Source organism: Corapipo altera, unplaced genomic scaffold, assembly GCF_003945725.1.
Source record: "Corapipo altera isolate COAL_440 unplaced genomic scaffold, ASM394572v1 107b, whole genome shotgun sequence".
In the NCBI taxonomy this organism is placed as follows: domain Eukaryota; kingdom Metazoa; phylum Chordata; class Aves; order Passeriformes; family Pipridae; genus Corapipo; species Corapipo altera.
In genome coordinates this window covers 2,627,215-2,696,878 of record NW_020884951.1, presented here as the reverse complement: position 1 = coordinate 2,696,878, position 69,664 = coordinate 2,627,215, and the positions used below count along the sequence as shown (strand labels likewise).

General features: G+C 47.7%; 4 protein-coding genes and 1 long non-coding RNA gene across 9 annotated transcripts in view; 1 reads left to right on the top strand and 4 right to left on the bottom strand.

Annotated features, from left to right (window-relative positions):
• LOC113956519 (rho GTPase-activating protein 20-like) overlaps positions 1–3,208 on the bottom strand; it is a 32,465-nt gene extending 29,257 nt beyond the window's left edge. Inside the window, exon 1 of the mRNA XM_027663199.1 lies at positions 3,129–3,208. The gene's annotated coding sequence lies outside the window, so the exon portion shown is untranslated. The remainder of the gene's footprint in view (positions 1–3,128) is intronic.
• Positions 3,209–34,373: 31,165 nt separating this feature from the next.
• LOC113956534 lies at positions 34,374–38,661 on the top strand. Its single transcript, XR_003530871.1, has 3 exons — positions 34,374–34,487; positions 36,564–36,628; positions 37,637–38,661. It is a non-coding gene; the product is annotated as an uncharacterized LOC113956534 (long non-coding RNA).
• A 1,073-nt stretch (positions 38,662–39,734) lies between these two features.
• On the bottom strand, positions 39,735–47,977 carry LOC113956568 (V-set and immunoglobulin domain-containing protein 4-like). Of its 4 annotated transcripts, none has more exons than XM_027663291.1 (7): positions 47,713–47,977; positions 46,029–46,385; positions 45,104–45,385; positions 43,765–43,833; positions 43,088–43,201; positions 42,741–42,762; positions 39,735–39,921 (listed from the first exon to the last, which is right to left on the bottom strand). In XM_027663291.1, the coding sequence occupies exons 1-7, from the start codon at positions 47,765–47,767 to the stop codon at positions 39,867–39,869; spliced, it is 954 nt and encodes a 317-aa protein (XP_027519092.1). In that variant the 5' UTR covers positions 47,768–47,977; the 3' UTR covers positions 39,735–39,866. The 4 variants fall into 4 exon arrangements, with proteins under 4 accessions (XP_027519092.1, XP_027519088.1, XP_027519091.1 ...); XM_027663287.1 differs by lacking the exon at positions 39,735–39,921 and adding an exon at positions 41,269–41,929; XM_027663290.1 differs by lacking the exon at positions 39,735–39,921 and adding an exon at positions 41,269–41,923.
• A 4,031-nt stretch (positions 47,978–52,008) lies between these two features.
• On the bottom strand, positions 52,009–61,694 carry LOC113956517 (V-set and immunoglobulin domain-containing protein 4-like). 2 transcript variants are annotated; one of them, XM_027663198.1, is made up of 9 exons: positions 61,535–61,694; positions 60,227–60,583; positions 59,338–59,619; positions 58,403–58,471; positions 57,664–57,741; positions 57,283–57,357; positions 56,442–56,555; positions 55,227–55,248; positions 52,009–54,092 (listed from the first exon to the last, which is right to left on the bottom strand). In XM_027663198.1, exons 1-9 carry the CDS (start codon positions 61,587–61,589, stop codon positions 53,903–53,905), a joined length of 1,242 nt encoding a protein of 413 aa, XP_027518999.1. In that variant the 5' UTR covers positions 61,590–61,694; the 3' UTR covers positions 52,009–53,902. The 2 variants fall into 2 exon arrangements, with proteins under 2 accessions (XP_027518999.1, XP_027518998.1); XM_027663197.1 differs by lacking the exons at positions 57,664–57,741; positions 58,403–58,471.
• Positions 61,695–64,799: 3,105 nt separating this feature from the next.
• LOC113956487 (heat shock factor protein 3-like) overlaps positions 64,800–69,664 on the bottom strand; it is a gene marked incomplete at its 5' end in the record, with an annotated part of 15,480 nt that continues 10,615 nt past the window's right edge. The window contains 4 exons of the mRNA XM_027663137.1: positions 64,800–67,247; positions 67,904–67,970; positions 68,782–68,847; positions 69,381–69,486. Coding sequence (XP_027518938.1) covers positions 66,916–67,247; positions 67,904–67,970; positions 68,782–68,847; positions 69,381–69,486 — 571 coding nt within the window. The remainder of the gene's footprint in view (positions 67,248–67,903; positions 67,971–68,781; positions 68,848–69,380; positions 69,487–69,664) is intronic.

Genomic DNA, 69,664 nt, shown 5'->3' with positions numbered 1-69,664 from the left:
TCCTGCCATTTGCTCTGAGGGAACATGAGGAGGGCAGCACTGGGCAGACAAGCAAAGAGGGGCTGATCCCCGGTGCATGGGCACTGAGCACCCATCCCTGTGCCAGGCCTTCTTCCCACAGCTCTAAGATCTCTCGAGAGGAAACGCGGAGAAGTGGAAGATGAGAAGTGGGTTTTACTGCTTTATAGTTTCGTTTTAAACTGCAGTAACTGCCATGCTCCCAGCCTCTGGCTGAAATGGAGAAAATGCTGTTAAGCAGACTTGCTGTTTGCTCTATGAGGTGTCAATAATCATATTGCTGCCACAGACCGGAGACAGAACACCTTGAAGGGGTGCCAGTCCCTCACGAGCAGCACACTGAGAGGTGGGGAGCTGGCAAGGCAGATTTCCTGTCTTAGGGAAGATAGAAAATCCATGTAGATGAGGTGTGTACCACACTTTAGTACCACCCTTGGGTGACCTCTGCATGCAGCTCCCAGCCAGACCCCTGGGCTGTCCCCTGAGCAGTGCTGCCAAATGGGTGACATGCTGCCAGTGCTCTGGAGGCTGCTGGGGGTGTTCATGTGAGACAGATGCAGCGTGACATCGGTGTGACCACACATGGGTGACACAGGACACAGGTAAGCAACAGCCCAAGTGGCCAAGTGCTACTGTGAGTGTTCTCAGAGATGCATGTATTCAGATCTGCTGGAAGCTCTTGCTGTGACAGTGTCACTGGCAAGGGTGGAGGAGTGAGCAGTATGTGGATGAAGGTGAATAGAATAAAGGAGTCTGTTGGTGTTTGTGAGGGTGCTGGTCTGACAGAGGGGTGGTGAACCTGTGGCAGGCAGAAAGATGGAGGATGGTGTGCTGATGTAATGCTGTCCACGAGGGACTGGGAAAGAAACCACAAGAAGCATCTCTGCATTGGAGCTGCAAATCAGAATCTTATGTATTACAAGCAGGAGAGGATCTGAGATCCCCCATGGTCGATCATGAAGAAAAAGTATCCACTACATCTTCCAGCTAATTAAGAGAAACCATATCCATAGTACATTTCTCATCATCTCCCACACCTATGAAGTAAAAACCAGTCTGACTACACAGATGATCGAGCCACATCCCTTGGTTACAACCTAAAAGAGTTCCAGCCCCTGAAGCTAGCTCCTCTGCAAGACAAAACCACTTCCCAATTCTGAGGCCAGCCCAGCTGAATTATAATGAACAAAGGTGGAGCACCAAGAAGCATAAATAAACCCTTCTGCGAATGCCAAGCTCGCCTAGACCAGAGCCACGTCAAGCAACCCACACATAGGTTCAGCCAAAACCCCAAGTGCAGCAGCACTTAAAGACAGGTCAAAAGAAAGGAACTGCGTCCAGTGCTGTTGATACAAATACCTTCGCTGAGCACCCAGCTCAGGGGAGGCAGAGACTATCATTATGTCTCCATGGTCAGAGATGCCTATCCAAAATTAGGCTGTGCACCCATCCAAAGTGTGGTATTGTGTTTGAGAGGGATTCCCTGAAGCAGCTGACTCTCAGAAAATTAAAATTTTTTTTAACCGATAAAATCTAATATTTATTTTCCTCGTGAAAAAAATCTATGTTAATTTTTAAAACCTCACTAGAGGGCGTTAAATAAATGGGCTGCAACTGAGCTTCTGCCTGTGCAGGCAGCGAGATCTTGGAGAAAACTGCTTAGCTGCAGGCTTGGGGGACACGTTTAAAAGGTCTGTGCATACCAAAAAGACCTCCTGACCAGTTTCTGGCTGGCTCACAGACTAAATACTTTAATTCTCTTTAGCTGTGCACTGGAAAGCACCACTGCAGGGGCTCAGGAAATGTACCCAGGAACTTCCCTGCAGCTGGGCATGAGCAGTGCCAGGTCTCAGTGAGGCACTGGCAGCTGTGCTGTGACCAGGAACACTGCCATTTATACATAACCCAAGTACCAGTGGCTTAATTAGCTTAAGGTCATGCTGGACAATCTGATGACCAAGTCCTCAAAGACATCACTGGAAGGATGAGGTGCAGTGCCTGGTCATGCTTTGTGCATCCTGGGAAATACAATCCATTTAGAGCTCCATGTTTCCGCAGAAGCAGGTGTCCATGGCCCTACTGCTCTGGCTGTGCAAGCAAGCGACTGGCTGTGATGCTGAGACAAAGAACATACTGTAAAAGATCCTCATTTTCCATCTCTGCAGGTAATGTGGAGTTGGCACATCACCGTGACACTCTGTCTGGGTACAAAGGCATCGGCAGGCAAGGGTCTGCCGAGGAAAAAGAACATTAAGGAATGTTCTAAATATAGAAGAAGATGAGAAGGTAAAGGGAAAACCAGCCACCTCTGTCTTAGGTAGGGCCCACAGGTAAAAACTGCAAGTGGCTCTAAAGAAGTGTCAGCAAAAGCTGGAATGAACAATCACTGGATTTTTTTAACAGAACTGGCTATTTATTCCAGTGGAAAATCCCTGCAAAGAAAATTGTTCCACTCAGCTACTGTTTGTATTGGATGATTCATTTGAGAATTTCAGACTGGCATTTTGGATAAAGTTTACAGTTTTCCCTCTTATTTTCCATTATTTCAGGCTAACCCTGTGCTAATACGACATTCTGATGTTTGTTCGGTTGAGTACAGAACCGCAGCTGCAGTTCCGTGCAGCCCCGGCAACCCTGCCCGGCCTCAGCCGGTGCCGCGAACCGCGCTCAGAGGCGGCTGCTGGCGGAGAGGCAACGGGACGAGGCAGCGCTGGATCCCGCGCTCGTCCTCCCGTCCCGACACGAGGGCGCGGTAACGCACCCCTGACCGGTCCCTCCTGGATCAACGGCGTGATGCAGCAGCGACTCTGCCAACACTCCTCACGCTCCGGCGCTCGCGGAGCTCCCGGTGACTCCCGTCCCGACCCCGCGGGCACACCGGACCCCGCCCGCCCGAGGGAACCGGGCTCCTCCGCCCGCCCGAGGGAACCGGGCTCCTCCGCCGCCTCCCGCCCGTCCGCTGTCCCCCGATCCGCCTCCGCGAACCTTCCCGCGCCCCCGGCGCCAACAGCTGAGCGGCTCCGCCACTGACCCTCAGCGCAGCCACTCCAGGGGAGCGGCAAACCCTCCGCCGACCCCGGCTCGGCCCCGGCAGGACGGACAGTACTTGCCTGGCTCCGCGCGGAGCCCGCGGCACAGCTCCGGGCGCGGCCGCGCTCTCATGCCCGCGGCCAGGGCGCGGCGCAGCCCATGGCCAGTGCCCGGTGCCCGGTGCCCGGTGCCCGGTGCCGGCAGCAGCAGCGCCCGCACTCGGTCCCGGCGCGGCGGCAGCGAGTGGGCGCGGGGCGGGGCGGGGCCGGGCGGGGCCGCGGTGCCACCGCCCCGAGCGCGGCCTCGGCGGTCGGAACGGCTGAGACCCCGGAGGGACCCCTTTCAGACACCGGGGGGGGGCTCTGGGGCCTCCCGGGAGCCTCTTCAGCTCGAGGCTGAACGGCCCCAGCTCACGATGCCAAAGAGCAAAACCCAGAGCGAGTACGGGGAGAGAGCCACCCCGAAAGTGGCGCTACAAGATCGATTTTCTGGGCAAATGCGGTGGGAGAGGCTGGAACTGGCGGGACTCGGGACAGCCGGGCCCGCGTGTTCTGGGAAGCCCCTGTTCCTGCACACCAGGGCACCTGAGCGCTCAGGTTTCGTGCTCCAAGACTTTGAAGGCTCCTGTCATGGGAATTTTTGCCATCCCAGACAAAGTAGAGTGGTGTATAACTGCCCTCAAAGACTGGCCCGAGCTCCTGCTGTCCACATTACTGATGCTGCCTAAAATGGGGTCTACCCAGAGGGCTGCCTGGGGGGCCAAGGTTTCTGGGCCCAGTTATCATGGAAAAGGCAGGAAAAGCAATAGTGGCCCAAGTGCATCCCCTCCCTGCTCCCCTTCATTTGCGGGTTTTAGTTGTTGTATAGGAAGTTTCCTTTAAAAAGTATTGAGTCTGCATGGCAGGGAAATTTTGTGTCTGTGGGGAAGTCTGTTTGTGTTGAAGAAGAAGCCTCTTGAGAGACGGTTCCAAGGTAAACACATACCAGAGACAGACACTTTCATAGTTCTGTCACTTTGGGAAATATCTGTGCTATAAAATCCTCTCTGGAGATGTGCTGAAATGAATATATTACATGAGATGTGCTGAAATGAATATATTACATGAGAAAAATGTACTCTAATTCATGCTAAGATGTTTTGATCTCTTTCACGTTATAGGTTCAGTCCTGCAAACAAGTACTTAAAGTGTTAAATAAATGGAAACATTTTAAAAACGAAAGTGTACCACATCTCAGTCACACAGACTGTCTTGGAAGGTTAAAAGATTTTTAAAAACTATAAAGTAATATGACATGCTATATTTGCCACCTAGTACTGTGGTCTGATCTTTGCTATCTCCCTGGATACAAGATTTGACAAGTTGTGATATTTCAGGAATGACATCTCCTCTGTCTCTAAACAACCCTTACAAATGCTTTTGAATATAAGATACATAAGAGGTAGTTTCAGAAAATGAAAGAGCAGCCCCCCCTCCCCATGTATGTGGTTTGTCTTTAAAAAGACAAAGCAGTCAGTCTCCCTCTACTCCCCAGACAGATTCATGGAGTATTAAAAACTATGCAGTCCCTCCCCATCAGCTCTCATTCTCCTAGCACATACCTCAGGGGGCATTTCCTGTAAGCAGAAAGGTACCAAAGGGACAGACAAATTTAAGACTGCAGACAAGACTAGTGCTTATTAGTGCTTTTCACCCATATTTTTCCATGTCTAGTGTCCACAATCTGCTCACTGTTGTAGCAACAATACAATAATTAAAATGGCACAGCCTTTACTAAAGGAACTCCCCAAACAAAATTTCTTGGTCTTTTATCTCTAAAGTACCTCTTTCCTAATCTATGAGCAAAAAGTATTTCCTCTGCAGTTGCAAGTTCCTCTGAATTCTGATTTAACAACACTCATTATACTAAATAAAAGTTCTCAAAAGCCTTTGAGCTTATTACACACCCACTCGTAGCTTGGTGGAGTTCAGCCATTTTCCTTTATCTCCACTGCATGGTCAAGGGGTTTTAGGATATTTGTGTGTTATAGATCAGCAAAATGTGTTAGTAACAAAGAGAACATTTCTCCTAAATTTTTGAGCAAACTTAGGCAGAGAATCCTCTTCCCTCCCCTTTGCCTCCTGCCCAAGAAATATCCGTGAATGATCAGTTTCTGAAGAACAGTGAATTTTCATAAGAAAAGAATCATAAATAGCCTGCTGTGTTCTGAAACTAGTTTGTTTTATGGTACCACAGTAGCCATGTAGGGGATCAGATATGGGAAAAGGAAATAGTTGTATTGAGCTGGGGTACAAATGCTCAGGCACTCTTTTGAAGGAGCAGAATTAGTGATCTCTGCTTGTGTTGGCTTTGCTTGCGACTTCATTGCTCCACTCCATCATCTGCTATCTTTCTGAATCACTCTGCAATGTTGGTTTTTCTTTTCCTTTTAGAAATGTGAATACACATCAAGCATGTTGTAAAGCTACAACTGCTCCAAACCAGCCAAATTGGCTGCAAGCCTGGATATTATAGGGAGGAATTCAGTCTTGGAAATGTGACAGCATCAATGGTCTTTAGGTCCCTGCTGTCTGTCAAAGGGGCGTTGAATGTCAGTGCTCCCCTGAAACAGCCTTTTCTAGCAGGGAAGCCCATTTCTAAGCAGATCGAAACCAGCTTGTTCCAACCGTAGCCCTTAAAGAGTCTTTAAGAAAAAGAATCCAGTACCCCCCTTAAAAAGAAAACCTTAACAGTTTGGAATTTGTTTTCAAAAGAGTATTCAAGATAAATTCCTTTACAACTGTTATTCCAAATCACTGTTCTTTGGAGAAATGCAAACTGTGCATTATCCCATGGGAGGCATCACAGAGGGACTCGATTCCACACCTCTGGCTCCGTCTACATTAGAAGACAAAGAATAGGCCAAGGAATTCCACTCCAGTGCAGTTGTTTCCTTTGCTGGTTATGGATTTGTTTCAGAACACAGTGCAGTCCTCATCCTCCTGTGCAAGTAGGGAAGGGCTTGGAATACTCCTCTTATTTATGGAATAGGGCTGGAAACTTTGCTGCTGTCAGATCTCCATGACACTGTTGCATGAGCAGCAGTAATGAGGGCTCTATTTGACAAAGACACTCAAACAGAAAGACCAGGGCTGAACAGATGGAAGTTTCTCAACAGATAGGAACATCTTGTTTTATCTTTTGGAGTTACTATTTGATAGTGCAGCAAAACTATTTGAAAGAGTCTACCAACACATAGGATCAACAGATACTTTCACTGTGCCCCTGGGTTTGTTTTCCATACTACAGAACTGCAGAACACAGCATGACTCAGGGCTTACCATGCTGCTGACACTGCTACCTAAGCTTAAAATACTCTGATGTACAGCAGCACCAATTAAACATTTGCTGAACAAATGTAGGGATCAGTTAAGACACTTCACCAAGTCTGGCGATGTACTGTCAGTGAGCTGAAGCCAGGGAGGATTTTCCTTCCTTTCAAGCATTAAGTCATAGGCCGTGTTTGAGAGCAGGAAATTGGGTTAGCCAGGGCATTGATCAGATCTGTAAAAAAAAAATCTGTGTTCCTGTGCTGTGAATTTGGATGATAACCTTTGATGTGTGAAGGCTAGCCCATCACATCCTCCCTACAAAATCTCATTTAACATGGTTGCCCAGGCTGAATCTTGTTCTCAACCCAAAGGTTGAACTGGCCCCTGCTATAGAAGGAATACATCCTATAGTCATTGTGTCCTCCTCTCCCTGATTTCCATGGTGTTTCCTTTAGCAAGGTTCACTAACACTGTGTTCGCCTGGTTCCTTTGACTGCTGTAGCTTCGTTCTGGGCTGAAAATACCATAAGGCTTTCTACACAATGATTCAGCATGTCTGAAGAGTATGAAGGCTACTAAAAGGAATATGTTTCTAAATGATAGATATTCCTTTTTCTTTCCTCCCTCAGGGCAAAAAAGTCAGTTTTATAACAGCATTTCTTGCCACAGTCCTCTGAACCACCAGGTCAGGTATGCATTCCCCACACTGTTGCCAGTCACTGCCCTTTCTTACCCTCAGCTTGAGGAGCTTCACCTCTCATGGCTAACTTGCTTCTTTGTGAAAGGGTTTTTTTCCCAATTAGAAACAAGTTCCTTCACTGCTTGCCTAGTATTCATTAGAGTCAGCTGGCACATAGGTTTGCTGTTAGGTCAGGAGAAAAATATGTTTACAACACAATGTTCTCCCACAGGTACACTTCCTCACCCTCCCACCCTCTTCCTAGTGTGGACACAAGCAGACAACATAAAGATCTTTTAAAGCCACCTCTAGGTTGGGGTTGTGCTCCTATTTACAGTACAAACACGCAGCATGTCTTGCTATGCTGTTCATCAAGCAAGCAGGATTGCAAGAACACCTCACATCCTATTTGCCCAAGGTGTTGCTGCTTTTGGAATCTCATCTTTTGCATTTCCACACACACTAGACTAGGCAGTTCCAGTGGTGTCAAACCTTCATATAGTTGTAAGAGTAGCTGTAAATACCCACGCAAAAATCCACAACCCGCTGAAATTGGTGGGGTAGCTGAAATTGGTGGTGCATTCTGCTCTCATGCACTGGGTCTCGTTAAGGCAGCCGAAAGGCAGGAGTTCTCTGGATGCTGGGAGACCTATGACTTCCTTTTTTTCCTGAATAAAGGCCAGGTCTTTTGAGGATTCTGCTTTGTGAAGCTGACATTGAATTCTTCTTCTTGCAAACTACCCCAGCAGAAACACTGAAGCAGCAATGACTCGTCCCATACGGTGGAGGAGAGTAAGCCCTGATAAGTTCCATTACAAAACAGAGGCTCCAAAGCACACACAGGGGAAACTTTCAAGCACAATTTCCCTCAGGTTCCACCCTCCTCCTGTCTCACTGCAATGTAATATCATAACAGCCAGAGATTTAGTGGCCTTGGATTAGGTCCTGGTTCCAGACCTGGTCCTGAGCTCTGCCTTTCAACTCTCCTTGATGGAGGCCTATTGAAAAAAGTACAGCCTTGATATTTGTACAGAGGGGAAGATTGGACACTGGGAGCTCAAATTTGTTTCTTTTCACTTTCTTTGAACTTGAAAATACTTACTGAGATTCTATTCCCAGTTTTGAAAAAAACCAACCTCTTCTAAGAGAGACCAAGCATGGGAAATTTGAGGTCAAACACTCAATGGAAGCAAATTCAGGATGACAGCGGATGTTGCTGTGCGACCTGACCTTGGTGGTGTCTGGTATTTGCTGTAACAGTAAACTGAAACAGGATCATTTCGAGAGAAAATACTCTGAATATTGGCAGCCTCAGGGAGCCTTTTCAACAGGTACTATGTGCCAGAGGTTTTGAAAAATAGTTTAAACAGGTGATTAAAACTGTGCATTTTCTAAAATAGTTTAGCAAGGAGTTGCTGTTGTTATTAGAGTAGGCTGGTACATTCTATCTCCTCACAGGTGGTTTGTTTAGCTCAGGGGATCCCATCAGACGCTGGCAGTACCCAAGAGAGGCTGGAGTCAGAGGTGTGCACTACTCAATCTGGACATTCAGGAGCTGGTGAAAACCTATATGTGCTAAAAATGGTCTTTTGTTTCTCTGTGTCCTTCGAGGGCTGGGAGGCAGGTGGAAGTCCCAAGGCCGGCATGCTGGCTGTGGGCCCGAAGCACTGTCAGTGTGCATTGCAGTGGCTGGGAAGTCACCCACAATTTTATTCTGCAATCCAAGCATGTCACAGAGCTGCTCCCTCATCATTAATGAACATTAGAGCTCCTCCCTATGCCTGTATCAGCTCGTGATTGCTGGTTCTTAGTGACTGGCCATTTATGGGAAAATATGTGCTTTTGAGAGTGTGAGTTTTTGCCATGGCAGCACTCTGCCTACGCAGACAGGGCTGTTCTCATCAGCTTCCAGCCTTGATCCTGAGTCCATGGTTTAGCCTTTGGAAAAGCAGGTGATCAGTGCATCCCGTGTATGTTTGGAGAGGAAGGCACAGCAGCTTGTGAAAATGATTCAGTGCATGTGTTGAGCACCAAGAATGTTGGGCAGGCAGAGCACTGAGGGCTTCTTGTGGGAGCAGCCTGTGTGCTCCTGGCAGTCATTGCTGGGAGCAGTTCTGAGCAACAACCATTGAACAGCCATGGCTGCACAGTGTTCATCCTGGAAAACTGGACCCCCATGAGCACCTTCCTTCCCATTTTAAGTGGATTAATTATGAGAAGGACAGCAAAGTTCAGATGGCTTACCCAAAACTGATTTTAACTTGAAATAAGAGAAATAAAAACTTGGAATAGTCCCTCTTCTGGAATCCAGGACCTCCACAGGAGACAGCTGTATTGCACTGCACAGGTTACAACTGATGGGCTTGTCTACACTGAGTTCACTCACCTGTGGGTTGGGGCACCTGAGCTGTGTGATAAATAGTAACAACAGGTTGACCGTGGCTGCAGACCCCATATTTCCCACGAGGAGCATATATGAATTGATGTGAGACACAGAATGTGTATTTGTGACTGTATGACTGCAGCATGTGTTTTTGGATGGGTGTGTTTACAGATGTTTTTGGCCAGCTTAAAATATCTTTGGCAAGAGGCAGTTCTGTGGATTTCAACCAAGCCAAACACACCTCTGAGGTCATTACTGCCATGAGATCACCGCCTAGGCACAGTGCTCAGGACCTTTGAAGGCTTGTTTTGTCTTTTTTTACCATTTTGCCTCCTATTTGAAGATGATCCAGGGCAATTACAATCCACCAAAGGAACAAACTGAAATCCTTTGCAAACCGGAGTCATATGGAGAGTAGTCATACCCTGCTCTCCATAACCAGAGTAGGGTATGGAGATCACATGCAGGGGCTAAAGCAAAGTACGTGTTGCTGTGGTCTGATTTTTCAGAAGGACTCCAAACTCATGAAGCCAGTCTACATTTCAGATTGCTATGATCCTCTGGAATTTTGAGTACAGCTTCACACTAGGTCTCTATTTCTATGTTATCACTTTCTGAAGGATATTTATGAACAAGCTTGATTTTTTTCTCTGTTTTGTCTTCAAATGGGTTAATTTTATTTATCAGTCTCTTTGACCTATGCCAACTGCTTTTCAGGAAGCTGACTTGGAGTGAGATCCAAGCTCAAATGTCAGGGTATTGCAGGTCAGCTGGATCTTGGTCTAAGCTTTTTTTTTTTTTTAATCAGAAGAAAAAAAGCCTTGAACTGCAAAGTGTCAAACTTGTAGGGTGGAGTATGGTTGGAAGACTGCTGCAATGAAGGAGGAAGCTTTTGTTTTCCCTGTGTGTATTTCCCTGTTTTCACTGATGTGTGTGAATACATTTGGTAAGAAGAAGATGGCTCATTGATTTAAAAATCAGGAGAAACATTTCTGAAGATGTTATTCTCTAATGACCCTCAAGCCCAGTGCTACAGCAGCTCTGAAGCCTCTCTGTGTGCCCAAGGGAGCTTTGAAAAGATGCAATGTTTATTTGCTTGAAGGGATGGACAGCTCTTGCTGAACCTTGGCATCCTATCTAGACTCTAATACCACAAATTTTCTGCTTCAGAAAAGGACATTGGATATAAAGTGTTAACAGTGTAAAATAAGGGCGTAGCCAATGGGGTTGGAAGGGTGGTTGGAGCATCTGGAATGGGGTGTTCTGTTTGACAGCACAGGGCGGGCACTGCATCCTTCTCCGTGCCACCCACAGGCACTGTGCCTCACATCTCTTTGCAATCCTCTCCCACATGGCCATACACAGCCTCTTTCGTTCCATTCCCACTCCTTTGACAGCATCCAACCACCCACCCTCTCTCAAATACTTTCTTCTGCTCTGGTTTTCATGCAGATGCCTGCCCTCCAGACCTTGTCTCGCACAACATCCCCTCCCCGGCACACAGACACCCTCCCTCTGCAGAGCATATGCAGAGCAGAGGCATTTCCTTTTATTGTCCAGGCAGCCCCTGCAGCCCCACCCAGCTCCCGTCTATTCCCTGCAATAACACATTTGGAGTGGAAGTAGTCCTGCTGGGAGCAGGCACACAGACAAGGCGGGAGAGCCAAGTCTTCACCCAAAACTGCTCCTACTAGTAAACTGCTGCTTCCTGCCTGTGATCCCAGAGGAAGAGACACACTCAGGCTTGGAAGATGTGGTAGCAAGATGCCCTTTGCTGCTCAGGGGCTGTGAAAATGTTTGCAAAGCCCCTCTCTGCTTTGCTCTGCTCTGCTAGAACAAACCTAGCACAGCAGGTTCGACAAGGAGTATTCCAACACATGCTTTCCTGTGACATCTATCTTGTCTGCAAAAATGTGTGAGCATGATGGGGATCAGAGTGACATGGGAATGTCTTCAAGAGTGGTAATGCTCTTGATCTCCTTGTTGAGGGTGATGGCAAAAGGGCTGGAGAGGACCAGTGGTGACCATCTGAGACCGCCAACTTGTGTTTGGTCACAAGCAGAACAGCTCCAGAGCAATAAGAGAAATAACACCAGCTTGTGCAAGTCAAGGAACTGATCCCCAAAAAGTAAACATTAGGAGAGGTATATGACAAAAGAAAACCCACTAGAAATAAGAACATAAGCAGGCCCATATAATCCATTTCTTCCTTAGAAAAGCAAATTTGGAGACACAGAGCATTTCTGTATTGTGATAGGCTGCACCCTACAGGACCACATTGGACTAGAGGAGATTTCCAGCAGTTTCTCAGCTCTTTCCTCAGTTCTTCCCCATGAGGAGCTCCTGTGCCAGTCATAAGCTGAGAAGACTTTGGCTCTCCACCACTGTCCACTCATAAGAAGCCAAACACAAATTGGGGTCCACTATTTAAAACAGATCTCTTCAGCCCTCTTGCAGCAAATTTGCATTTTCCCTTACTCCTCCTCATCCCCAGCAACCCCAGACCTTGCCACTGCACAGCCAGCTCCATACAGAGCCCACGGGAATCTATTACAAGGCACTTGAGACCTAGTGTTCCCTTCTTTACCTTTAATGTTGCTATATTTTGTTAGCAAGGTGCACTTGGCCCTGAAGGATTGGTGATGCTGCACAAGGTCAAAGGACCCACTGAAAATCAGTGCTGCAGAATGTCACAGGCTTTTAGTGAAACATAAACTTGATCCCAAAGTGGTCAGACTTTGAGATGGATGGAAAGGACAAGTGATGCCCTGGTAGTCACTGGGAGATGGCTTACACAGCCACTTGCATGTCTGGTCCTGGGATAAAATATATGTGCTGTTTAGCTGCGATGAAGCTGGGATAAAAACACTCACTGGGAGCATCAGGGCTGGAGGTGGAGGTGGAGGATGCAAATCCTGTGTCAGCACTGCTGCTGCTGGTGAAATCAGCTTATGTCTGTTTAAAGAGACTCTGAAAATAAAATATGGGCAAAGGAAGCACGGAAGTCAACCCCCTCTTCTGGTCAGTGCCAGGGCTGGAAGTGTAACAGCCCCTGCTGCTGACTCCTCAGTCAGGGCAGCAGTCACTCACTCAAGCTTGCTGTAGTCATGCAGAAGAAAAATAAATGCAGCAGGGAAGCCCCAGAATCTTAAGACTCCACGTGTCTGTATATCCAGCTTCATCCCCTCCTCATTTGGCTGGATACATTTGTCAAGGGATATTGTTACAGCCCTTCCTGAACTGGGGGACAGCAGCGCCCAAGCAAACAGCACAGAACGACACCAGCGCCAACTCTTGATTCACTGTGGCTGCCCAAGAGTGATGAAGTCCAGGGGCATGTAGGAAACCTGACTGCTGCTTGGAGATGGATTTAATAGAGAAACCTTGTGTTGGGATCACTTCTGGGACATTAAAATCTCTGTGAGCTGCCTACAGCAACGACAGATGAAAGAGGCTGGTGGTGATGGGGAGGGCAGAGGAGCAGGAGGAGGGGTCGTGGGCTTTGAGAGGGGCTCAATGCTGGTTTCTGGAAATGTCTGACAAGCCCAGTCTAGTTAGGACTGCTGACTCTCTTTGCCAGGGATGTCATTGCCAGAACTTCATTCAAAGTTTGACTAATTAGGGTCATAATTACTTCTGGGTTATATGTTGAAAGAAACCCTATAACCAAGGGCTTTTACCACACAGACAGATGAGAGGCCAACATTTTTAAAGCCAAAACTAACGAACCTGATGAAAATTTGATGGAATTCTTCAAGTTCTCAGATGTAAAACCTTCTAGTGCCTAGACCTTATTTCAGCTCATGGTTTTCCAGACGGTTCACAATACTTCCCTTCCACTCTCTTATTTGTGGTGTTAATAAATGTGGCCCTGAGCAAGGAAAGTGTTAAGAAAAGTTGCTCTTGCAGCATTTCCAGCCATGGGAACAGCAGGAAAACTTGAAGAATCCTCAGCAGAACTTTTGACTCTCAAGCTTTTTTGGCCTGTTCTTCACACTTGATCTTTGTGAAGGTCTGGAGTTGGCTGTGGAGTAGTTCCAACTTCACATAGGAGTCTGTCTGACCCTGGGACTCAAGTCTCTTCTGAAGCCCTCTTAGGCCTATTGGTTTGTCCCTTGTCTTTGCTGAGCACTGTTCCACTTGGAATAAGTAATGGAATGCTTATTAAAGCAGGGACTTTTGTGTCCATTGTTTTATATCATCTTTACTATTAAAAATGTAACTACAAAAGGTCATAAGAAAACTATTTTTCAGTATGAAGACATGCAAGTCCACTGGCCTTGCAGTCTGACTGGGTATAATTCCATTAAAATTCATTAAAAGCACCATTTCCAGGTGAATTAGAGCCTTCTGTTTTGTGTTGTTGTGGAATTATGTGTTTTTCATGCTCAAAATAAGCAAAGCTATCTCTTTACAGCCCCTCCCATCTCGCACAAAGATATATTTAGGTTTAATTGTAAAGTGCTTCACAATTCTTGGGTGAAAATTTCAAAGCACCAAGTACCACACTGCTGCTGTTATCAGTTTGGTTCCCTAATAAGGAAGCTGTGATGTGCATATTGGAACTGGGACCTTTATCATAAGGATGAACTGCTGACAATCTTTTCTTTTGGTGTGTTGGAGTCCAGACTTCCCTTCTGCATCTGAAATATGGGTTTTATTGTTCAACCGACTTTCTTCTTGCACAAACATCCTGGCTGAAGCGCATGGAAAGGGAGGAAGGGAGACATTCCTCTCTGTATGTGTTTGAGTTTTTCTGTCTTTTTGCTGTGTGATCCCAGGAGCACAGGGAGGTCCCTGCATATTCATAAGCTCTTTTTTTCCCAGTTTCCAAGGCCAGATGGCACATTCTGATGTCTTGCGGCTCTTTTCTCTCTAGGCTCTGAACTTGCTACAAACTGGGCTGAGATGTCTTCACCATGGCACTGTGCAAATAAGGAATGTCTTCCTGGTAACCACTGTGGTAATAGAGCAAGTTGCACCAGAAACAAAGACAGAAGAGATTCTGGCAAGGCACTTTTTTTGCACTAATCTGTCACAGGATACTTTTCTCATCATCTGTGCACAAGATCTGGTAAATGCACCTTGGCTACTGTCACGGCCCAGCTGATGGATTCCCTGATTATGGCCAAGTTCACTGGACTGCATCCATGTGCATGGGTGCCTTCCACTGGGCTTTGGGCTTGGGCCTTAGTGCCTTTGTTAACTAAAGAAATTTTCAGATGATCCCACCTGGTTTTGGCATCACTTTTTTTATTAATCAGTTTATTACTGACTGGATTGTTGTAGTACCACAGTGTTTTATTTTACATAAGCACAAACCATGAGGTGGTCCCTCATAATCTCATGCAAGACAAAGAAGAGGAGTAGAAGAGGCAGAGTTCATTCAGTTCATGGACAAACCTTTTCTCATTCTTTTTGGAAAAAATGCTGCAAACTGTATGTGATCAAGAAGGTGAGTTTGTAGATATATATGTGGATTAGATTTCTGCTAATGTGAAGGAAGTAGAAGAAGGTATCCCCTTGTTAGCACAAGGTCTTGACTGAGATTGTAAAGTTATAAATACTTTTTTTTTTTTGAGAGGACAATAATATCCATGATCCACAAGGTAGAAATTTTTTTTTTCTCTTTCAGTCACAATCTGCAATGTGTTCTATTTTGTCAGACAAGGGAGGGACTAGGTTATATGCTTTTCTGAAATGAAAACAACATTAAGATTTTCCTTTTCAACCCAGGTTCTCCTCATGTTTTTAATACATCTAGAAACTTAATTGCCTTAAAATGACAAAACTCCAGAAAAGGCTGGCTGAAACTTTTCCAAAGCTTATGAAAAAAATAGCATATTTTGCTTTACAGCAAAAGCTTTGTTTTACTACAAAACAGAGCTAAGAATACATCTGAGGTCTCTCAGGAACAATGGACTAGGTCCTCTTTACCATTCAAAATACAAACTGGGGAAGTCTGTTAGGTGTCTCTGCATGAACCAGTTCTCTGCTGCTTTCTTTCACCTGGATCTTATTGAAGTTTACCTAAAGCAAAACCCATGGAGAGAGAATATTCAATTTATAGTTTTTGGCCATGTTTTATGATGTGCTACAATTTTAAAGCATTTAATATCCTTGAGAAGCCAGATCAGCTTTACTGCCCGAGTGCTCCAAGGTCAGAAACTCTCCAGGCTGTACTGCAGTGTACTGCTGGTGTGATGAAACTGGGGCATCTTTGTGACTGGTTCCACAGTTGCTGCTGATGTAGCTCTGTCAGTGAGGGTCTGTATTTGTGCCCATCACATCTGGGTTGTCACAAAAAGTCCAAGCACAAGAACTGAAAGCCACTGGTTTCTGTGCTGGAAAGTGGGCATGTGCAGACCACCTTCCTCCTCCTGCTGCTGCCTAGAGACAAGGTACAGGAATTGCTGCCCACCCTTCACAGAGAAGGATGGCTGAGGCCCAGGGAGATGAAATGCTTGGGAGTGGGAGCAAAGGGAGCCGGGACACACTCCTGGGGCAGCACTGCAGGGAGGGCACCCCAGGCACGTGGGCACACACGTGTGTGTACACGCACATGCACGCACACGCTGCCCTGCCCGCACGCAGTGCTGGCCAGTGACTCTAATGCCCAGTCCTCCCTGAAAGAGCTTAGTTATCATCCAGGCAGGAGAGCACAGAGGAGGCATGGAAGTAAACAGAGCAAAGCCAGGCTTTCAGCTTTCCACCCTTTAAAGGATGAAAACAGAAGTCAATTTGGTTTGGCAGAGAGAGAAACCCTGTGGCCTGGCTGGGGTCCAGAGGACTTGTGCCATCCACAGCCAGGGTGATGCTGTGCCCAGGAACAGAGCGAGGTCTGTGGCGGGGCTGGTGACCCAGCTCTGTGCCGGGGAGGGCGGAAGGTGCCGCTGGGGGGGCAAGGACACACCGGCTCCTGGCATCACTGGAGGTCTTGGCCTGTGTCTTGACATCCTGCAGGGAATTCTTTTCCTCCTGCTTCAGGATCTGTGTGTGCCAGACCCTGTGTTTGTGTGTGTGGTGGAATGGGGAGTGAAGGGGAAAAAAAAGCCACCATTCAGCTAAATAACCTTCATGGCATTAACCCTCACCTTCCTGGAATTTTCTGCCCAGCTGGACAAAGGAGCTCTCTGAAGGATGGGCAAAGGAAGATTTCATTCCTCTGTGCAGGAGCGCACACAGACCTCTTCTTAGGGAGCCCTCAGTTTGTTTCTGCCTCTTGGTTTCACTCTGTTTATGAATTTCCACATTCTGGACAGTCCTGAAGGAGTCTGAATACCAAACTTGTCAACCTGGAGAAGACAGTCAAGGTTTTCATTTAAACTAGAAGTGAAAAGTCCAGGCTCCTTAATCAGTAAAATATGATCATAGTGTTGAGAGTTCACTCCCTGCCAAACCCTCCCCACCCCAAACCTCTAGCAAAAATTCCAGCTCTGCTTACTGACTGTCTGTAGCTGATTTTATTTTGGTGGGGTGATGGAGACTGGAATAGAAAACAGGACAGATCTTATTTTAAAAGACATGGAAATCCTGCTCTCATCTAACAAGCTGGAGGAGGCATCTCCTGACCTGTAGTTCTTGTTTTTGAGTGCTACATATGGAAATTGTTACTCTGAGTTATTACAAATAATTACTTTGTGACGCTGGAATTCCTGGGCAGGGTATCACACCCATGTTAGTGCTCCCTCAGAAACGCTGCACTGAGCTGCCTGTGCTGAGGACATCACCAGGGCAGGACCAGGCTGCTGCCTGCAGCCTCTGATTGCTGCTCTGAGGAAATGGGCTATATGCAGGACAGTTAGTCACAGAGCTCTGAATTGGGTGGAGGAGTTTTGCAAAACTGTCTCACCCTTACAAGCATCACCGGGACTGGATCAGCCCAAGTGTGATCAAAGTGTTTCCCTCAACTGGCTCCTGCCTTGGACAGTCGCTTACTGGGGAGGTAAAAACCCCTTATAGGAAAATGACAGCTGTTTAGAAACAGTCCCAATCCCTTTCTAACAACCTGCTAATTTGTCTGTGACCTCATTCCTTCAGTAAAAGAGTTCGGAAGTGTTCCAAGGTTTTAACCTCTCCTTCTAACACCACTGTCCTGTGCTTCCAAAGGCAGAGCAGCTTAGAGAGCTCTCCAGGAAGCCAGAAATCCCCACACACCAATGTTTGCCATCATCCTTCCTTGAACATCGAGGCCCATCACACTATCGGGAGATACAAACCCATCCCTGAGCGAGTCCTGGGGCACCGTGAGGCACAAGCTGTGCACGTGAGATGGATGGGGGCGAGGGCATCGGGGCTCGTGAAGCCACGTCACTGAGTTGGTGGTGAGATTGTCGTGTGACATCCTCCCTCATCACACTGCATTTGGACAGAATAAGCTGCTCTTCTGCTGTGCATGTTCCCAAGGATTTTATCGGATCATTATGGGACACTCTAAAGTTAATAGACTTAAAACAGCAACATTTTTGTTTTCTTACTTTTTGCACCAAGGCCAAATAATTTCAGAAATGAAACAAATTGAAACCACCCCAAACAGCTAAAACCAAACACAACCTATTGTATGGGTTTTTGTTTGTTTTTGTGTTGTTGTTTTTTTTTTTCAAGTTAACATTTGGTAGCTTGAAATTAAACTATTAAAACATAGAGTGACTGTCTTGACTTCTCATGGTTCTTCAAGTTTTCTGGGTAAATAAATTGGATACAGGTGGCTTTGGCTGCTGGAAATATTGGGGGCATTTGGTTTGAACAATTGTTCCTAGTTTGCTCAGAATTGCTGATTCTTTCTGCCCATCTTCACCAGCAAACTGTTGTTTGCTGAAAAAGGAGGAAAACGGGGGAGAAAAGAGAAATAAACTCCAAGGACTTTGGCTTCCATTTTGCCTCTAGGACTTCAGCTGGAGATGCTCAGCACCTTGGCAAAGAGAGCTCACATGGAATGCTTGGGAGGGCATGGCAAGGAGGGGACAGCAGAGCCCAGGAACTCTGTCAGGAGTGAGATTTGTCCAAGGGACGAGGTGATGTGTCTCTCTGAAACCCTCCATCCCTGAGCCAACGGGCATCAGAGGAAAGACATCTGATGGCAGCAAGTCTGTGGGTGTGGGGGCACTGGGGAAGGGGAAACTGCCGAGGAGAAACAATTTTTATTCTGTTCTGTTGTTTAAAGCTCATCCATTGGTTCACCCTGGGCAGCCAAGACTGGGGAGGGACAGTATTGCCCAAGGAGTTGCTGGGGAACAGTGGAAGGAAACACTGATGGGAGAATGACAGGAACAGTGGGTGGTGGTGAGCAGGTGTGAGTAGGACAGTGTTGGGGCAGTGAACGTGAGGAACTGCACAACACTGCTGGACCCATTTTTTGCTTTTTGGTCTTGCTCTTGACAGCCTCTAGAAGGACTGTGAGGGCCATATCCCAGCAGAGAGGTTCCAGAGTGGATTATTCACAAGGGGTTTAGTGGAGATGGAAAGGAAATTATTTATAACAAAACAAAACAAACAAAAAAAAGAAAAAAGAAAAAAAAAAACCTCAAAAATTTCTTGATGCTGAGATGTGTTAGGCTGTTGTTTCCTGAAAAGAGTTGGAAGAAACTTCATTACCTAGGAAATTTTAAACATTTTTCAAGCAAACAGTGCAAACTGTCCCATAGCTACCAAGTCTGTGCTACACAAGCAAAATGGATTAGATCTATCAACAGGGATATTTAAATTCTACATTCAAGTTCTGTGATGTATTTTTTGAATGCTCTCCGTGTGCCAAACCAGAGAAAAGTCTTTATACATTCCTAGTTTGAAGAGCTCTTGCTGTAAAGCCCAGAGCCTCAACCTATCCAGTTTAGATTCCAACAGCAGCATAAGCTTTGTTCAGTGTTGAAAGCTGTTGGCTCTATGATAATTTTCCATTCAGCTGCATCATTGCTTTAGTGAAAAATTCCATGTAGAAATACAGCTTGGAGAGAAAATGGGTGTTGACATTGTTGGATCAATTTCCATGGAAGGACATGAAACCTGGGCAAAGGCTGAAAGACAAAAATTGACAGGTACCTCATGCACAGGTGGAAAATATCCTGCTCATTTCCCCGGGAGGACTCTCTTCCTTTATTACTCATGAAGAACTGCAGTTATTAATGAAAACGTCTGTGAATAAGCCCAAATCTGAAAATTACAAAGGGCACTCCAAGGAAATCAAAGCCTCATTATGGGCAATTAACTCTTCATTAAAGGAGGCTGAAAGAGGGCCATGATTAGAGCAATCTGATTTTGTCAAACTCCCCCAAATGTACTGAAGCTGATAAAGTGCTTCAGCATTTTCACTTGAGCTCCAGAAGAGGAGTGAAGCTGTGTGGGATTCCAGACCAATTATAAGCCTTTTGCACTATTTTTTATCTATTCATGTGTTTTCCTTTCATGTATGTGTAAAAGCACAAGCATGTATCACTTTTCCAAGGCCATTATTTCAAATCCTGAACAAATTTGTACACTACCCTGGCATTTTAAGCCTTTTGCCTCCTCTGTTGTTTTAATCAGTTTTAGTACTATTGCAGTATCCTCTAGGAATACGCTAAGGGACTTATGTACCACAGGGTTGCAGGGCCTGAGAGATGGATTTAAAACTGAATAGAAGTTGCAATGATGTAAAAAATGCACGGGCAAAATACAGAGGTTTTGGTATTTCTCTTGAGAGCTTACACCTCAGTGTAAGAATGTTTTACTAGTTAGCTTGGTATGCCATTTGCAGAATTATCATATTCCTCTCAGTTATAAACTTCTGACCAAAATATGTAATTTTCACCCAGTCTTCATGTCTCCAAATGCTGTCTGTGCTCCTCTGGTTACTCTTTGTCCAGTCTACAAAGGCTACATGGTGTGTGTCTCAGTGCTGGTCAGCCATATAATTTTATTTCCTGGATTAGGTTCTATAAAAAATCCCATTCCTGGAATCAAAAACCTCCTGAGCCCATCCTGGTGCGTAAAGGTGGTTTCAAAAGACAAAATGTACTGTGGTGCTTTGTGTCTCCTTTCTATGGGCCAGTTTAATCCATCAGGGACTCATTGAAGGTGGCAAAAATGAAATCTGACCTGCTCAAAGAATGAAGAAAGCAGAATGGAATTCCTCCTGAGCTTTACCCAGTACTTTACTGCTTTGCCACATCCCTCACTAAGATTCTGGTGGCAGCTCTGCACCAACAGAGGTATTTCTGCTCCTTGCAGGACTGGGGCTCAACTTTACACATTTTGTCAGATGGCATTTCTGCAAACCATTGGACTGCTGACACTCCCTGTCCTGTGAAACAGGAGTTGGGAGACACTGTGTGACATCTGCCCTCTGACTTGCATGAAATATCCACTGCAGTCAGGCTCCCACCCAGAGCCAGCGGTGCAGACACACTCCCAGCATCACCAGGGCAGCAGGGTTTGGTTGGGAAGTTACGCTTAAGGCTTTTTAAATGTTTTTATTTTTGTGGGTTTCCCCCCTCCCTTCTCTGCACTAGTGCCACACACTTCCTAGAAGAGGAATTAGTGGGAGAAAAAAATGGTGATAGAGACAGGCGAGCAGAAACATCTGTCAGCCAGCTGGTTTCTCAGGACTGAAGGTCCAATCTTCAGTCCGTGAACAACACTTGTCTCTGCTGGAGGGTAAATCTGACTGAGTGCCCAGGAGTCAAACAAGAACTGAGCAGAGAAAGCATCAGCACAATCAGTAATACAGGAAAAGGTGGAATTTTTGTGGAATCTTCACTCTTTCCTGCTAATTTCCTGCTTACTACATGTGAGCCACAGAGACAGCTTTTGCATTGCAAACTGAAGCCCAGCAGCTATTCCGGGGTGACCAGATTGAGAAAAATAGCCCACGAATAACCAGCTGGCATTAACCTGAGTTCATCCTTTGCTGTGATGTGCAATTCAGCTAACAACTGCTCTGATTTCCAGGAGTTTGGTCAAAGTTCTCATTTGCTTTATTTCTCTCATTCCTTTAGTAACAACCTGGCAGCCACACAGCGTCAGGGAGGATGGTCACACTGGAAGCCTATGCCATGACACACAGGCACCAGAGCAGCTCCAGTCCTGCATGTGTTTTCCCTCTCATGGTCATAAGAGTTTCTATTTATGGATGTATGCTGATCTATGTGGTCTATTAATTTGGGAAAACATTTATCTGGAGATCTCACAACCTCTTTTTGGTGCAAGGATTAATAAAAACATTTCACAGGGGTTTCCTGCTGCTAAAGGACAGAAATTAAGATGGACTTTCACTAAGATATTTCTTTCGTTGTGTTTTAGACTTGGTTTGGCAGTGAGATGATTTATGGTGAGCACCACATCCAGCACAAGGCTGGTATAGGCTATCTAAGTGTGTGTTTTTATAAAGAGATTACATTTAATCTCAAAGCCAGAAGGCCGATGGGGGAACTTTCCCAGGATCCTGAAAGTATCTTGCACAGAAAGGAGGGGAAAAAAACCAATACGAAACCTTACAAACAGTTTTGGAATTGCTTATACTACAAAAGTTTGACCTAACTGAGAATAAACCTCAGATTAAAGGAGTCTGGCTTTGAAAGAAAAGCTTGCTTTCTTTTGAAAGAAAACACTTCATTCCCCATCCCAAGAAACTGCCTTACAATCAAGTGCCAGAGGGATGGGAGTCTTCAGAGATAACTCGGTACCCAACCCTCTGTTATCATGGCTTAAACATGATTAATTCATGTGGAATCTGTTGTAATAATATTAGTCCTTGTGATCTCACTTGTTATACATGTTCCTGCCATTAGGACTGCAGTGTGTTCCCTAAAAGAAATGGAGCTTGCAGCCCTCTGTGCTGTACCTGCTGTGAGGATATCTGGGTCTCCTTCTCTGCAACTGCTGCCCAGTTCTTCCCCCCTGGTGGCTGAAGCTGTCAAAGGAAAACTATTGGCAGTGATTCAGATGGTTTGGGTTTCGGGATGGGTCCAGTGTCCCAGCATGTTTAGACTTTGCTTTGGTACCGCTCCACTCACTGAGAAATCACCACTTTGTTCAATTTGTTGTTATTGAGTTTTGGCATTAACTTTTTTTTGTCCTCTTTCCCATCACCCTCATCAAATTTCTCCTCTTTATCCATCTTCTTAATTCTATCACCTGATAGATACTGGGGTCTGCTGACCTGGACTTTTCTTTCTGTCCACAGCATGGCTCCCATCTGAACTCGATTATTAGAAAAAACAAGAAAGATTAAATCAGTTTAAACTCTCTTTTGTTTGCCAAATACATGTGGGACAATCACAGCTACTGTCAGATGTTGCTGGGTTCAAATGTTCTGCCCAGGGTTGAGAATAGCAATCCATTTTCAGTGCAGGGACCAATACAATTCCTTCCCTCCTGTTTAGCTCTCATACAATAAACAAAGTTTGTCATGTACTTGGAGCCAGATTACTGCATTTTTCTTGGTTTTGAGCCCTGCTCCTAGAAGCAACCCCCTTGCCTGTGCTTCCCCCAAGCCAGCAGGTCCAGCAGATTCTTGTGGGGATGCCCAGCACTGGAAATGACCTAGCTGTGTGGGGGTGGGTTCAGGGCTGCTCACTGCCTCATGAGATCCAAATGCACACCTTGTAATGTCCTACCTTGAGCTACCATGATCACTTTGCAGGTCTGCACTATGAGCTTAACACACACAGACTTCACAGCACTCACAAAATTTCTTTGGTGTCTGCATCATAAGTGCTATTAACAATCAATTTCTTTGTTCTCCTAAGCACATTTTGTGCTGTTCTATCAGCTGCTCTGCAGACATGACAATACATTTCCCTTGATTTAATTTCATGTTGTTCTGCTTAATTTTAGTTTGTATCTGAAACTAGTGGTATGAAACTGTGCAAAAGGACATTTAAGTTGTTAGTCATCCCAGCTCTGATCCTACTTGCTTTAGTATCCATAATCTCTGGCACCAGCTGTGCTACCTGTGATGCCTGAGTGCTCTCACTCTCCTTGGAGAAAAACCTTCTCCTTCTTTCCAGGTGGCAATCCTCTGCTTGTTGCAGACCCGGAACACCCACCGCATGCCATTCCTGCCTGAACCACTGCTCAGTGTACAACACTTCAGGAATGTTCTTGCCCTTTGTATCAAAACAGCCTTCATAGTAGAACTGATTTTGTGATTTTTAGGTAAGGATATAAATATTACAGTGCTTGAATTAAAGTATGGCAGCTGATGGTCACTGGAAAGGAAGAAACAGAGCAGTGTTGGAAGAACCAAGATTCCTGATGCTGTGGGATGTTCCAGTTGGCAGAGCAGTGTACGAACTACATACCTCCCAGATCACATCCCTCCAGCTTCCATAGATCTCCAGGTTATGGCTACGTTGCTGAACAAAACATTTCCAGTTAAAGAGATTCAGCACCGTGCTGGTGATTTTCTGTCCTGCCTAATTATTAGCTCACACCCTGGCACTATTTTAGCCTTTGCTAATAATAGTCTCCTAAATGATGCCTGAACATTGTTTGGACAATATCATAAATCAGGAACAATTACCAGTAAGCAGCATGGGCAAGCATACAGTTTCATGCTATGCAGACACTGCTTGAAGGAACTGCAGCACAGGATGTGTTTTTTTTTTATGTGCTTTGAATGGAAAAAAAAAAGACATGAAAAATTAAGTCATGCTTTAGAACCACAAAGGTTCCACATGCTGGAGACAAGAGCTTCGTGGACACAGCCATGCTGTTTTGACCCCAGGGATGGCCTGTTCTGTTCAGAGTTGTGGGCAGAGCTGGGCATGCCCCACAGGACCTGGGTTTAGTCCTGGAAAGCTGTGGGACAGGGAAGGGCCACGTCCAGCTCTGCGTGAGCAGCCCCATGCTGCGGACAGGTCCAAGGCTGGGTGGGAGCTGCTGCCCTCCTCTCCTCTTTTCCAGCTGCTGGGCAGGACGGAGGCACATCACCTCCCATCTGTTCATGCTGGGCAGCACCAGATGGCCAACTGCTGGCATCAGGCTGTCCAGCCGACTCTGCGACCCAGGCTCCTCAGGGCACTGCTCTGCTGTGCTGTGGGCTGCAGGTTAGGTGGGAAGAAGCTTTTCTTTTGGAAGAAAAACCATCTTTTAAAGCCAGGAATGAAAGAAAATGGGAAGCAGTCCCACTGTGCCACTTCAGCCTTTACTGGACCTTGTCAGATTGCTGCTAATACATTTAAATTGGGCACACAGCTGAAATGCAAAAGGTTTTAGGAGTGTCTGTCTTTCAAGTTCTCCCTGCTAGAAAGAGTTTTCACTGCAGTGGTCCCCATGACCTCTCTTCTCACCAGACAGGCACCTTGCTAGCAGCAGCAGCAGGCTGGGCTCTGGCCAGGGCTGGCAGGGTGCCCATTCACCCTGGCAGCAGCTTCCAGGGCTGCCATGGTTCTGCTCCGTGCCTGGCCTCTCAGGGCTGAGGGATGCCAACCCCTTTCAGACATGCTGTCTTCCTTAGCCCCTGCATCTCTCTGCTGCACGGCACAAAGGAAGGGAGAGGAGAGCTGTGCCCCAGCGCTGAGGCTGATGGCCAGGGCTGCTGAGCAGGTGTCCACCTGAAGTGGCCAGTCTGGGACAGGCACGGTCTAACCTGCCAAAATCTGTCAGCATGTGGCAAGCTCAAGAGAGGCTAAAGCCAGGATTCCATCAGAAGTGAAATCCTCTCAACCTTTTTCATATGATCTAAAAAAACAGGAGAAGATAAACTTTCTTTCAAGCTATGGTCACACTGTATGTGTGGAGAAGTGTGTGTGTGTGTGTGTATGTGTGTAAAATGAGAAAAGGTTTAAAAGACAAAGACCCCAAACTGTCAGGTCACATGAAGTAAGAAATGTTTGTTATCTTTCTCATGGGAACATGATGCAACAAGCTAAGAACCAAGAGCTGAAAGAAAAAAGTATCTGAAATATGCATTTATTTTATTCTTCCTATGTTTTTGCAAGTGAAAAATGTTACATATGGAAAGAAACTGGAGAACTCTTTCACTTCATCAAATAAATGAAAGGAAATGGGAGGAGGACCACGCCCCACTCAGTATGCATATATACTTTTATTTATCTCCCAAAAACTGATTAAAGTGAAAAAACTACTGTCCCTGAGTAGAGAAATGAAATGTCTCAGTCCCTGAGAAAATGACATTGCAAACCACATTTTCATGGGCAAATTGTGGTAGTAACAGCATGACTTGGGTGCTGCTCAAAGGGGATGAACAACATCTGGGTAGCTGTAAGCAGGAAAGCTTGTGAGACCCCAGAATGGGAGCCAGAGCCCCACACAGAGCCGCAGGGAGCTCCAGGTCTGCTGCAGGAGTGAGGTGCATTGGCACAGCCGTGCAGCTATAGAGCAGGCCCTGCCATTTTGTCTGCATTGGCCTTGGCTCTCCCCTCCAGCCGCTCACAGGAACTCCCAATTCCCACTGTGAAGTACAGGTGCTCTTGATGATTCAGCTAAGGTGCCCTTGAAGAGTAATAATATCTCTTTCTTTGCCCCTGCTCCACTGTGGTTTGCAGCTGCCATTGCTCTTCCCAGCTCAGCCAAACCCACCTCTCTGCATTTACTTATAGGGCCAAGCACCAGCCCTGGGAGGCTGGTTCCCCTCCCTCAGGATGTGAGCTGCTCGTGGGTCAGCTCAGTTCCTCATCTCATTTTGCATCCTCTGAGCCCCGGCATAGGCCCCTTTCCTGTGAGACATTCCAGTGGTGAGCACTTGCACCATGACCGATGCCACATCAGCAGGCCCAGTGCTGGCTGTGTGGTGTGGTCTGTCACTCACCCGTCCCTTTTGTTCCTCCAGTTTCCTCTGTCTCAAGGCATTAGTGGCACAAAACTCGTTATAGTGCTCATCCCAACTGGAAACACCTGCAAAACCTGAGGGACTGCAACTGCTAGATAGCCAGGAGGAACTTTGCAAGGGTCAGGCTGTAAGATGCAAAGTTATGCTGGTGGGGGAAAGCTGGTCACTGCGATCCTGTGCACACACATGAGGTGCCCTGTGCCCGGGCATCGGGCCCATGGTGGGCAGCTGCCAACCTGTGCGCACACAGTCCCTGGGAATGCTGCCCCTGGAATGACGGCCCCGAGCACACGCTGTGCTCAGGGAGCAGTGCTGGGACAGGGATGGAGGTGACAGGCAGTGTGGGGTGGGTTTGATTATGATTTGGGGGCTGACAAGACCCAGGTTCTCTCCATTTCTGACACTGGTAGGCCCTGCGAGGTTTTCTTTTCTTAACTGTATCCCAGCAGAAAGCTGGGGCTGTCACAGCGATACTGAGTCACAGCAGGGCTGGCACGACGGCAATTCCTTTCAAAATAAAACCCGGGCCCCCGCCTGAAAGTCGTCCTTGTCTGCCTCTGACCAGCAGCCCTCTCCCTGCAGAGGCCGCAAGCCCAGGACCGTCAAGAATGTTCCCACGCAGCTTCCGCGGCACCACCCGCCGCGCAACGCGGGGCTCAGCCGGCCGCCAGCCGGGGCGTCCCTCGGGGCGCTCCCGGGGCCGGGCGGGGGTCCCTCGGGGCGCTCCCGGGGCCGGGCGGGGGTCCCTCGGGGCGCTCCCGGGCCGGGCAGCGGCGCGGCAGCGACACCCGGCGGCCGCGGGCAGGGCGGGCACAGGGCCGCTCCGTCCCGGGCCCGGCCCTGGGTGAGAGCCGAGCTGTGCCCGCGGCCTGGCCCCGAGCGGTGCCTCTGCGCGGCCCTGCAGGCTCCAGAGCCCGCGTTGCTCTTCCCGGTGTGCTGGTGACTTGGGGAGCACAGCGTCTCTCCCGCTTGTGTCTCTCTATCCTTCCTTGCATCAGTCACTGTAAATTTTGCTTTGTATCCACTAAAATGTTGCAAATCCTTAGGCAAAACCCTAATATACAGGAGTGATACACAGCAGAACAGTTTTTAAACGACGCTTATCTCTGGGCCCTGCAGAATTGCAGGCTGAGGCTGGAGCAGCAGTGTCCCTGCCTGAGCACAGCACCTGTGCACAGCCTGCCCACCTTAGAAGCATCACCTGAGAAAGGACTCCAAGCAGCCTCTTGTTACTCTATCTGCTCCAGGTTTAAGATTCGACATTCACATTTGCTCAGCCTTTGGCAGGAAGCCACGGGAAGGCCTGTGACTGTGCCAGCCCTCCAGATCAGCCTTGCAGGCAGATGGATGGCCTGATCCCTTGCCTGCAGGCGTTTTGGGCTGCTCAGCAGGTAATCAGTGCTCTGACACTAACACCTTCCCTGGGCCGTGTGCTCTGACTGGGCAATTTCTTGTCTCTCTAGGTGCCAAGTGTAAATTCACCATCTGGGTAAGACTGGAGTGCTACTTAAAATAGACTTTATACACCTTCTTGAATTTGTACAATGTTGCATAAGCTGCTTTTGAAAGAGACATTTGTCTATGCGTTTGAACTCTTCAGTCTGAGGGTTTTCAAAGCTCATTCACATCCTGGGATGAGATTAAGCCATCAGGGTCAATAAAACCTCTCCCCTTTCTTGTTTTTCCATGATCTGGCCTGAAGGAATCTCTGCTTCATACCTGACTGAGTAAAGAATGTCAAGCAACTCAGCTACTTTGGGAAGGGTGGAGAAATCCCCAATTTCTACATGCTGGCCTTTCAGCCTGCATTGCTGCTCTAGGCAGTGTCATGTGAGGCACTGCAGAGGGAAGAGGCACACTGATGGAGTTTCACTGGAGTGAAAATGTCTTAAGAGCTCCAGTATAAGAGCAAAGATGTGCTGGAAGTGGACACTGGGTATTGGAGAGATTCTGGTCTGTTTGGTGGGTCTGTCCCAGTTCAGCTATAGTGTGGAGGCATATGATTTAATGAATAGTCTCTTAAGAGTCTAGAAGAAGAGAAAAGGTTACTCAGTTTGTGAGGACTGTGGTCTTCTTTAAAAGTACAGTTTTCCTCCTGGGAAGGGTGAGAAGCCTTGCAGCAGCCAAGGCAATGCTTACAAAAAACAGGACTCCCACTTTTGCAAACTTGCTGGCAATTGTACCAACCCACATAATTCTGTTTGGGCTTTTCTTGTGCTACTGTGAAGGGGTCTGACGAAGCAAGTGATCTGCTATGGCAGGTGTTTTTTGGGAACAATGTCTGTGAAGATCTCTGTCCAAACAGCAGAGGTTTGGTGCAATCGTTACAGAGTGACCCAGCAGCATGATACCTCACAGATCAAGAGACAGAGGTGTGTTGTACATCAAACCCTTTTGTTCTGTTACAATGGCCTTGGGGAAACACTTCATTGCCACAGAGGAGGGTGGCTGATGTAAACCCAACTGTCACTGTTGAGTAACAGAGCAGGAGAGCTGTGAGCCAGAGCCCCGCGGTCACGTACTTCCCTTCAACAGTGACTCTGCAAGCAGAGGCAGTGGTGTCGAAATGCCCTCTGTGTGCTAAACCGGGGTGAGTGATAACTGCTCATCTGCCTCCTCCCAGAATGCCAAAGCAAAGTGTCTGAGAGCAGCCAATGCCCAAGGCACCTCTCTGCAACACTGTGGCAGCTGCCTGTGGAGTGCAGGAATGATAAACACACTGACTTGGTGTTTAGGTGTTCCTCGTCTGTTGGTCCTATGTTGTTTCTGCAGTTGTTTCTGAGGCTTAACCGAAGAGCAGAACATCTGCCCAGGGTCAGACAAGGGGCTGGCTGACCCAGCTCCCTGTCACTTGGACATCACCAGCAACAGATGCTGAGGGAAGAATGGAAGAACTGGGCAACTGGTATCTCTCTAGTGCAGTCCCAGTTTCCAGTTATCTGTGACTCAGGAACCTTCAGAAGTGGTATCTCTGAACATGAAAAGCCTTATGTGGTTTTCTTCCCTGACTGCCAATTGCTTTTGACAGCACTGGCCCCTTGGGCAATGGGAGGGCAGCACCACTGCAAAGCCGCTTTTCCTGCTGAATTCCCATGCAGTAGAGAACCTGGCTCAGCACAGAGACTGAAGTTGCAGAGCCAAGTGTGTGAGTTCACCACAGGCCTTTGCCCACTATGTCATGTAGTGATCAGCAGTGCTTTGTGCCCGGGATATTCATTTGGTAAGATCTCCAGAAAGCGACAGCAGAGAAACTTGCCTAATACAGGGTTTCTGAAAGTTATATGCAGAGAAAAGAAATGTAACACGTTCAATAAAAGACAGCAATGGGAATCAGTAGCACCGTTGCTCTCTGCCTTCATTGTCTGTGAAAAAGAATTGGCACAATCCTCTGTTTGACAACTTAAATGCTTGTTAAATTTTTTTAATGTTAAAAAAAAAATGTATGAATCCAGGGTTGGATTCTGTTCTCAGGGATAATGGGTGTGGAGTAACTGTATTGATACCAGCAGTGAATTAAGCAACTCCATGGCTCTTGATTTCTTTAATAGATAAAGTCTGTCAATCTTTCATACTCCAAGTAAGATTTACCTGCTTAGAGATAACTCTTTGTCTAGCCATGTAACAAGATTACTGCAAGAGAAAAGATAGTCCTTGATGGGAGAAAATATGGGAAAATATGGCTTTATTTTTCAATGATCTGCTGGAATTAAGGAGACAGGTGACTGCAATACAACCTTATTTTGAGGCAAAACTCCTAGGCAATGTTACCCAGCACCTGTGAACAGAGAACTGGTCTCAACTGAAAAGGGATGGCAGACTTCGGGAATAAAAGCAAGTCTGGTTTTCCTCCATTCATATAGAAATCTAGATGTACTCATCAAAATTAGAAAAGAAGAAATCTAAGTTCCCTGAAGCTGCTTGACCTTTGGCTGGTGCTATTTTGCTGCTTCTTTAGGATTACAGTATCAACACTACTACTGTTCCCTATATGCTATTATTAATAGTGGGTGCTGTACAGGATGTCTTTGGGGTCATTCAGTGGCTGTGACAGTTAGTGGGGTTTTCTTATCTCTCACTGTCCATCTGAAAAACAGCTTTGAACCTCCTGGTTGGTGTCTGTCTTTTTTTTTTTTCCTCTGTCTCTCTCTCTTCTTTTTCCTTAACCAGAGGTCTAAAATTGTGACAAATGCATAATCAGCCATGAACAGAACAGCTCCGTTTGCTGGAGCCCAGCCTCTGACTGTTGCTGCTGTGTACCCATCTGAAAAGGGAGCAGGAAGGGAGGATGGCAATGACAGCAAAAGCAGCAGGTCCATGCGGTGTGTTGATTTGTTTTTTCTTTTCTGAATGAGGTAAAGAATGGAAATGAGAACAAGATGTTCACACAACTCAAATTCCAGGTTGGCCAGTGAGGCAGGGTTCAGCTGAGTGCATTTTGCTGACAGACCTGGCAGGTAGCAGACCAGTGGTGAAGTCTTGTGCCCAGAGGCAGGTTTGTGGTGGGGATGAAATGTCTCTAACCTTGCTGATGGAAGAGATCCCTGCCCAGTGTCCAGGGGGTTAAAGACCAGGGTGGTGGGAGGATCTCCCCAGTGAGTTCCTCCATCATGCATAGCTTGGCCTTCAAGGAATAATTGTCATTTTTTCCTGCATCGTTGCAGGTTGTTTTAGTGCCTAGAGCTAAGCTGTGGCTTCATCAGCCATCTTCTGGAGGGAAGGAACTGTGACAATGCTCACCCCATCTTGCTCCTTGGAGAATCCAGCACCACGAGAGCTTCCAGAGGCACTGGGAGGTGCTGCAGTGGCAGTTCAAAGCTGCTCCTGGTTTCCCCTTTCCTCCTCTTCTCACTCTGCTATGGTCACTCACATGAACGCCCTTCTTTGTATTGTTTTCCCCCTGTGTGCATTCATGCTGGGCTCATACTTGGATCCCTCAGCTTCGCCCAAGCAGGACCTGTAAAGCTGAGAAGCGTCAGAGCTCAGTCACATCTGGATAAACTGCCAAGGGCGGGATTAGAGCTGGCTGCTGGCTTTGTTAGAGCCCGGGTTGTTAATACCGTGCTGCAGGGCAAGACAGTAACTGCTGTTCAAATAGCTCAGGAGAAACTCTGGTAGCAACTGGCTCTCTGAGATTTAATGTGAAAGCTCTCCAAGACCTAAGGATGGAGGAAAACAATTTGAACAGTTAGCTGTGCAGGGGTAAATAATGGTGTTCTTCACCTGGGAGGAGAAACTTCAGGAGAGTGGTTTGGTATTTTTGAAGTTGATATATGAATAATTTGTCTTTCCATCCTTCCATATTGTGGCTTCAAAACTGACGGCCTAGATTCTGGATGCTACATGACAGCAGAACTGGATTGACTGAGCAAACCAAAATGGAAGACAGTCACTGATGATTGGAGTTGGGCCTGACTGGGTAGCATACAGCTTTAATTCCTTTGTCAAGAGGAGTACATTAGCTTTGAATGTATTTGTGCAAGGAGTTGTCCCAGGGTGAAATCTCCTGTGAAGGCATGCTGCCCAAGGGCCAGACTCTGCGATCACCTGGCCTTGGCTGAGCCAGTTTGGATCATAGAATTATAGAATGTTATGTGTTGGAAGGGACCTAAAAGATCACCTATCCCAAATCCTCCTGCCATGGGCAGGGACACCTTCCACTAGACCAGATTGTTCAAGGCCTTATTCAACCTGGCCTTGAACACATCCAGAGTTGGGGCATCCACAACCTCCCTGGGCAACCTGTTCCATTATCTCAGCACTCTCACAGTAAAGAATTTCTTCCTAATATCCAGCCTAAATTTCCTCTCTTTCAGTACCTATAACCCTTGTCCTATCACTACAGTTCCTGGTGAAGAATGCCTCTCCATCTTCCCTGTATCCCCTTCAGATACTGGAAGGTGCTATGAGGTCTCCATGTAACCTTCTCTTCTCCAGGCTGAAGAGCCCAAACTTTCTCAGCCTGTCTTTGTAGGGGAGGTGCTCCAGTCCTCTTATCAACTTTGTGGCCCTGCTCTGGTCTTGCTCCAACAGTTCCATGTCCTTCTTTGTTCCATGTCTGCACAGATTGATCTGCACAGAGCAGCAGTTTTTCTGTGTCCAGCACAAACCTGTTAATCCTTTGTACCTTACTTCATGGGAGGTAAAAAGTACAAGATTTTGTAACTACAGTATGAGAGAATTTGATGCATGTTAATCAAATGGACTATGTGACTCATTTTAGCCACTATTTTTCAAGTTGTTTTCCAAGGCAATTTCATGGTTCGGGGAACAGTATGCAGAAGCCTCTGAGACAGTATTTGATTGCAGTCTGTGACCCCTTACAGCTTCTCTACCTCCTTCTTCCTCTCGCCAGAGCAAGTTGCAGAGCTGTGTCTGCAAGTGCACTGAAAACACTTGCTTCATTAGGAAAAGTGGAGTGCAATTTCAAGGCTCTTGCACAGAGTGGGGTGGTGACATCTGCAAAGTGGAGAGGAAATCAACTTCACTGTGATACATCCACCCTGGACATCACTGTGGGTCCACAGGACTGGGCCACAGTCGGGTGTGGGCACAGTGGGATGTCCTGGCTGGGAGAGGACGCTTCATCTCCCACTGCCCCAGCTGATGAGTCTCAGGTTTCTGGTGGCATGTTGGCTAGAAGGCCTCCATGGACTGAAGCTTGTGCTTGCATACATAAAAAAATACAGACTACATGAGCAGACCTACTTCTTTCCTCCAATAAAAACCAAAGTAGAAACAAAGCAAAACCATCCAGACCTTTCTATTCCTCTTTTACTGTATATTTTAAAACACAGGCAGATGAAAGAGGAACTGGATGGTAACTGTATTCCTCATTATCTAACTCTCCCTCAGGCACCGGAGATGAGTTTGACTGTTAGCAGATGGCTGATGGCACTGTGTCTGCATGCAGGCTTGGGAGCACCTCGAGAGTGCTCCGAGGGAGCTCAGTGGGCACAGTTACTCGGAGGCATAAGTAAGTGTTTTCCAGATTGGGGGTTTGGACAGAGCTGCAGGAACATAAAGTCTATGGTTGCAGCCCTGGCATGCTGATAATGTAACTGAAAGTTGCTGGACTAGGGCAGGCCCCGGCTCTCAGCACTGGGGGGTCTCCGTGGGTTTTGGCTGCAGAGCCAGACAGCAGTGGGGAGGCAAAGCTGGAAACGAAGGGCAGCAGCTGAGTACTCGGAGTGGAAAAACCAATCCTACAAGAAGTATTCACAAGTGCCCATCACACTGCATGGCTAGCTGATGGCAAACATCTGATGGCTTGGGATAGTGCAGAGTCATATATTTTTAATGAGTCCTGGCCTTACAAAATATACTGTGTGCCATACTGGCCTAGAGAGGTGAGGAATGTCTCTCTAAAATTCCTGTGTTTGCTTGAATCAGTTTGGCTCTTGCATGGCTAGCTGTGCTGCTGGCCTGGCACAGGCAGCTTGCTTGCCTCTGTTCCCAGAACTGTGCTGGCCAGCTGGGCTCCCAGGCAGGCTGGATGAAAACAACACTGAGATGTTGGGTGCTACTTGAGAACGGCTCATACTGTGGGCTGTCCAGGGGGAGACAGGAGGGAAGAGACAACGGGACTTGCTTTGGTTACAAGTCTAAACTGAACACTGCATTTACTTTTCTGTGAAGGCACTCTGGATGCCGAGCTACTCCAGAGGCAGGGATGGGGACTTTGGCCAGTGGGTGTGTGGAAGGACCGGCAGGGGCACAAGACGAATGCTGGCTCCTTGGTCAGGGACTGGGAAAGCAAAGCCTGTCTGCCCATGCATGTGCCAGGGAACAAAGGCATGACCATCTGCACCTGTGACTTCAAAAGAGAGGTGAGCCTTGCAGGGAAGCTTTTGGAGCAAAACTGTCTGCAATGGTTGAGGCATAATCCCATCCTTGCAAGCAGAGCCCTGTTTTCCTGTCCCTCAGACAGAAGGGTAAGAGATCTACTCCTCTGTGCACAGCTGCTGGCCCTCCGAGCCCAGCCCGCTGAGGCGTCATGGCTGCACGGGCCAAAGGCTGAGGTGCTCGCCCTCCTGCAGCACCTCCCACCCGGCTCCTCTGTGAGCCTCGTACCCCGCGGCAGGATGGGGAGGGCTGCTTTCACAACCTGGATGTGTTGTCACTCACATCCAGACATTTCCTGTTATCTAACCTCAGCCTTATCTTCCCCATTCGCAGCTTCCTCTTGAAGGAGGAGCAGCCCCTTCAAAACCAAGCTGTGTGCCTGGACTGTGCCTCCACTGCGCTCCTGCACGACCCCCGGTGCCTGCCCACTGAGGGTCGGGATGGCCCACTATGGTAGGTGCCAGCTCCCTGTTCTGCCCACGGAAGGGGTGGCTGGGGACAGGGGAGGATCTGTCCTTCAGGTGTGACCTCCTGTTTCTCTGTCAGGGGGTCCCTGAGGGCCATGGGTGTTGGGACACAGAAACTCATGGGGTGTCCATTTTCCTGGCAATGCAGAAAACTTCCCTGCCATCCCATGTTACACCTCGAGCTTCAGGGGGTCTGAATCCCACTCGGGTTGGACTGCCTCCCTTCAGTGCTGGGTGTGTGTCTACCTGAGCCAGAAGAGCTTTTTGGTGCCTCCTTTCAGGGATGCAGTGGTGTTTGGCTGGGTGTGCTTTGGGTAGGGCAGGCTCAGGGATGGAATGCCACTGGTCCCAGCCAGGGAGCACTGTGCTCTGGACCGCAATTCCTTGATGAGGATGAATTACAATTAGCAGTGATATGTAGCCCTACTGGGTACCAGGATGCATGTGTGCATGCTCCCCCAGCTCTCACACACACACATGCTGCCTATGAGCTGCTGGCAGTGGGAGATTTTGATCTAAATTAGTCATAGATGAGGCAGCGCACAAAGAGCAGAGGAAGGTGCGGGATGGAGGTGGGTGTAACCAGGGAGAGATCCTGTTCCAGCCAGGTGCAAGCATGCTCTTCAGCTTCATTTCTCACTGTCCCGGTGGCTTCAGTACAGCAGACAAATGCTTACCACACACCCCTCTTCCCCTCCTTGAGTGTCTGTGGCATGAGCAGCCATGGGGGCAGAGTCCAGGGTGCTTGGGCGGGGGCCACAGGGCTCAGGTGAGTGGAGGGGCTGTGGGAGCATGTGCGGCTGGTGGCCCTTTGGTGTGAGCCATGAAGTGCTGGTTGCAATGTTTTTGATTCCCAGCCTTGCAAGACATTCCCACAACTGTCCCCGAAACCCAGAGGGCTTTCGCTGCCATGTTCACTGGCTCTTGGAACAGCAGCCCCTCGAATGTGCAATGTGCTCTGTGCCCCCAATGCAGGGTAGCTGGGACCACAGCCAGTGCCTCTGCTCCCAACAGTCAGCCGAGGCCCGGAGTCTGGATCTGCCTCTGGAAAGTCCCAAGCCTCAGGAGCTTGTCTGCTTCTGGAGTGGGTCCAGCTGCTCCCACAGAAGTGCCCAACAGGGCTGCTCTGTTTCCTGGCCCTCCTGAGGGGACAGTTGCTCCTGGACACTTCAGGAAAACTTCCACAGAACTGGGGAGGGAGTGGGATGGCTCTGCAAATGGGAGCCATGTGCCTCTGGAGACCACACAGAGTGAGGGCACTCACATGGTGTTGGCATTCCTTGTGGTGCAGGGCAGAGGGGAGGGAGCACTTGGCTGCTCCGGGAGCTGGGTGCAGGGCTGTGCAGTTGGGGGTCAATGGTGCTGGGGGAGCCACCAGTGATGCTGAGGGATCATCGGGGCCAGGGGAGCTCACCAGTGACTCCAAGGGGTCAGCAGTGCCAGGGCAGCCACCAGCAGCAGGAGGGCTGGGGTAGGTGTCAAGGTACGAGTTATGAAAGTACAAGTTTATTTGTTAGAAGGAGGCATATTTCTGTGGGAGGAAAAGTGCTGAATTATGTTTTTCACTTCTTGGAGCAAATAGATGAGATTGACCTTACTGAGCCAAATATTCCAATATGTGTCTGGCAAAGCTCCCTGCAGTGTCTGCTGCAGGGCTGGGGGCATAGGAAGGTCCTATATGGAGCAGGACACCATGCAGTGGAAGCCTGCCATGAGCAAAGCATAGTTTGGCTCTATTAGGATGAAGGCTACCAGCGTCTAGGAGAAGCACATCCCAAGGTTTCAGCTGGCCAGAGGTTCAGCAGACCCTGTTGCCCACAGGGTATTCTTGCTTTCAATTCAGGCTGTGATTTGGGTTTCACCGGGTGAAAATGGAGATAACCTTCATTCCAGTTCAAATCCTGTATAATAAACGCATGCCTTGAAATGGCTGCAGCCTGCATGCTGGGGCTCTGCTACTCAGTATGTGAAAACCACCCAGCCACACTTTGATGCATGCTGTTACTAGGTTTAGCATCAAATCTATCCAATAACTTTACTTTTCATTTATTTTCATCACAAGTTGCAGAGCAGTTTGACAGCCCTGCGTGAAAATGTGCAGCCTGGAGGGGACTTCTTCTGACTTCGGTAAGAGACTGACTGAAGAATGCAGGAAGAAAAACTCTTTCCGTTTTCCCCTAGAGTATACTGTAGATTGTTCAGTTTTATAACTCTGAGCTTTTACTTGGAAATACCCACTTCAGCTTGAAACCAGAACCTCTACAGTGACAAATTAATTCAGATTAGATATGATCTCTATGGGTAGAGTAGCAAGTTCCATTTCCATCTGCTGATAGAATTATCTCCACTGTGTACCCTCCCCATATCTGTCCCTCATAGCAACATTTCAAGTGGCTGTTTTTCAGAAAGCCACACAGGGGATTATTTTAAGCTGCAATTGCAGGAGCAGTGCTGTCTTCTTTTCTTCTTCCTCCTCCAAGGCCAGCTCTGCCCCTGTTAGACATCAGCACTGAAGCTGAGGGTAGTCTGGTCACTAATACCTGCTGAAGAGCCTGCTCAGTCTTTCTTGGGTGGCCTCCCCACACTTGGGTATAGCTGAGGGTCCTTTTGGGGATGACAGGGTCACTTGTACTCTGGAAGGCTGATCTTAAATCAGCTCATTAACACTGTTTTCTTATGTTCATGAAATACACATGCTCCTTTTATCCATTCCAATATACTTTTATCTACCATGGCTGAATTCCATTTGGAAGGAGGAGCCAGAACAAAGAACTGGTCACTATCTACATCCTGCCCAAGGTGAAGGTGGAGACAGGGGGAATGCAAGAATTGCAAAGAAACTGATTTTATCTTTAAAGCTGTAGTTGCTACCTTGCTCTTAAACCTTATTCCACTCTCTTCTGGGTTTGGAGAATATGTGTTGGACATTACTGTTTTTTATTTTGTGCTTTCACATGAAAAAAACCTTTCCCTTTCCTCGGCAGAAGGCAATGTCTGCTGATGTGGTTCTCTCACTTAAAGAAGAGTATAGGAGGGGGAAATATGGGAGGGTCAATGATGTTTTTTGCTAACTGGAAAAAGCCTCTGAAGTTAACATCAGCTCTTCTTGTGCTTCTTTTCTCTCTGTGCCCCCAGTTTGGCATCCAGCGAAGACACTGTGACCCCCTGGGAGCTGCAGTGTGGCACTGCGTGTATTTGACAAGCTGAGTCCGACACTCAGTGTGCAGAGTGTCAGTTTGTCAAATACCCCAAGTGAGGCATTGCTGAGCAACACAGCGCAGCCAAGGGTCCAGCCCCTTCCTCCTGCTCTGGCACGAGTCCTCTCCAGGCTCTGCACCTCTCCAGAAACCCACTAAGGTACTGAACAGCCCGTCCCACTGTTACAGAACACCTGTGCTGCCACGTTTCCCTTCAACCCCAATTTTGGAAGTGTCTACCGGGGTATCCCTCCCAACAGTACATCTGTGCAGAAGTGGTGGTGGTGCAGCTCCTCTGCACTGTGAAGGCAGAGAATTGGGCCCAGGGTCCTTGTTCTTTGCTTCCAAAGACAATGCTCTGCTCTTCTACACAGCATTAACTAGCCAGCTGCTAATTAATCATCCTGCTCAGTTAACAAGGATTCTGGCAAGCATAATCACAACATTATGGGTACAGGCAGTATTACCCATAATACAAAATCTTTTCTTTGCACATGTAGGAATCTTTTTTCATTCAGTACAAACTAATGAGGCTGCTGATTAACTTATCTCTGGCCCATTAGCCAGTGAAAAATGCATGTTTGCTCAATCTGTTTTAAATTGGACCATGAAGTCCATTGCTTCTCCTGGCAGCCTTGCTGTTTGGAGAAGACTCCTTGTCTTTGGACGGTCATTCCTAGTCAGCCCTTGCAGCAAGGTTGCCTGTTTCTGCTATTTAATGAAAGTAATTCCCTCTAAATCATCCCACTTGAAGATGTCACAATTGGTAAGTGTTTTTAATGACTGGCTTGTGAAATATCAGATCTGCAGCTTCAGATATGTCAGAGTGGGGGCAGTGTCCAGCCCAGTTTGACAAATCAAACTCTCTGAAAGCATTTGACATGGAAAACTCAGAAATGAATAAAAATTCCCAAGACCCTACTGACTTGTTTTAGGACAGTACCAGCAGCAAAATTTGCAATATTTGAGAATGTTAATAAACTTAAATACTAAGATTTTTGGGCTTTTTGTTGCAAGTATTTCTTAGTTAATATTTTGGAGAAGCTGGAGTTCATATGAAGCTGGGACCCATGAATTTGTATCATTGCCTAAGCAAATTGTGTTTTGCTTTTTGAATAGCTCGTGCACTTCTGGACAAAGACAGTCCTACTCCTTATGACTCACACTCCCATGGTCTTTCTCCAGCACCTACTCTACTCGTGACTCACAGATATCACCCTGATCTTTATCACTGAGGTCAGCTTCAAAAGAGAACAAGGTCTATGATTTCAGGCTTTGCTTTGTGGATCCTTAATGTAGCAGACAACTCTGTTAGCCCCAACTCTGCTGTCACCCAGATCTCAAGGTTTCAACAGACCTAACCTCCTCTGCACCACCGCTGGCCAAGTGTTTGTTTATGTCCTTCATTTTTGTGTTCTTGTGAATTTCCAGTTTTTGCTTTCAGTAGAATTTGTCCCTCTGCTTTTTGGATAACTCTCCCCTCCACCCCTTGGTTCCTTCTAGATGGCTGGGGGGAAGGTGAAGAAAGTTAACCTTTTTCTCTCTTACAAGAACAAATTAGAGTGGGATAAATTTCTCTGGGAATTCATGTCCCATGTCCCTGCTCTGAAGTAGGGGGCAAAACCCAGCAGGTGTAAAAGCCTCCATGGGATGGGCACTGCAGTTGCTCTGAGGCAAGGGGAACTGTGAGTCTCGTGACACTGCGCTGGCCACTGAAGATAGTGTGTTCTTTGGAGGCACTGTTGTTTCAGAGCAGAAACTGAGGTTTTCCTTCTGTGCTGGAGTAGAGCTGGGACTCAGCAAATTAGTCCCGTCACTGGGTGAGTGACCAGTGCAAGGAAAGGAGAAGTTCTCTGGTTTGATGGCGATGCAACATAGCAAAATCCTCTGTGACTTCCAGAAGAAAAATGCTCTGTTTCTAACAGGTTTTACTACCAAACATGCAAAAACTATAAATTAAAAAATAATCACACACTTGCTGCACAGAGAAAAGCAACCACCTCAGCACTGGAGACAGACTTTTTTTGTTTCCACTGTTCTGCTGCTTGTGACCAAAGCCTTTTTGCTGTCCAAACTGGAGGCAGTTTGGACAGCATGGGGGCTGCTCCACCTGGAGCATCTGCTCCCCCTTTCTTAACTCCTGTTGCCTTCTTTCTCTGCAGCTTCACTCAGGTTTTGGGTCTTCTGAGGAAGGTGTCCAGACCTCCTGAGGGCAGATCAGTGCTGGGAGGAATCACAAGTGCGAAAAACCATGGTGTTATATAGTCAATGAGTGAACCTGGAGCTCAGAGTTCATAACAGCAAGAAAATTTGCACAAAACACTAGGCTAATTGAAAATTAATGAGGATGGCACTTGTTGGGGGGAAAGAGAGCGCCATTTTGTGTTTTGGGCCTGAATACGCTGAGGGGAGGATGGAGAAGCTGGGAAGTTTTCAGTTCCCTTTCCACACAGTGTTGACTTTGCACACATGCTTCTGTCCTGCATGAGTGTAGCTGCAGCTTCCCATCCCCCTCGTTCCTCTGTTCCACACCAGCCCTGAATGCTGATGGCAGCGCAGAGTCTCCAGGGCCTGCTTGTGGGGTTGTGTACCCGAGGCTACAGCAAACACACCCTGCCAGAGGTGACTTCCCTCAGCCCAGGGGCAAAGCATCAGAGACCCACACGCATTTCAAACGGTCCCCACACTGCTTACCCTCGCTCAGGGCTCAGCTCTCCTCTCCAGCTGGGGCAGGGGAGCTAGTGGGTCTGAGAGCAGCACCCACATGTGAGCTAAGGCACCAGTGCATGGAGGGGGCCTGGCGCTGCTGTGGCCCCACAGGGACAGGCTGGATCCTGCCTGCCTCATGGGAGTGCAGCAGCCTCACACAAACAAGCAGGAGGATGTGCATGACCTGAGCTCAGCTGCTTCCCCATGCTCCCCCTGCTGCACCCACTGGTTTAATAAAAGCCAGTAACTCTTCTTACACATTTGCTTTGTTAAGGACAGGTGGCATCCCCCCTCCCTGACAAGCCTGGAGAACAGAAGGATGCTGGCTGGAGGGACAGATAGGGAGGACAGACCTCTGCCAGCAGCATCTCAGTACAGGCAAGGTACAAACGATTAACAATGAAGAGGCAAACCAGGCTGCCAGGTGACAGCGTATTGTAGGGAACGTGCTGCAGCTGAAGGCAGGAGCAGCATTTTACAATCATGAGCACCCACAGCATCCCTGTAACATAGGTCAGCATTAATAATCACACAGATTGACTTGCGTCCCACAGAGTAAATCAGTGTCAGTCTGTTAAATCCAGAGAGGTCTCTTAATCATTATTCAAATGCTTCAAATTTCTCTCTATTTTGTTATGCCTCTGGCCCCCACACTGTAAAAACTAAATGCCACCATTTCCTTCAACATCAGTTCTGGTTTTCCAAGAGAAAACCAGTGGTGGCAGTTTGGAGACTCATTCCCTCTCCCTCTGTGCACTGAGCTCCAGTCTGATAGCAAAACTGACATTCCTGAGACATCAACCTCCCATCTGTGGTCCCTTTATTACGCTCTAACAAAAAAAGACTCAGGGACAAGCAGAATGTACAAAACAGTATTTGCTGTACTGCAAAAGCCAGAGGACGTCCACTTCCAGCACAATCCCTGGTTCTTTGCAGCCTGGGATGTCCTAACAGGAACATGCGCTGAAAAGTACCCCTTGCTGCTGTTACTGGCTGGCAGCATTGCACCCAGCTACTCCTGGATTTGCAGGCTAAAGACGTTCACATTCCAAGTCCCTCAGATCCTCTCTTCCTGACCTTAGTCATTCAGGCTGCTCAGAAGTTACTCACTCTGTAGAAGTGGATAGACAAATGCTCAGCTGAGGGTTTCTGCTCCAGCGGGCAAGGCCTCGTTTGCCAAAGCCCAAGAAGATTATGCATCTCCTCTGGGTTTAAGCAAGCAGTGAAATTTATCAGAGCAGAAGACCAACAGGAGGAAGGGTTTGCTCCTGTTAAGTTCACCATTTGGTATGTGCAGTCCTGCATGGTTTCTCATGCAGAAGAGGTGGTACTCTGCTAAATTCCCTCTATTTCATATTCTGATTCCATTGCAGTCACAAGGTTCTCATACTCAGGACTCTTCCTGTCTTTCACGGTGAAAGTGTCATTGGTTGTTTCAGCATTAGAACATGTCTCCTTGTGAAGACACTGAACAGGGACTTTCACCTCAGCCTCCAGCGCCGTGACACCTGCAGTGCTGTGGCTGGGACAGGACAGACACGAGTGAGTGGGATGACTAAAGCAGACAGCACTTCATTTACATGTTAGTCAGAGACAGGATCTACCACATAATATGTGGAACAGTAAAATTCATATTACTCTAGAGAGGCCCTGTGAGGCTCTGAAAGACACTAGAAAATGACGTTAAAAGAATTACACAAAAAGAAGCACTGAACAGTTAACCCTGGTACTATAAGTTCTCATGGCATTATCATGTTATATTCTAAACTTACCAGCAGACATTCTAGCCTTTGGAAAGTAATTACCAGAAGCAACGGGGAAAAATGGCTACAGATGGCTAGGGTGTGCCTCTGAGTAGGAAAGCAGTATGAAGGGTTAGAAGGTTGAGATGAGGACCAGGCAGAAGATGTGTTCGTATAATCATAAGCAAACAGGAACTGCACAAAGTAATACCTGGGCAAGCACTGAGACATGTTTCTTATGGAGAAAGGCATGTAGAGAGGGAACTTATTGCTAGGGAAGATATGAGAATTCCTGTCCTTTGCTTTGTTAAATAATGGTGGGAATTTCCTAAACAGAACAGTTTTCCCATGGCATGGGATAGGCAGAGCAAAGGACCCAGAGTATCCTTCTGTTTTTCCACCACATTAAAGAGTCTGGCTATCTCCTGTGCTCAAGTATTAATGTCCTCGTGCTGCTAACTTAACTGCCAAATGTTCAGATCCTCCCCTGCAAGGCAAAGAAATCTTTGTGTTTTCACTGAGCCAAGAGGCTTTTCAGGAGTAGACACCAGTGCAATGTGCTTTATGTGCCAGGTAGGAAATTACACTCACAAAGCAACTTCATAGAGAGGATCTGAAAAAAAAAAAAAAAGAATCCAAGACGTGCATCGACTTGTTTTATGTGTCACAAAAAAACCCTTGGCTTCCAGGTGTTCCCACATTCGGGAACAACTCTCCCACAGGCCTCTCCCTGGAAGGGACCAGCTGTGGGAGGGGGTAATGGGGCCGTCCTGCCTGCCCGTCCGTCCCCTCGGGCCGGGGCTGTCCCCACCGCCCGTCCCCTCGGGCCGGGGCTGTCCCCACCGCCCGTCCCCTCGGGCCGGGGCTGTCCCCACCGCCCGTCCCCTCGGGCCGGGGCCGCCCCTCCGGCCGTGCCCGGGTGTGTTCCCGCTGCTCACCCTCCTTCCTCCGCCGCCGCCTCCAGCGCAGCGCCGCCACCACCCCGAGCGCGCCCAGCGCGGCTCCGGCCAGCGCGGCCACGGTCCCGTAGAGCAGCGGGGCCGGGGGGGCACCTGCGGGGGAAGAACGGTGTGACCGCGGCCGGGGGGACACGGGCCGAGCCCCCGCCGCAGCGCCGGGAGCGGGCAGTGCCCGGGCCTGCTTCGGACGGGCTTCAAACATGAAAGAAATCTGCGGCGGTGCCTAACCCAGGGCACTTTGGGGTTCAGTCACTTCCCAGTGGAGTCACAGAATCCCAGGGTGGTTTGGGTTGGAAGGGACCTTAAAGCCCACCTGCGTCCACCACTAACCGTGGGCAGGAACACCTTCCACTAGACCAGGTTGCTTCAAGCCCCGTCCAACCTGTCTTTGAATACTTCCAGGGATGGGGCATCCCTGGATGGTAACACAAGCGAACTCCAGGCAGCAAAAGCCCCTCAACAGGCCTGTGGGTGGGAACCAGAAGGGCATCTTCTGCCTGGACGGTGCCCGGGGTTTGGCATGGCAGGAGTTTGTTCCCTTCAGCTGGATCTGCCATAAGCACAGCAGCCAGATTTGGAGCTGGTCTGAGATGGTGTTTGTCAGCCCACTCTTGTCTGTGCAAATCTGGTGTTTTCCAGCACAAGACTCCACTCACCTGTGTCCGTGACAGGCCCTTCTGGAGCAGTATCCATCCTGGAGACCAGCATTGTTGGGAGCAGATCTGCTAATGGAGAATGGTGGATGCATCACAACCCTGTCGGGAGCTACCCTGGACATCAGGAGAGCAGGGTCTGCTCTGCCAGCACTGGACTCACCTGTCATCCTGCGTGTGTCCTGCCAACCACCCTGGAGCAGCCTGTGGCACTTACATCCCTGCTCCCTGACCCTTGCTCCAGGGGTTCCTGGCAGACCTAGCTGACATGGTGCATCATGCCTGACTACAGCACACTCTGGGAACCCTTTGGCTTTGTCCTGCTGTCACTCATTCAGATTTTCACAGAACTCTTTTGCTCTCTCTCTCCTGTGGTGATTTCCTGGCTTTGCCATCGGCAGCTGCGCTGTAAGCTCCCTGAGGTGTGAGGCCCTGTGCCAGGTCTCTTACCTTAGGTGACCTCCCCTGAAGCTCTGCAACCCCAAGAGTTCTGGTCCCAGAGGGACACAAAGGACATTTTCTTGCCCCCTGCCATCCTCAGGCACACTCTGAAGCAGGGAGGGACAGGAGCAGGAGGAACCAGCCCCATGCAGTGGACAGCAGGGGGATGCCCTGACAGCAGTGTCAGCCAGCGTGGCCAGCATTCATCCCTGTTCCCGTGCTGTTTGCTCCAATGTGCGACTGCTGTGAAAACCACCACGGTGTTTCAGGCAGAGCTTCGTCGCCTGGGAGCTCAGGAAGCTTTGCCTCTTTCACAGGCCAGTGTGTGGTACTTGTGCTTGGCTGTGCCATTGTGGGCTTCACAGCTCTGCTGGTCGACTTACCAGCCAAGGAGAGCTGTAAGTTTCCCACCACGCATCCATCATGGAATTGTTTAGGTTGAAAAAGACCCCCGAGGCCATCGAGTCCACCCTATCCTGCACCGTTGTGCGGAGCCTGGACGAGTCAGATCATGGCGTGTGTGAAGTGCGGCATGTCTGCCTGTCCGGCAAAGGCCAGTTTAGTTTGTTCCCCCACTGAATTGCCACTCACTTGTTCCTCCTGACTCCTTGTCTAAATTTGCTGAACTGCAGTGGGCAGCATTACAGAGGCAGCGAGAACTTCAAAAAACCCACAGAGGAATCAGTAAGTGCTTGAAATGCAAACCCTCTTTTGCATCAGGAAAGAGCAGTTCCTCAAAGAGGAGGAGGAAATCGAATACAGGAAATAAAGAAGGACACAAGCTGGAGCCAGCGACAAGGAGTACTAAAGGTGTTTGGCGCTTCCTTCTTTCAGGGCAGGGAAGTTCCTTTGCCCTGCTGAAGGGCCCCAGATGTTCTGCGCTGTGGCTCTGGGCACTCACCTGTCACTGTCAGCTGCACGGGGTCACTCTGCTGGGCCACTCCGGCCCCAGCCCTGTTTGCTGCCTCGCAGAAATACGTCCCGCTGTCGGAGGGCCGCAGGCTGTCCCACGCCAGCTCGGCCCCGCTGCTCTGGAGCGGGGCTTTCCCCCCCGGGGTGCTGCGGAACCAGCGGTAGCTGATGGGGGGGGACCCGCTGGCCTCGCACGTCAGGCTGGTGCTGGCTCCGGCCGGGACCGTCAGCCCCAGCTCGCCGGCCCTGATGATGGGCTTGGTGGCTGCCACTGGAAGACAGAGCAGAGAGGCCCAGGTCACGCTGCCCTGGCTGTGGTGGGGAAGGTCCCTCCACCACGGCAGTTCTCGCTCTGGCCGTCAGTGCCTTCTCAGGGTGAAGTGGTTCTCGCATCACCTCCCTGCAAAGGCTGAGTTCAGGTCACCTGTACCTTAAACCAGGTTACACCAGCTGTGCCACTGTTCCTGCAGCCCTATAACAAAGTCCTGCTCTGTTGGGGGGTAACCCCCCTTGCAGAAAGACAGTTATTTCTAGTACACACCAAGGATGCTTGGGAAGGGGAGAAGGCAAACTTGGCTCACACATCACCCACTTGCTACAAGAACCACAAAGACAGTGGCTGGCTACCTGCAGAGAACCCAAATTGGATTTGGATGTTATTTCAAGCACCACTGGTTCAAGTGGCTTATCAGTAGATCCAGATTGGGCTAACTGACCCCCGTCCCCAGTCTATCCCTACACCTCCATGAGTGGAGAAGTGATAACTAACACATCAAGGGAGGCAGATGCCTCAACCCCCAGCCTGGATGGGGTAGACAGTGTGGTGTGAAAGACTATTCCCACCAGCACTGCTTCTCCTACCTGCTCTCGAATTAACTGACTCCACAAGAGCAGGGGTTTGTCGTGGGATTTACCTTTGACAATTTTAACTATAGTGGTCACCTCCCTTGTTATCAAGCTGTTATTTGTAGACCTCCAGATGACTTGACAGGTGTAGTGTCCGCTGTCAGGCATTTCAAGGTTCTCAATTAGGAGTGAGGCATTTCCTGGGCTGTGCTTTGGGACGCTGACTCGATCTCGGAAGTTAGACAGCAAGATGTGGTCACCAGAATCATCCCTCCGAAAGATGGTAGAGGTGCTAGAGTCCCGCTCCACACTCCAACTGAGTGCTTGCTCTGTGAAACCTTCTGAAGGCACGTAGGTACATGGTAAAGTGGTGGATCCCATCCATGTGCCCTTGACCTGGTGGACACCAGACAGATCCAGGAGGGCTGAAGGGAAAAGCAGTGGAAGGGAAGAAATCAGAATGCAGCAGAAGAGGGGAACATCCTCAGGACGGATGGGACTCACTGGCGGTGCAAGCCAGCCTGTGGCTGTGTCTCAGATGTGTTGGACACAACAGCCACTAAGCCAGACCACAGAGTCAAGCACAGGGAACTGAATGGCTGCCTTGACCTCATGTCTGTTTTTATTGTGTCTCTCTCTGGACACTTACCAGTTCTCAGTTCCTTCTTGGTACAGAGGGGCTCCTTGCAGGCAGGAGCATTTAGGGATATTCCCTGCAGTACTGGGTCTGGAATGGGAATGGTGTACTGAAGCCAATCCTTTTGCTTTAGCCTTGGAAAACTTCCTGACAGGATCAGCACCCTGCCAAGCACTCAGGTAAGTACAGGAGAAGAGGAGGCAGATTTTCTCCGCTCATTCTTGCAATCTTTCCAGCTGTCTGGCCATGGATCCCACAGCTCTTCTGGGAAGTGCCTCTTATAAGTAGCAAATCAACTGAATTTCATTGGACTTGGCTCACCTCTCCCCATGCCCCTCATCCCTCTCACCTTTCACCTCCCCAAAAAGGCACTGGTTATGTTCACACAAGAAGTTGCTCGTGAGGCAGATCCCAGAAATCTACAAAGCTGTTTTTTTATGCTGAAATGAGGAATGTACTTCAACCCATTTTTCTAAATGTCAGGAGCAATCCTGTGGTTCTGTATACAACTTGTTAAAGCACCTTTCTCCTGTTTCCCAGAGCCTTCCTCCGCTGCTGCCAGTGTCATACGTGCCCTGAGAGAGGGTATATACAGTCATAAGCTTAGGAACTGAAGCCAAGGCTGCTGTCTAAGCTCTCCTGATGCAACCAGGGAGTCAGCAGATAGGAGAGACCAAGGGGAATCTCCTGTGCCTGCACCTGGTCTCACAATTACGGCTCCTCTTCTTCCTAGGGCCATGCAAGCATAATGATGGGGATGCGTTATTAAATTCTAGTAGAATGCAAATTCCAGCTTCACCAGGGCTGTTTTGAAAGCTGGCACACCAGACAGGGTCCTCTCCAAGAGTCCCAAACAATTGTGTACTGTTCTTGCCTTGGGGCAGGGGAGGTGACTTGCCCAATACTGTCCCATTTGCTCCACTTTTAAAAGCACCTCGTTGTATCCAATACCAAAGGAGAACCTTGTGAATTCTCAGACTCTATTGGTAATACAATAAACTAAAGACTTTCCACACTTGTCACTTTAAAAAAATTAAGACAATATAATTCAAAAGACTTTCCCTACCCTCTTAGTACTCTGATTTTTGTTCTTATCCATAGAAATATTTACTCACCATTGCAGCTGATGAAAATCATCACAAACACCACTATCCACCCAACTTCTCTCATTCTCTCAGAACTGCAGGTCTGTCTCTCTTTCCCTGAGAGACCCCCACCCTCCTGGGACCAGACTGCAAGTGAAGAACACTTCCCTTTCTTCTGTCCTTTGTCATCTAGGATCCTCTTTCTGAAACATCACGAGTCCATTTCACTGCTGAGTTAGGTGAAGGGTAATGTAAGGAGAAAGGCTGTATGGATCTCTCCAGTCCCATTCCTTGTCCCCATCCACTTTTCTTGATGCAGCCCAGGTCGCAGTTGGCTTTCTGGGCTGCAAGTGCCCATTGCTGGGTCGTGTTGAATATCACAGACTACCTAAGCACACATTTCTACTACAATAGTCCAGTTTGTGGGCAAAAGTCATCATGTTTCATGCTCTGCGGGCTCACGTCATGTTTGCCAAGGAGGTGACTTATGACTGGCAGCCAAGGGACTTTAATCCAGGGGCCATTCTGAATGTGCTCTGTAGGGTACCTTTAAAAGTACTTCCAAGATTTGCCAATAGGTGTGGTGCACAGGATTAATCTTGGCTTGCTAATTACTACCAAAAGGAGAAGGACTTACAGTTGATAAGAATCATGTATAAAAGCAGATCTACTGACCTAGTGAATTCTGTTGTAGGTGTTTAACCAGTCATTAGAGCAACTTTTGGAATTTTATTCAATAGCCATGATTTTGCATAAGGTTCTGACAACTGCACCAGGAGAACAGGAGGCAAATGTGTCTGAAGGACAAAGAGCCATTTTCTGCTGGAGCTGGGAGGGAAAGGTAAATGGGGTGGTTTTGCCACAGCCTTGTCCCATCACAACAGATACCTGTTTGCTGAAGTGTTTACCTTGCATCTGAGCTCGAACCCATCTCTGGAAGTGCTGCTGTCTGTCAGTGATGGCTTGTTCCCTCTCTGTTAGGGCAATGAGAACTGGAGTTTATCTTCATTTTGCCAAAGTCAGTAAGCTGATGAGAACTGTACGATCTCATTTCAGTCCCAGGTGGAGGCATGCCCACCCAGGGGGCACTTGCCCGGTGACTGGGGCTGAGCCCTGCTGATTGCTGCAGTGGAACTTGCCTGGGGCAAGCAGAGGCCACCTGGAGCAAAAAGCTGAATGTGGTGTGGCAAGACCTGGTGCAACAAAGTCATCCAAAGCTCCAGGCTGAGAGTTACCACCTGCTGCCATCCAGCCAAGGAAGATGACAGAGGCAGCAGCACCTGTTCTTGTAGAGCGAGTCCATGTAAGACACTGAAACTTGATTTTTGCTGACTTTTCTTGACATCTCTGCTGCAACTGCCAGCGTGGTACCAGCAGACATAGCTTCTATCTGTCTACCCATGCTGCCTCTGAGGAGCCTTTAGTGATGTTTGAGTCTTGCCTGAAAGCAAACAAGCAGACAAAAAAGCACTTGTTAAAATTCAAGCTATGTCAGTCAAAGAGGAAATATGAATCTATTTTCATAGACATGATTTAAAACAAACCTTTTCCACACCCTGGCTATGACAGAGAAACAGTCTGCTACAAAAAAGACTTTAAAAGAAGCTAGATTTTGGGGAACATGCCCTGGAACAAGCTGAAAACCCAAGCTAAAACTGCTGATAGGACTACTTTCTGAACAGGACATGCAAGACTTCCTGAGGCTGTAATTATACAGGATAAAAAAAAAGAAGACTATTTAACTAAAATAGACATGAAGTACTGCAGTTCCTCAAATATGATGCACATGACATCTTTCTCTCCCTGGACAGAGACGCAGCTGATAGTCTTCCCCCTGAGTCACACAGTCAGCCCATTTCTTCTTTACTGGAAGGACTCCTTATAGTTTTGAACCTGAACATATGAAGAAAAAGCCTTCAATGTCTCAGACATTATGGCCAGCTACCCGGTTTATTAAAATGCAGTATTTTCCTCCAGTGTCTCTTCTGTGGGTTGAACATGCTGCTCTCTTCCACGCAGCGCCACGGGTAAGGCACCCTGTCCCCCAGGCATCCACCTTACCCCAACACACAGGAGTTCAGGACACTCTTCCAAGCATCATTTCTTCAAGTATCACAGTTCAGGCACTCTTTATTCTGTAATTTTTGCTAGTCCATCTCAGGCTAATTAGAGGTGACACAGTAAAGTCCTTGTGTCCCCAAACTTGAGCACAGATGGGCCCTCAGACCCTGCTCATAGGGACCAGCTCTGCTGAGCCTGCATTTTACTCTCAAGTTCTGACAAAGTCTGCCAGAAGCTAGAGAAGTTTGCTACCATTTTGCCGGTGATGAAATAAGATTCTTAGCATGCAAGGGGGTGAAATTCAGTACCTGGCTTTGAGCAAATCACCAAAAGTAGGTAACTAAAAAGAAAGATCTGAAAGTGCTCTTTTTGAACCATATGCACTCAAAAAAAGAAGAGATTTTTACTTGAGACATTTTTGTTTGGTCCAGCCATAGCCAAATCACAGATCTGACTCAACAGACTGTGATTTACTAAGTACTTTTTGGATGTCCTACAGAGGCTGATTGTGTGAGCACCCCCAGCCATTCACCCCACAACTCTCACACACACCAGGCAGTTGGGCAGTCAGTCATGAAAACATAACCTTGTTCTACCTAAAGGAACAGAAATTAGTGTAAATGAGCATTTCCCCTCAAGGCCTGCGTGACAGAAACATGATGTACAAGTACTCTGTCTGAAAAAATTCCCTTCCCTTCCTAGGAATTCCGAGGTCAATGACATCAGTTCTGGGTTACCCATTAGCTTGGCCAAATCCTTGTAAACACCTCCTGACACCAGAAAGGGACCCATATATATGATGTCCTTTGAGTACTCATTTCCTACTGGTGCCACAGGTGGGCTGCACACACACAGCTGTCAGAGCAATTCAGATGTGCCTTTACCTGCAGTTGCCACATGTACCAGCTGCTGGTTCTCTCGATAGTCTCATCACTGTAGTGATGCTGGCTCCTTGCAGGCTGTCCAGCTCCTCCTCCTGGGGCTCCATGGCTGAGCTCTAGCTTTGGTAAACACAAGTGCTGGTCTGGGACGATCTGCTGTGACCTCAGCTCGTCCTCTGGCTGTTGAAGTGCTGCCCAGGGACACCCCAGGCCAAATCAGGATCAGGACCTTGTCCAGCTATCCCACAGTGCATGCAGACACAAAACACATGGAGACCATATCTCATGGATTTCTTTCCACTTTCATGAGCGTGCCCTACAACAGCTGTATTTAACATCACCAGCTCCTGGTGCTGGCTCTCGCTGCTGTTTATCCACGTTGGTGGGGCTGCACTGCCCATGGCTTTGCAGTGCAGCTGGAATGGAGTGATTTTGTGGCAAGCTGTGGGACTCCTGACAGCCATCACCCATGGAGTGTCAGTGGTGAGAGTGCCCCATGTGTGCAGACCACAGCGTGACCACCCAGTCCCTCAGGGAAAGCCCTTTGTCTCTACACCTCTACCTTACCTCAGTGCTCCCTTCTCCTCAGGTTGGAGCTCTGGCCACGTCATGACACCTCAAAGAACACTGCAGGTCATTTCAGGTGCCCACAGCCGTGTCCCTGCTTGGGGGACTGTCCCTGCAGTCAGGTTGAGCTCAGATGGGTGTGCTGTGCTCTAGCACCAGCTACATACCCTTCCCACCTCCTCTGACCTAACACATGCCCAAACACACACTCACACCTATTTTAAAAACCTTTTTTAAAAGAAAGAAAACATTACTGCAGGGTTCCAAAGCCTACAGCCTCATCTCCAGTTAAGGAAAACCCAGACAATTTACCAGAGACTTTCAACACTGTTGATTTACCATCACATTAATGCTGACCCAGGTGTGATTTTTTTGCTGTTTTTTGGAAAACCCTTTCACTGAAAATTCTGTACCTTGCAATACTATTGCAACAGTTTTCTTCTCCTACTCACCTTCCTGCTGAGAATGACTGCCAGTCTCCTCAGGCTTTTTACGCTCTCCATAACAGAACTCATTTGCTTTCACACCCCAAACATTCCATTTCATTAGCTCAGAACCTTACACTGGACTTATCAGCAACTCTCCCATTCCTTGAACTGTGGCTGACTGCAGGCTACAAACCTCACATGACACAACATGGAGAACATAGCCCAAACTCCAGCAGATTCTCTGGAATTCCTCTGCAGAGGGACCTCCACACTCCTGGGAGCATCATTCCTGGACACATACAGATGCTCACACACACACCAACCCCTCTCCCACCACCTTTACAGGCAAAACAAAGATAAGTTTAACAAAATCTGCAAACTTTGCAGTCCTGAAGTTTAATGATTTGCATTTGCTTCTCCACATCTACAGTAAGCTGCAGATACATGCTGGCAGTTTTCTCCATGACACCAGTGGCTGTGTGTTTCTCTTTTTCTGTTTGGAAATCAAGGTTTCCCAAGACTTGATTTTTAAGTACATTCTGAACAAAGAGAAATAAAACTTGTGGTGCAAGAAATGCAGGGAGAAAGTACAAGGTCACTGATAAGTGCCTGGAAAGCATTTCTGGCAGTGAGTGCATTTTGATGAACTTTTATATCATTCCTTTCTCTAATTTTCCATTGGACCTCTGGGTCTCTCAGCCCAGAGCAAGCAGCACCGTGTTCCACACTTATTTCTGTGTTGCATAAAAGAAGTACTTTTCCTTGCCTTTTAAAAGTGCTACCAGACAATCTGCACTTATTTCTGCATCCTTTTCAGAGAAGCTGTAGCCAAACATCTCCTTCACCTTCTTGGCACTGGTCACCATGAGCACACTTTGCTCATTTGTTCCTTTTTCTCTTTTTTCCAAGCTGATCAAAGGACTGCATTTGCATAGCTGTGGTTTTGTGCTAATAATTATCCTTTATAATCTTTTTCAGTAACTTTTCTTGCTCTGCTAAGCTGCTCCAAGATGAGACCAATATGCATACATAAGGTGGCAGCATTCCATGGTGGGTTTTACAGTATTGCAATGCTGGTTTTTGACTGGAATGCCTTTCCATTAGCACCTCATGCTCTCTTGGAATGCTGGTGAGTTTTCAACCAATGCTCACAGAGACCTGCAGGTGCAGGTCCCAAGTGTAAGCAGCACATCTGGGGCTCCACTCATCCTGTGCCTCTGTCACCAGTGTTCCCCTCACATTACTCCTTCTGTTTTACACATGTCCACATGACTTTTAATAGGACACAAGATTGCCCTGTTCATTATAAAAAGGTTCTTCCAGAACTGCAGTACCCACATTATAGATTTACTCAGGGCAGTAGAAATTATTCATAACTTACCCTTCAGGCCCTTTAAGGTGGGGGAAAAGGGCTTCCTGAGTATCTACTGAGGAACTGTGAGTGCTTGCTGGCATTTAAAGATGAGCTGGTTGTGCAGAATTACGCACATCAAAATATGTGAGGCATGTGTAAACAATCCAATCCCAAACTCACGGAAAAGTATCTAATTTCTTCCAAATATCAAACATGCATTTAAAGAGAGACCAGAGAAGGTGAGCTCAGAAAGAATGTGCTTGGTTGCAGCATCAGAACTGTCCAAAGCTATGGCCAGTGTGTCTGTACTTCAGTGCTGTGGAGGGAGATCGAGGGCAGCACAGAGGCTGAGCAGGAGCATTCCAACTTCTTGCACTGCTGCTCCTGGTGTGGCAGGTTCCTGGTTTTCTCCTAGCTTTAATCTGCCTTTCAGTGTTTCTCTAAGGGCTCTCTTGCATGAAAAGGACATTCTACCACCTGTGCAGCATTGTGTGGGCAGGAGAAGAACCATCAATTCCCGGGCCAGCTACATCCTGCCCTGCTCACCCCCAGGGATGGGGATGATGAGCAGCCCTTGGTGCTGGCTCTGCTCCCACCACACGAAGACTAGGAATGCTGGTCCTTTTGGCCATATAAAGCAGTAAGTTTAGCACAGTGCTCCCAGCCTGGGACCTGCATTCCCCAACTTTCAAAGGGTTTCTTGGGCAGACCTGATGAAAGGTAACCAAGGAAAGCAAAATCAGAAGTTCTATACAGCAGTCTGTAACTGAAGTTCCTGAAGAGGTGTGCATTTTCACTGCAGGGATTGTGAAGGAAGGACAAGCACTGCTTGTCCAACCTATTTTTCAGAGGCAAAGGTAAAAGAAAGATAAATTTTGCCTGAGTGAAGGTGCTCTTCAGGACTGGTACCTGCAGAGCACTGCTGTCTCTCAGGAAGTGTCCCCTACTTCATACTCATGTTCCTGGGTGTTTCCAGCACAGTCAGACGTGTTCTTATTTACTTTAGTGCTTTTGTTTTCCATGGGCTCCATCACATAGTTGTTTTCAGTGAAGGAGATGGGTTCCTCATAGTGCTCTGTGCTTTCATGCTTTGAAGAGGCTGCTGCTCTCGAGTTATGGCTGAAATCAAAATGCAATATGAAAGAAGAATAGCAGCCAGAGTAGACAAAGCATCTCCCAAGCCATCAGGATTTTGAGCAATAATGTGATCTGACTCAAACCCATGTAAACCTGAGCCATTGGATTATGGCAGTATTCTCAAGGAGAGAATTTTGTCCTTTGCTTTCAGGGGGCAGGAGAACCTTGGGCACTGTAGCAGCATTGCTTCCAACCAGAAGGAGTTTCCAGAGAGAGGCAGCAAAAGGTGTGTAAGCAATGCAAGGGTTACCACTATTTCTTGGAATGCCATAACCAGACAGCTGCTCTTTGCAAGAAAAGTATACATATATCTATATAATTATAAAAAGTGTTGGAGGAATAGTAAAATGAGAACTGAAAGCAGCCCACATCCACCGTGTGGCTTATGATATCTAATATTTTTAAAATGAAGATAAATCGTCTGAGGAGAAATACCATCACAGCATTTGTTGAGTTGCTCAGGGTTCAGCTGTTACTTAAACTGCTGCCTTACACACTGCTGGGGAAGCCCAGCACCGGGGCAGACGTTGCTGGCACATCCCACTGTGGCACTGAAGTTAGCAGCACTTTAATTTATACCTAGGGAAGTGGTTCTCCTTGTGTGTTTTGACTGGATTATCAGGCTTTTCAGTATAACTCCCACAGGTTACAAGTAGATCAGGATGTGAACCCCAAATTTAGAAATAGCCATAACTTCCTGCCACAGATATGGTTAAGAAGAGGCAAGTTAGGCAAGGATATTTTGGGGATAAATTGGGTTATAAGTAGTGCATTAGGAGCCTCTGCTCTCTAGTTCCTGTTCTTTGCTTTTGAAAAAGCACTGGGAATTTATCCTTGGCAATCATCTTCAGTAGCCCTCGTTGGACTGAGGAGTTAATAAATAGCTCTTGCTCGCTTTTACAATTCTGATATTGCTAACAAAAAGATCTTTCTTCCGACATTCTATGTTGCTGTGGAAAGCCTGCAGGCCATCCTATGTGAGTGGAACCTCTTCACCCTGGCTGCTTAAGGGGCTTTTCATTCTGTCAGCTAATAGCAGTGCTTTTTATTTCTACTCTGATACAGCCCCCCTCCCCCCCCGATTCATCAGTGTGTCAGATAAAGAGTTATACTCACAATTTTATGTCATAGACTTGAGCTGGAAAAGAATAATCAAATTTGTGTCAATAATTTGCATTCACATTCTTAAAAAAATCTACATTTATCTTCTTGATATAAGAAAATTACCTCCTAAGACAGAATAAAAATAACAACTTTGGAGGTCATGTCAGGTGGGTGATGACTAATTTTCAGGAATCAGTCCAAGAAAATGAAAACAACCTATATCCCAGCTGTTGCACAACTGGGCCAAAATAACTAGCCCAAGGTCAAAGGTAAAGCTGAGTTTAGAAACTAGAAGTTCCCAGTTCCCCCCAGTTTCCCTGTTCATTAGACATTCAATAAAGGACAGTTTTGAAAGAGGTTATTCTGATTCCTTAAAAAAAAAAAAAAAAAGTAAAAATAAGAAAAAAAAGCAAAAGGAATATTTGACAATTATTAGTTGGTAGCATGGAGTAATAGAAAAGTCATTCAAGAAACAAAAGGACAGGGAGAAAATTAAGTCTGTGGGATCTAAAACCCCAAAGCCCCCGTGTGCTCTCTGCACACAGCCGAACACAGCTGCTGAGGAGGGGGCTCCAAGGAACATTTGGCTGGGGGCATTTCTGGTGGCAGTGCAGGAGAGACAGAGACATTCAGTGAATACATCCTGTGTCTGAAGGCCAGAGAGGAAACAAATTAATCTGGAATAGAAAGAATGAACAGTGACCTCTTTCCTCTGGACATCAACTGCGGGAATTATTGAAGAGCAGCTGGTGCCAAAGGCATTTCGAGGCAGTGGGTTGGGACACACCCATTGCCAGAGACTTTAAAGGTTTGGAATGATGAGCTTGGCTGAGCAGGCAAGTCTGAGCTGTGGGATGTCTGTGAGGAGCAGCGAGAAACAGCCACCCCCAGTCACTGTGGCAGAGCAGCCATGCACTGCGGGGGGGGCCTGGGGCAGAGCCAGGCTGGGATGGGGGAAACCACTCGGGAGCACCAGGACAACTACTGCCCTGAGCCCTGCAGCCAGTGCCTGGCAAACCCTTCTGAATGTGGGGACTTCTCTGCCTCTTTGGATCTTCCACCACCTATGTCAATCCGCTCATGTTGTCATCCACTGCCTGTACGATGCAGATGCCAGAGCTGCAGCTGGGGGCTGTGAGCACAGCCCTAGCCCCCCAAGACCCCTCAAAGGTAAAACCATGCTAGACATGCACAAAACATTCGGGTTTTCCAGAACATTCTACTCACCATCTTTGGGCTTTCTAATGCAAATGATAAAAGAGATGACAAGGAAAACCACAGCACCGCACACCACAGCAATCAGGAGGACCAGGTACAGGGACAGGCCGGTCCTCTGGAAATCTAAAGCAACACAGCAGAGGACTTTCAGGCAGAGGAGCCCTCCTGAGTGACAGCAGCAGCAGTTAGGTGACACTGACCCTGTCCCTGAGGACAGCAGCAGCCAGCCCTGCCTGGCACACAGGGCTGTGTCCCTGCACGGCCCGTCCCCACAGCCCCTGCCTCCCGTGGCTCTGGGCTGTGCCCTGTGTGACCCAGCACTGTGTGTACCCTCGCCGAGGGACCATGGCCAGACACACAGCACCCATCTCCTAATGCTGAGGCACCAGGGGGGCGAGCAGGGCAGAATTATTGCACTGCACGTCGTGAAACAAGGCTCTCAGCTTTCCTTTCAAGGGTGCTGCTCAGTTGTATCTGGAAAGTGTTTAAACCTGTCACAACGCTGCAAACCTGGTGAACGTGCAGGAGATCTGCTTGAGGTGCACACTGAGGCTTTTCTGCTATTCCAGCTTGGACACTCAAAGATAAAAACAGACCAGCTGCTCAGGAACACAGGAACAACTCTGTGTGCCCCACCTATGAGCGTTTTTTTCTTTCATCCCCCCCTAAAAACATTCAGAGTCTTTCAAAGAGTCAACATGAATCATCTAGATTCCTTGAGAACAGCTGTTAATACAATTTGCAGCCAGCTGAAAGGCAGAACACAAATTTTGATGCTGAAGTTGCTGACTACAGAGCATCTGTTTTGGGTCCCTAATCTTCTTTTCAGCTTGGTTTTGCTCTCACTTACCCTGAGTTGTATAATTCCTCTCTGGATATCCCCCACCACTCTTGGAAGTCACTGCAGTCACTGTTATGGGCGGATCTGCAAAACAAACAGGGGAGAAAGGCTAACAGTGCATTTCCAACCCTCATTTTAGCACCAGGAGACCTGAGATTAGAGCTGCGGGATCAGAAGAGGATGCCTCCATCCCCTTTACAAGGCAGTGAAAATAGGCAAACTACAGAAATGAGTGCTATGGATACACTATATTATAGAGAGAGTATATGTAGTATACACTGAAGAGATACTATATAGAGTGTATATATACTATATATACTATCTATACACAAACTACATACATACACACACTAGGTGTGGATATATATTTGTATGTCTGTACACACAGACCTGTAGTAGTGATGGAGCCCCATGGAGTCCAGGAGATTCCTGAGGTACCTCTGAACACCAGCTCTGTTTGGTTTTTTTCTGCAAGAACAGTCAACACCTGTCAGCATCTTCCCTGAGTCACCAATGCCAGTTTCCACAGCCCCCATGTGATTGCTTGGGCATAAGTCCAAATGAAACATAACCCAAGCACAGAAAGAGTCCACAAGCAGACCTACTCTAGCCCAGGCCTGAATTCCCACATCCCACAAAACTAAACTGGAAATCACCAGCCCTCCTTCAGAACTGCTGTGCTTGGTTAGGAACATGTTGTCAGTCAGGTCTGAAGCAGCTTTTGCATCCCTTGTGTCTGCCACTGGAAGCACCAGCTCTGCCTACCCTCAGTGCTTCCATTCAAAAAACAAGCAAAAAAAGCCCTTTAGAAAAGAACTGAACCCAGAATATCCCGTACACTCTTCAAGTTAGGAAATGGCATTTCCAGCAGCACTAGGACAGGTAGTCTCCCCTACAGAGACCCAACCTCCCTACAAGCAAGTGAACAGCCCTCTGCAGGCTGGAGACTGAAGGAAGGAAGATGTTCCACCTTCAGAAACATCAGGATTAAAAACTGAGGCATAAGGACTAAAGTTCAATACTGTCAAGAGTCCGTTTGCCAGCAATAAAACCCACTGCCAACTGTTGGTGCCACACCCTTTCCCAACACCCATTCCTTGCCATCAGCTGTCACCGCTCTCACCCTGACCTGTGGTTAGGTGGTGTCCCCCTGGGGTTCCCACATCCCTCCACAAGGCCGCTGTTGTTGTAGGCAGATCTGCAAGGTGAAGGGGAGGGAGAGGCTTACACAGGGGTTTGACCATGATGGTGATGCTGGTGTGATACAGATCTCTCCACAGGCAGGACAGGAGCAGGAGGAACCAGCCCCATGCAGTGGACAGCAGGGGGATGCCCTGACAGCAGTGTCAGCCAGCGTGGCCAGCATTCATCCCTGTTCCCGTGCTGTTTGCTCCAATGTGCGACTGCTGTGAAAACCACCACGGTGTTTCAGGCAGAGCTTCGTCGCCTGGGAGCTCAGGAAGCTTTGCCTCTTTCACAGGCCAGTGTGTGGTACTTGTGCTTGGCTGTGCCATCGTGGGCTTCACAGCTCTGCTGGTCGACTTACCAGCCAAGGAGAGCTGTAAGTTTCCCACCACGCATCCATCATGGAATTGTTTAGGTTGAAAAAGACCCCCGAGGCCATCGAGTCCACCCTATCCTGCACCGTTGTGCGGAGCCTGGACGAGTCAGATCATGGCGTGTGTGAAGTGCGGCACGTCTGCCTGTCCGGCAAAGGCCAGTTTAGTTTGTTCCCCCACTGAATTGCCACTCACTTGTTCCTCCTGACTCCTTGTCTAAATTTGCTGAACTGCAGTGGGCAGCATTACAGAGGCAGCGAGAACTTCAAAAAACCCACAGAGGAATCAGTAAGTGCTTGAAATGCAAACCCTCTTTTGCATAAGGAAAGAGCAGTTCCTCAAAGAGGAGGAGGAAATCGAATACAGGAAATAAAGAAGGACACAAGCTGGAGCCAGCGACAAGGAGTACTAAAGGTGTTTGGCGCTTCCTTCTTTCAGGGCAGGGAAGTTCCTTTGCCCTGCTGAAGGGCCCCAGATGTTCTGCGCTGTGGCTCTGGGCACTCACCTGTCACTGTCAGCTGCACGGGGTCACTCTGCTGGGCCACTCCGGCCCCAGCCCTGTTTGCTGCCTCGCAGAAATACGTCCCGCTGTCGGAGGGCCGCAGGCTGTCCCACGCCAGCTCGGCCCCGCTGCTCCGGAGCAGGACTTTCCCCCCCGGGGTGCTGCGGAACCAGCGGTAGCTGATGGGGGGGGACCCGCTGGCCTCGCACGTCAGGCTGGTACTGGCTCCGGCCGGGACCGTCAGCCCCAGCTCGCCGGCCCTGATGATGGGCTTGGTGGCTGCCACTGGAAGACAGAGCAGAGAGGCCCAGGTCACGCTGCCCTGGCTGTGGTGGGGAAGGTCCCTCCACCACGGCAGTTCTCGCTCTGGCCGTCAGTGCCTTCTCAGGGTGAAGTGGTTCTCGCATCACCTCCCTGCAAAGGCTGAGTTCAGCTGTGCCTACATCAGCTGTGCCACCCATGGCACTACACATGGGGTCCTGTTCTCTTGGACTGATGCTGTCTTTGTGCCTCTGTAAACCACCTCTGCCCAGACAGAGGGAGGTTAAGCATGTGCTGGTGAAATTTAGCCAAAGAACAGCCATACTGTATCCCAGGGACTTCCCTGCCAGTGCATGCTCCTGGAAAAGACTGAACCATTAGATACAGCTAGACCCAGGGACAAACTGATAAGTGAGGAACCACAGATCCTCCCCAAATTACAGGCTGCTTTGTCTTGGGTAGAATTTCACTCCCTGACCTATTTGCTGCTTCTTGCTGGAGCCTGACACTCCCCAGTAAAAAGGTTTTGTGTGGAAGTATGTGGTCACTCTGCCTGCCTGCTCTACCCAATTCCCAAAAGCCTTCCCAAGCCAAGCCTTCCCCTCCCACACAGCCTCCTTCTTGGGTTTACCTCTAACAACCTCCATTTTTGTCACGATCTCCTTTGCTATCAGGCTGTTGTTGCTGGCTCTCCAGGTGACCTGGCAAGTGTAGGTTCCCCTGTCAGAGACCTCCAGGTTCAGGATGACAAGAGACACGTTCCCTGGGGTGTCCTTCGGGACACTGACCCTGTCCCTGTACTCAGACAGGAGCACATGGTCCCCAGAGCCATCTCTCCGAAAGATGGTGCCTGAACTCTGGTCATGTACCACAGACCAGGTGAGGGTTTGCTGCACAGGGTCCTCCACAGGGACATAGGCACATGGCAGAGTGATAGATCCCTTCCATACAGCTTTGATCTCACTGGGGCCACTCAGGTCCAAAAATGCTGCAAAAAGAAAGCAGGAAGAAAAATAAGCCACAAAGCAGCCAGGGTGAAACAGCTCCCAAGTGGTGAAGCTGTGGCTGGTGAGAGCATTGGCAAAGGAGAATCCACTTGATGAGAAGCACAGCGGTCAGTGTGTATGATGAGGCATGGTCTGCTCAGGGGTGGGTTAACCAAAAGCGTGGTATGAGGCAGAGGGACAGGAGGCAGTTGATGGCCAGGGGCACTGACTCCTGCCACATGTGCAGCTTGGCTCTCCTGCTCTGTCTGGTGCTTACCTGCCACCACTGCCCCTGGGCAGAGCACAGCACTAGAGGACTCGGCTTGAGGCAAGGAGTCTGTCTTAAGCCCAAGTTGCAGCTCCCTGGTCTCAGCCAATGTCTGCTCCAGATGTCACCCTTTGGGCTTCCAAGGAATAGCAAAGCCCTGTTTTTGTGAACTTTACTACTCATTTGTTTTTCTGGAAGACAGTGCTCTCTCAGCCTAAACCGAATGTTAGTAACTTAAACCATGGGGCAAAGAAGTCTAAAACTCTTTAAATTTTCCTGTAAATATGAGGACCACTGCCTTTATTCCAATACATTTCTGTCACTCTAAAGGCTGAATCTAAGCTTCCATAGACACTTCTTTACCCTTTTCTGCTGGTTTCCAAACCTCCCCTTTCATGAGAACACAAGTGCTGATCAGACCCTTCGTGTTGCATAAAATAACCACCACAACATGTATGGGATCTCTGTGCTCTCAGTCCATTGGCAGGGTTTCCATGGCCTCATGCACTGCTGCACTTCGCTGCCACTGGATCTGAAACACCTGAACCTTGAGCCAGCAGCATGCAGGCTTGGCCTTTTTACCATATTTCTCTTCCCAAAAGAGAGCCATCCCCGACAAGCATAAGCAGACACGCCAGTGTAGGGCAGAGGCTGCCCTGGGCAGGGGACCTGTGCCAAGACTCACCACTGCAGAGGAGAAGGGAACTCAGGAGCACGGCTGCTCGTAGCAGCATTCCCATCCTTTCCAGGCTGCAGCCACTCCCTTCTCCAGCTGGACTGACCTGCACTCCCCAAGCTGGAGTAAATCAGGAGCACTTCCCTGCCCTTGCTCACTCTGTCACAAATGCCCAGGACAACGGCTGGTGTTTTTTCCTTCCTCTTTTTCAGAAAAGAAGTGTCTCAGTGCCCACTGTCAGAGGTGTGGGCAGATAGCGGAAGCCCTAAGGGAGGGTCAGAAGAGGAAAGTTCAAAAATTACTTCTCTTCTATTTCATATTTCCTGCTGAGTATGCTTTACCCCCCCGTCTGTTTTTTAAGTTATTTTTTAAAATGTTTTCCTTTGTTTCTTTTTATTCCTAAGCAACTATTTATTCCTCTTTTCCTCCTTGCATTGCTTTCTGGCAAATAAGCTTTAGCAGGCACATTACACACACTCAGGTCTGAGAGAGAGCTCATAAGGAGCTGAACCACCAAGGTCCTCACAATTCACTTTCTCACCAGCTTCTCTGGGACACCCGCCACTGTGTTTTAAGTTAAAATTCATGGAACAGCCTAAGTTTTTACATTACCAGTGTGAAACAGATGATCATCATAGGCCCCTTCCAACAGAAATATTCTATATCACTGTATCACGTTTAAGAGATGGGGAATCCAGGTATACAAATCTAAAACCGAAAAAATCCCAAGAACTGCAGAGACCTGGGCTGCCCATCCCACTCCATCTCACAGGTGGAGCTTCCCTTCTCACAGAGCAATTTAACTGCTTGGTTTAATTGATTAATTGCTTTCAATTACAAGCCCTGATTGGGGCCATGTGCCTCTGCAGTGCCCTCAGACTGCTTGGGAAACAGGTGAATATGTAGATGCCCAGAGAGAAAAAAAGGAACTTGTCAATGCAGAAAATCTTTGACACCGTGAAATTGTGGCTTCTCAACTGTAATGAGGTAATATTAATTAGAGGCTATAGTTAATCTATATAATTCAGTAATTGAGCCTGAATTAGTCCTGTCTAGGAGAAGTATCTGTTTTCTGCTGAAATATTCTTTTGAGGGATTTTACTGTCTTTTGCTGTCTTTTACAGCTCTCGATTTTTCTTCTGCTTCAATAAAGAATCTCTTCTGCTTCATTGCATTCAGCTGAACTGAAATGAGTCTTTGCTGTTGTTACACCCAAATTCAACATCCTGTCCTCAAATACAAGTAATTGAACTAATTCAGCCAAATCCTAGTCCCTGGTCTGGACACAGCCCTCCTGTAGTGACAGTGAGACACAGTTTGGGTCTGCAGTGGCACAGAGTGGGGCTCAGAGCAATCCAGGATGTGAATCTGATTGTACTGACTCCAAAGTGGTGGCAATGAGGGGGAAAAAGGTTTTTATTGTCTTATATGAAGCTTAAAGGTGTCTCCAGCTACATTGTCACTTGTAGGCAGCTTCACTCAGTTGTCATGTAACTTAACATTAAACCCAGAAGATTTGTGTATAGAGCTCTGTTATTATCTTGCTCCTTTCCAGGTCTTTGCTTCCATTACCACAGCTTGCTTTTGCAGGTATTCTTACGTCAGAGTAATTGAGATTTCATTCTGCAAAACTGTGGGGCCTAAAAGCACAATGCATATGGAAGTGTGATTTATTTATGGTTTTGGCTACTTGTCAGAAGCATTGATGCAATTATTACAATGTTACTAGTATAAGTTTGAATTTGGTTCTTTCAAAGTTCTCTGTTTCCCTGAAACTGATGATTTTACTACACACAATTTTCATGCCTTTAATTCTTAGAAAATCTTTATAACCTTGTAGTTATTTGTTACTCACTGCCTAGAGAATCATCTGTTTAAATAATTTCTTACCCTCTATTTGCAATTATACTGTGATTAAAGAGGACATCTGACCAGCTTAAGGTCTAAATGTTTCTGAAAATATCCTACTTGATAACAGGGGGGAAAAGGCTCCACAAAGGTTCAGGAAATTTGGGGACCTGCTTTCACATCCTCCTCCCTTGTGGCCCTGTATTCCTCTATCAGAAATTTCCCATGAAATGCCACTGCAGCCGCTGGGATGGGGAGAAGCAGGAAAAGCTGCTGTGGGCTGCAGTGTTCACATACTTCTTGGTTCAAGGACTACATGAAGGTCAAATCAATGAAACTCTTTCCTGGGGTACACAGGTGGCTGGAGGAGGGCAGAAGCCTAAATTGTCTTGAACTGAGTCACAAGGGAACTGTGCTGGTTTTGGCTGGGGTAGAATTAATTGTCTTCCTAGTGGCTGGTGTGGGGGGCTATGCTTAGGATTTGTGCTGGACACAGGGTTGACAATAGAGATATGTTTTTGTTGCTGAGCTTACACAGAGCCAAGGCCTTTTCTGCTTTTTTATTGCCATGCTGGGGAAGGGGCTGGGGGTACATGAGAAGTTGGGAGGAGACACAACCAGGACAGGTAACCCCAATTGACTTAAGGGATATTCCAGACCATATGACATCATGCTCAGTATATAAAACTGGGGAGGAAGGACGGGATGTTTGGAGAGATGGAGTTTGTCTTCCCAGGTCACTGTTACGTGTGATGGGGCTCTGGTGTCCTGGAGGTGGCTGAACACCTGCCTGCCCATGGGAAGTGGTGGATCAATTCTTTGTTTTTCTTTACTTGGGTGCATGGTTTTTGCTTTTCCTATTAAACTGTCTTTATCTCAGCCCATGACCCTTCCAATCCTCTCCCCAGTCCTGGTGGTGAGGGAGTGAGCGAGTGGCTGTGTGGGGCTGGGCTGCTGGCTGGGGTGAAAGCATAACAGGAATGTATCCCTAGCAGGGTCTGGACCAACCAGGAAGCTGAAACTCAAACTATGTGACTAAAAAAGATATGTATGTATTTATTTACATATCTACATTTACCTTTTTGGTTGGGGGACAGGGGCAGGAGAAGTCTTGTCCTTTATACCATGAAGGACCACCGTACCCAAGGTGACTGTGGCAGTATCCTCTTGCTTCTGCTTTGGCATCTGTGAAATCATGATGCTGCTTTTCAAAACAACCCCTCTGAAAAACCAGTCCCAGGTGCCCTCCCTGTGCTCAGGAAAGCAGGCACCAGGCTATCCTCAGCATCCTAGTTATTTCTGAACCAGCAGCAGCTGCATTGAGAGATGAGCACAACAGCTCTTAGTTTTGGAAAAATCAGTGAACAGGTTTGGGAACTGTTGGCACATAGAGAAAACATATGCAAAGAATGTACAGGAAACATAGTAATGGTTTTGCAATCTTGCATTTAATTACTTCAGCATGTGGGTTTTTCTTGGTATTCAGCCTTCCCCTTTCCATTGCAATCTTTTGTAGGAAACTTGCGTAAATAAACACTTTTCCCAGACCGGTACATAAACCAGATACACAGATGCACAAGCTTTTTTTTTTTTTTTTTACAGTTTTCTTAAGCCTTGGTTTCTTAACTTCTTAGGAGAGAAAGTGTAGTAAGAACTCATGATGCACTCAGACCCAACCCCCGATGGTGAGATGCGCTCAGGGGAGAGGACTCCATGACGGAAGAACATGACAAAACCCTTTACAGGAACTACCATCCAACCTGGGCAGGAAGTGAGACACAGAGCAGCCTTCTAAAGAACTCTGCTGTCTGCATGGTGTTGTCAAACAGCACACCAGAAAGGTCTGATTTTTACTGTTTCACTCTTGGCAAAATTGTGGCCTTTGGAGAGGAATCAACAAACCAGACCAGACCCAGGACAGATGTAACTTGCCCCCTTTAGCTCACAAAAACTTGAGGCTATTCAGCCCTTAGCCTCAAGTCAGTGAAAGACTGTGAAAGGCTCGAATAATACAAACTTGACAAAAGGCAATTCAAAAGATGGAAACACGAAGGGTAACGAGGTAAGAACAGGTAAAAACACGGGAATAAGTGACACTGAAGGCGTTACACAGACACAGACATTCAGGAGCAGGACCTTCCTCTGCAGCTCATAGATTTGACAGTGAAGCACAAATCCAACGAAGTCAGGCCAGCACAGGTAACATGCATTATTATCTAGCAGGCTTCAGAATGTCTAATTACCTTGTATTCTTGAATATAGAAGAGCTCAAAACTTACTAGTTCAGGAACTTCAGAGAGAACAAAGCCTGTAGGTAGCCTGAATTCCCCAAACTGGAAAAAATTTCAAGTAATTGTGCTGGTAGGAAATATCAGGCGACATTATTCAAGGGGGTTTCTACGTGCATCCAGGCCTCTTGCAGCCCCAGCAGTTGTGTTGCTTCAGCACACAGCAGGTTTGTGTGGGCTCGTGTAACTGTGACACACTCAGTACCAGCACAGGGGAACTCGCTGCTCCAGCGACAGCAAGGCTGGGCTCCACAGTGCAGCTGCTCACAGAACTGGGGAAAACAGTGCAGAAAGAAATTCTGGGGAGAGACTTTTTGATGAAGCAGACACTACATTTTGTAATTTGCTGTCAAAGGACTTGGATGCATCTGGTTAATTTGGCTTTAAGATTCCACAGGCAGAAACTGCAGCACGAAGCCCCAGGTCTCCCCTTCTCGTTTTAGGGGCAGCTGCTGGCCTTTCCCAGACATGAATCAGTCCTACTGACCATCTCCAAGGACACATGACCTGTGAGCTGGGGGCAGGTTACCCCAGAACTGCCATGCAATGTGCATGAGAAATCAGCTATGCAGGGGGGCAAGCACTTCCTACCACAACTCCTACAGTCTGGGGCAATGGATGTGTGCTAGCATGTTAAAAGTAATACTCCACAGTTAAAATGTCATTTTCCATAGGAAAAATGTTCCCTATACCTAGGAGCAGATCTAGGAGTATGAAAGATATCTAAGCAGATGCAAACAATTGTAGCCACAAACCATCAAAAAAGAAATCTCAAATTAAAAACGAAATTTAAAACCAACTTAATTCCAAACAGTAGACAAGCCACCTATTGAAGCAGGCTCTCCAAAGAGTAAACCCAGGTTTAAAATATTACACACCACATTACTATCCAGCTAACAAAAACAAACAGCATCCCCCCCAACAAAAAAAACCCAGCCAAACTTTACAAACAGGATACAAACAGATTTCCTCTTGCAATAAGGATACTGGATAAAAAGTTATGGAATACACTGTGGTATGTTTACAGGGAGGTTCTTATTCCCTTCTGCCTAGTGCCTTCACTCCACCAGCTTTTGTTCTGAGCTTGTGTTCAGTTCTCCCAGATGTGCTCCTTGCTTGGAGCAAGAGAACTTCCATTTGTCTGTGCAGAACAGGATCTCCAGGAAGCAGGTGAGGACAAAGCTCACACTTCTTGCTGCTCCAGTCCTGTGGTGGCTATTCCACAGCACTAAGCCAGTTACAGATATTCTGAGTTCAAGAAGTTTCTATCTCAGAGGCCTCATCTATGAAGTTAGCAACAGGACTAAGGAGCAGGAGTGGAAACAGTTTATACTCTCCATTCCCATCCTCTGGGAGGAGAGGTGGATCACCCATTCCCAGGGTGTCCAGAGACTCAGCCTGGCTTGCTGGAGCTGTGAGTGGTACAATGGTTCCACTGCCTGATGGAGACTGGAGAGCAGGTTTCTCCTCCAGGGGAGGCAGCAGAAAGTCTTTTGGATCCTCCATCTTTCCTGCAACTTCACCTGAGGGTTGTTCTTCAAATAAGGAAAGCAGAGGGTTGGCCCTGTACTGGATCAGCTGCATATCTGAGGGAAAACAAACAGTTCAAAGCGTTTCACTAAGTGAAGACTCTTATTCAAGGCAAGAAAACCTGGAGAGGCTGCTTCAGACTTGGTGCACTACAGGAAAGCCTCAAGATGGGCTTGGAAAGCCCCTACACCCATGGCTGCCAGAGTCAAGCCAAGGCCCTGTGTCTGCAAACATCAGGGTCTGAAGCCCACTCCAAGCCTCTGACTCCCATGGCATGTAATGGCAGCACTGCCCTTGGGGGGTAACAGCAATGCCCTTGGGGGGTCAGAGCAATGCCCTTGGGGGGTCAGAGCAATGCCCTTGGGGGGGTCACAGCACTGCCCTTGGGGGGGTCACAGCACTGCCCTTGGGGGGGTCACAGCCTGCATAGGAGATACTGCCACAAGGACATCTGCAGTTCTGCTCCCCATTGTGGAACCTTTGTCATGTTTCTATGTGAAAAAGGAAACAGTCAGCACCACCACAGGGAACAGGATGGGCCTCTTGAGACTGAGGCACAGCTTCAAGATCAGTGAAACACCCCAGTCTTTACAAAAATTTTAAACTCAAAGAAGAAGATAAACCACATTACAGGCTACAAAAATTCAGTTTCAATACCAAGTTTTGGAAGAGTCTGGAGCTGTCATAGTGCTCAGTGTTCCTTCCTACCCACCTTTGCTTCCTGCTGTTTCCCTCTCACTCGCTCCCAGACCTTCTGTGCTCTCTGCCAAGTTTTCCATCTGAAACAAAGCAGACAGAGAGTTAAGACAGAATGTTTAACAACAACAAAATGACTGGTTAACAGAATTAGAGGTGAAAGAGAAGGGAAGAGAGATGGAACAGCTGAGGAATGAGCCCATTGTTGCACACGAGGGCCTGCACACTGCTCTCAGAAGGACGCACAGTCAAATACAGACAAACTTAACTTACTAGGTCAAAAAAGCTTCTGACTAGCAAATATTTGTTTTACCTTCCAAACCAGAAACTTTATTATAATCTATCTTGTTGGGATAACAGTAAAACATGATTTCATTATGCAATTAAATTTTGCGAGCACTGCTTAAACACAGCTGCATTTTACATCAGTTGTAGTATAAACTCTTCTGAGTGGGAAGTCCTAATTCAAATATTATTTCAGGACTACAACAAAAATAACACAAGAGGTTTTTTTAATAGTATGAATCAATTTTAGGAATTGGACTAAGAGAAGTTTGTGCTGAGCTTCTGTATATCCTCTAAGGAAATCCCATACAGCCACATGCAGAACAAATATGGTGTACTGCGTTACAATTTTCATTTAGTACTTTTCCTTCAGTCTTCAGACAGGCATTTCGAGTGTGTGACTACACTAGGAATGCAGGACTGGAAATTATCTTGAGATCCCTGTTAAATTCCTACATGCCAACACTGATAACTGACACCCTGGGGTCAGCCAGAAGGGATGAACTGGTAGTTTCAGGCTGTGCCCCAGCCCCACCCTCATGCTGCATCCCACAAGATTCAGCTCCCAGAATTCGCCTTCCCCACCAAAGAAGCAAATGTTACTCTTACATTTTCCATACCAGGCGGTGTTTCCATCAAGTTCATATCCAGGGCTGGCAGCTCGGGATTAAATGTCTGAAAATAAAACCAGACCATATGTCAACTAATAAAGTTCTTGAAACAAAACTGCAGAGGCTCCTGAAGGGATGGTAGGAACAGCGTGCTGCTCCTTCCACTGAAGCACAGGGACAGTGGCTCCTCCATGGGCCTCCAGCCAGGTGCTTCAACCTGTGGCAGTAAACTGAGGTGACAGGAGAAGAAAAGGTCACCATCTTTCCCAGTGATTCCAGGAATACAGCTGAGTTTCACTCCATATCATAAAGCATAATCAAACACACAGTCAGGATGTGATGATATGTGACTGAGGATTATGAAGGACAAGCAAGGCTTCCCTCTTGAGTTATGTAGAACAGAAATCCTGCATGACCTGGGAAAGGCTTCCAATACCTTGTACACTGTAAATGCCTACGAATCATACTATCTGTAACTATTTGCTTCACAGGATGTTCCCCCTCCTTACCCATTACAACATGGAATAAACCAGTAACATTTTATGATGCAACTTGAGCAGTATTTCTCAGAAATCATAACAGTGAGAAGACACTCACGTCGCTGAATGCTTCGGCACCGAAGTTGTACTGCTTCCCTGACAGCATTGCTTGGAGCTCTTCAAGGCTGGCATCAATGCAGTTCAGAAAATCCTGAATTTCTTCTCTAAAAAACCAAAATGACACAGTACTGTAAGGCACAGTTAACAAGCAGGGACTTCTTTTCCCCCACAAAGCAGGTTGCTTACAATCCAGAATAACCCAACAGATGAAACCGCATTCCTGCATCACCTTCCACTCCAGCTTTGAGGTACAGGTGCAAGGAAGACCACGTGAACAGCAAG

Coding starts and splice junctions, on each gene's coding strand:
- LOC113956568 (XM_027663287.1), bottom strand. CDS start 47,767: ATGAGAGAAGTTGGGTGGATAGTGGTGTTTGTGATGATTTTCATCAGC. Junction 45,386..46,028: donor TATAGTTAAAATTGTCAAAG/GTAAATCCCACG, acceptor TCTGTCTTCCAG/TGGCAGCCACCAAGCCCATC. Junction 41,930..42,740: donor CCTCTCTATGAAGTTGCTTT/GTGAGTGTAATT, acceptor GTCCTGTCCCAG/CCACAGCACTGCAGGTGTCA.
- LOC113956517 (XM_027663198.1), bottom strand. CDS start 61,589: ATGGGAATGCTGCTACGAGCAGCCGTGCTCCTGAGTTCCCTTCTCCTC. Junction 60,584..61,534: donor TTCCCTTCTCCTCTGCAGTG/GTGAGTCTTGGC, acceptor TTCTTTTTGCAG/CATTTTTGGACCTGAGTGGC. Junction 57,358..57,663: donor GGGCTCCATCACTACTACAG/GTCTGTGTGTAC, acceptor TTTGTTTTGCAG/ATCCGCCCATAACAGTGACT.